Here is a 52,045-nt window from a genome sequence, read left to right as displayed (position 1 = left end):
GCAAATATTTCAAATGTCGGCTAAATATTTACAAAATGTACGACAGTCGTTAAATATATAGAAAATATAGGATAAATATTTTGCGCTACTAGGGTACTTGCACTTGAGTAAATTATTTAAATGCGGCATTACCTCTCATTTCTTGACACTGAATAAAGCCTGTATTACAAGTAGATAGGTGTTATGGATGCCAACTTTACTTAACGCTAAAAAGGGATCGAAATAGTACTTTGTAGAGGAACAAAAGACGTTTCTCCAGTGATGGATGGAACGGTAACGGCTTTAATTGCGGAAATTTTCTAGGTGCGGCGTATCTATTATTTCCTGACAAAGCGTTCAGTATAGCCGTGGCAAAAGTCTATCTACGCCAAGATATGTATCTACGTTCATTTAAACGTAACCATGTCGTAACCGAAGGCCAGAAAGCGGCCTTCGGTATCAACGCCATTTTCAAGTAATTCTTACTTACGTAACGCGACATTGCTTGCCTTTTTCCTTTCGGCAACGATTTTCGATCGCGGCTTCGACAACATTTTCCCATATCCGTCGACTTTACGTAATTTTACATTTTCTATAGGGTAATTCGGGAAACATAACCCCACCATTATCATTAAGGTGAAGTGAAAAACGTCGAGGAACTTGATCGGCGTCGGTAAAAAAGATTTTTCTAAATACTTCCCGACGTTTGTTTTTATATTGATAGCTGTATCAAATTATATTGGATATTGTACTAAATGGCATACTCCATATGTCGCTTTCGTACAATAATTATGAAGAAATCTAAATAAAACTCTGTATTCGTGGTTTTCGAGGTCCTAATTGAATGCAGAGGGACCCCCTGCGCCATCTGTGATTTCCGCGTCAACTAAGTTTTCACTCCGAGACCCTATATTCCCATCGTTTTGGCATCGCAGCACATACGACACTTTTTTTACCTTTGTCTCGCTAAAATGCGAATTTATCGATTACCAGAGTGTTCTAAATTGTCGCACAATTGTTCACAAGAGTGCAAGGATTTGTAGGCTAAGTGTTGCTCTGATTTTCTGCCCCACCATTTTGGCATGCTAGCTTACGTCGTAAGGGGTGCAGTTTTAGGGTAAGGGGTGAATTTTACGTTGCTGGAAATCGTATATTCCGCTCGCAACAAAAAAGCAATAAATTATGGCTCAGGTATTGTCTTGGTTTTTGAACCCCCATATGTGGCACGGTGGCCTAGGTTGTAAGGGGTGGGTTTTTTTAAAAGGGATGAAATTCAGGTGCCTGAAAATCGTGTATTCCGCGCGCAACAAATTACGGCGCAGGTATTGTCTTTGTTTTTGAACCCCCACATGTGGCATGCTGGCCTACGTCGTAAGGGATGCAGTTTTAGGGTAAAGGGTGAACTTTACGTGTCTGAAAATCGTGTATTCCGCGAGCAACAAAAAAGCAACAAATTATGTTGCAGGTATTGTCTTTGTTTTTGAACCCCCCCCCCCATGTGCCATACTGGCCTACGTCATAAAGGGTGGTTTTTTTTTAAGGGGTGAATTGCAGGTGACTGAAAATCGTGTATTCCGCGTGCAACAAAAAAGCAACAAATTATGACGTAGGTATTCTCCTGGTTTTTGCAACCCCTGGGTGGTATTCTTGTCTTCACCGCAAAGGGTGCACATTAGATGATCGAAAATCGTGCTTCAAAAGAGAAATAAAAGTCATTTGACAATCATTTCCATTTTTATCTATTCAGCGTCATGTATGTAACACGTGTCTATGGTAGGGTGATGGGAGTGGCGATAATTTTATTAATTATTGCAGTTGAGGAATTCTGATTAATGAGTTCTTGGTGGATGGTAAATAGCAACAAAATCTCTCGTGCTTGCATTTTTTAATTACGGTAATGTTTTTCATTTTTACGTTATTGCTTGATATTTAGCTAGCATTACCCATGTTATTTTTATACCGTTGGAGCAACACCATTTTTAATATAGGAACAAAGTAGCAACAAAAGAGCTCTAAATTGTCTCGTATATTTTATTTGATTGCGCTAAAGTGGTCGTGCCAGCTTAACTGACGTTATTAATTGCCTGTTATACATAATATGTAATACTTATTGAACTCAATTGACCCTCGGATTGTAACACTTCCCTGACTAGTCAATATTACGAATCGCAATTGTATCAACCATTACATTAATGTCTAACTGATTAATGACGTTCAATGATTAGCAATGATACGCGTTGTCACATATACCTACTCAAGAATCATAATGCATTTTGATAGAGAGTAACTGAGGTTATCAATAAAAGGCCACCTGTACTCTCTGATATTCCCCTAGTAGCATAGAATAATTTATAAATATTTCTTTGTAATCTTTGCTAAATATCCGAAGCGACAGATTTTTCAAGATTTCTTGTACATTTCATTCGAAGATATCTGAAATATTTCTTGAAAATCTCAATGACATATTTAGTTTCANTTATAGATATTATATTCTAAAGTAAACGTTCTGCAAATATTTCAAATGTCTGGTAAATATTAACAAAATGTACGATATTCATTAAATACATAGAAAATATAGGAGAAATATTTTGTGCTGCTAGGGTCTCTAGGAATTATCCTACTGGTTCACATTTGAACAAATATGTATTTGCTCGTAACATATATGCGCGATGCCTGGGTTTGTTCGAAAGTATTCCAGAGAGTGTGCACGTACGTAAAGAGGTATCTCGGGGAAACGCCGAGTGCACGTGTACTAAAAGTCACACAGAGGTCTATTTTTAACCGCAGAGATAGTGCCTTACCTGGATACTTCTGATCGAAAATACGATAGGAAGTCGTTAGAAAACGCCTGCGGCGAAAGGTATCGGTAAAAAGAGCCAGGAATGGACCGTATGGTGCATCCGAGTAGCGCGTCGTTATTGGTTGGTCTTAACATCGTCGGTCGACAAGGTCGTTGTTTGGACTCTTGCGGCCATTCGCTTTCGCGCGAGCCGAGGGAAAGATCGGGGATCTGCTGAGCGCGTCGTGTGTCGCACAGAACACGGCGCGTCGAGTGTTACACAACGCGAGGCGTCGAGTGTCGCACAGAACGCGACGCATCAAGTGTCGCATACAACATGGCGCGTCGAGGGTCGCACAGAACGCGGCGCGTCGAGGGTCGCACACAATGCGGCACGTCGAGTGTCGCACAGAACACGGCGCGTCGAGTGTCGCACAGAACGCGGCGCGTCGAGGGTCGCACACAATGCGGCACGTCGAGTGTCGCACAGAACACGGCGCGTCGAGTGTCGCACAGAACGCGACGCATCAAGTGTCGCACACAACGCGGCGCGTCGAGGGTCGCATACAACGCGGCGCGTCGAGGGTCGCACACAACGCGGCGCGCGTCGAGGGTCGCATACAACACGACGCGTCGAGTGTCGCACAGAACGCGACGCATCAAGTGTCGCACACAACGCGGCGCGTCGAGGGTAGCATACAACGCGGCGCGTCGAGGGTCTCACAGAACGCGGCGCGCGTCGAGTGTCGCATACAACGCGGTGCGTCGAGGGTCGCACAGAACGCGACGCGTCGATGCGTTGCGGATGAAAAACCATCCAGAACTCAGAGTAAAGCATCGAAAACGTGCACGGACCACGCCATGTTGGTTCTAGCCCATGATAAATAGATACTTTTTTTCAAAAATGAATTTTAAATGAACTTTCATTCATTAAGGTTCAGGACCTACTTTAGGACCTCCATGTTCATGGTGGTAAAATTTGATACGAACCGGTGCACTCGATTTGGAGAATATTTTCCCCAACGATCTGACCTCTCAGATATATATATAGGCTGACTCTTTCATATCAGGCTAAGGTGAAGTGAAACCCCTTTCAAATCGGTCGATTCGAATACAACACTTTTATTTAAGGGTATTAGACCAAACTGTCCGAATCTTTGACGCATCACTCCTGATCATCTAAGAATTGTCCTGACACATTAAAAATTTGTTAACTCAGTCCAGACCAGAACCAAAATGGCGTCGAGCTCTCATATTTTGATCAATATACAATTATCGAAGGCTCTGATATGAGAATCGAAAGGGTCAGGACAATTTTGCGACAATTTAGAACACTCTGGTAATCGATAAACTCGCATTTGAACGGGATAAAGGCAAAGAAAGTGTTGTATGCGCTTATATGCCAAAACGATGGGAATACGAGGTCTTGGAGTGAAAATTTAATTCACCTGGAAATCACAGATGGCGCAGGGGGTCCCTCTGCAGTCAATTAGGGCCCCAGAAAGCAGGAATCCAGAGGATTTCTGGAGTTTTACTTCGATTTCTTGATATTTATTGTACGAAAGCGACAGGTGGAGTATGCCATTTGGTACAATACCCAATATAATTCGACCCAGCTGTCAATATAAAAACGAACGTCGGCAACGTAGGCATTTATAAAAATCTTCTTTATCGACGTCGATCAAGTTCCTCGACGTGTTTCACTTCACCTTAAGACTCTTATTTTTCTTTGTGTATAACGAAAAGCCAGGTGAGGCCGCGTATCGGATATGTTATCATCGGGGTGGCCGCACCCCTTAGAATACATACGTAAGTATATCGGAGCCCTATCAACGCCCTATCACCGTCCTACCCCCAATCGCTGCCCTCGACCTCGATAGCCTTCCCCCAGGACTCGCGGCTTCGGTTCCTTCTGTTTCTTTTCCTTTTATCGCGATAGTGCCGGGACGAAAGTGGATCATCGATTGTCCGAATCGCTTCGAAACGTTGACGTTGATTCCATACCTCGAAATTCCGTAATACCGAGAGGTCGGAGCTTCGTAATTCTTATCACGACTCGATGGATCAAACGATCGTCCTCCTTCGGTGATAAGATTTTCTTCGATTTATTAGGTTACGATGATAAGTTTTACAGATGTATTTTTTTCGTCGAATCGAATTAAGCAACTTATCGCGACGGGTAATGTGAGGATCAGGAATTTAGAATCGGTACCCCCACAGACCCTGATAACAGCATTATATCTATGAACATTTTCTGAATCTTTCGATATATTCTGGATATTTGGAACATCTAATGAATATTATATGTGTACGTTCTTGAATCACGAGGGCGTTTATTACGTATTTTTGACGAGGGCGCTCACTTCTCGCCTTTCATGGATGATAGGCAATATACATTTGCTATACCTAGAGACTTAATTTGGACGATTAATTTACGTTTATTCCACTTCATGGGTTGTCTGGGTAAGCACGGATAAAGTCAGTTTTTCCCCTAGATATCTTTAAAATAGAATCCCACTTGCCGCTAAATTGTGACATCGTTCCACTAAACAGGTCTCAGAAAAGCCAGATCTACCGGAAAGTACGCTAAATAAGCAACACTGGTTCTAAGCGAAGTAAATGAAGATGGTTCTCGAACGCACCGGCAGGTGGCGCGAGAGGTCGACGGTTAATTTCGCAAGTTCGCCGCGTAAATCTCTCGAGAGAGTCTAGAGGTTCTCCCAGGCAAGGTATTGTGATATCGTATCACTAAACAGGTCTCAGAAAAGCCAGATCTAGCGGAAAGTAAGCTAAATAAGCAACACTGGTTCTAAGCGAAGTAAATAAAAATGGTTCTCGGGCGCACCGGCAGGTGGCGCGAAAGGTTGACGGTTAATTTTGCAAGACCGCCGCGTAGATCGCGAGAGAGAGTCTAGAGGTTCTCCCAGGCAAGGTAATGTGATATCGTATCACTAAACAGGTCTCAGAAAAGCCATATCTAGCGGAAAATACGCTAAATAAGCAACCCTGGTTCTAAGCGAAGTAAAAATGATGGTTCTCGGACGCACCGGCAGGTGGCGCGAGAGGTTGACGGTTAATTTTGCAAGACCGCCGCGTAGATCGCGAGAGAGAGTCTAGAGGTTCTCCCAGGCAAGGTAATGTGATATCGTATCACTAAACAGGTCTCAGAAAAGCCATATCTAGCGGAAAATACGCTAAATAAGCAACACTGGTTATAAGCGAAAAAAAAAAAAAAAGATGGTTCTCGGACGCACCGGCAGGTGGCGCGAGAGGTCAGCGGTTAATTTCGCAAGACCGCCGCGTAAATCGCGAGAGAGAGCCTAAAGGCTAGAGGCAGAGGCCCCATTATATGCGCTCGCACAATGGATACATATCTAGGCCTGCACTGGTTTTATTAACCGTTTGACGGCGGGAGATCTTGTCGCGTAAACGTGACGTAAACACGCCACGACCACGACGAAGAAAAGCGAACGGCCCGCGACCCGACGGTTTCGACAATAATTACCCGATAAGACTTATTTATCCTGCCACGAGTCCGTGGCAGGATAAATCATTGCGAGCTGCATTTATCTTGCCTCAATTAGAGAACGACAAATTGAGGGGAAGTGAAACGCGTCGAGGAACTTGATCGACGTCGATAAAGAAGATTTTTCTAAATGCCTACGTTGCCGACGTTGGATTTTATATTGACAGCTGGGTCGAATTATATTGGATATTGTACCAAATGGCATACTCCACCTGTCGTTTTCGTACAATAAATATCAAGAAATCGAAGTAAAACTCCAGAAATCCTCTGGATTCATGCTTTCTGAGACCCTAATTGACTGCAGAGGGACACCTTGCTCCATCTGTGATTTCCAGGTCAATTAAATTTTCCCTCCGAGATCTCGTATTCCCACCGTTTTGGCATACAAGAGCATAAGACACTTTTTTGGCTTTATCCCGTTCAAATGCGAGTTTATCGATTACCAGAGTGTTCTAAATTGTAGTAAAATTGTCCTGACCCTTTTGATTCACATATCAGAGCCTTCGATAATTGTATATTGATCGAAATATGAGAGCTCGACGCCAATTTGGTTCTTATCTGGAGAAAGTTAAAAAATTTTTTTTAAAATCCAAATTTTGAATGTGTCAGGACAATTCTTAGATGATCACGAGTGTCAAAGTTTCGGACAGTTTGGTCTAATACCCTTAAAAAAAAGTGTTGTATTCGAATCGACTAATTTGAAGGGGGTTTCACTTCACCTTAAGTGACTTCACGATAATATTTAAATAATTTTTATTAATTATTTTCTTTATAAACATTTATTTACTTTAGCAAATCCCTTCTGCCCCTTGAGCGATTCAAATTCCGCGCTCCTCCCGCCGCTAGTACGCCGCACGGCCGGAGAGGGCAGTAGGTCCGCGAGGTAACCATCGATGAATGCCAGGGTACCGGAATGAAATATGAGCGTCAATATTTACGGAAACGTCGGCGGGTTTGATTTAGCCGGTCTGTCCTTGGAGGAGGACCGGGAACGCGATTCTGCGCCTCGGTCGGAACTCCACTTTTTTCTAGTCGATGGACTCGAGACGTGACTTTCCCCAGTCATAAGTCACGGAAGTTTAGACCACCGGCTGACGAAAGTTTATTTTCGAGTCGAGTTCGACAGTACCTACGGATAACCTTCCCGGTAACGATATTCGTCTCGTACTCTAGGAAGTCGGCGATTCCGAGAATCGCTTTTACCCGAAAAGTGGAGCAGAACTACACGTTCCTCTGAATTTTCTAATCTTTGTATCGGAGTCGAACATCCTCCCACCACTTCGGCCCGAATGACAAGTGGCTTCAACGGGGTTGGCAAAGTTTCACCCATTCTGGGTAAATCCAGCGGCTTTTTCCGCTTTTTTTTCGCTTTTCTCCAGTAAATAAGATACATTACGTAAAACCCACTCACAAGGAAGGTACCTGAGGTGTCCCCCTCCAATTTTGCTCATTTTTAAATATGTTATAGAGGACTAATATCTAAGGGACCCGTGTTTCGTATTACCATCGTTTTGGCATAGCAGCACACAAAACATTTAAATATGGTTTCAACCAGGTTTTAACCACTGGTTTTTAGGCAACGATTTAGACCGTAAAAACCAGAAAATATGGTTTAAACCGGTTAAACTGGCGCGACCCGTTACCGACATTTATACTTATGTTGAAGTCTTTTACACTCTACGTTGAAAATTATACGAAATGAAGCGTTCCGTATGTCATTTTAATGAATTAATGATAAAAAGATCGATGTAAAACTGTCGAAATCCCGTGAATTCATTATTCTAACGACTCTTCAGGACCAACGTCGCCATCTGTGGCGTTTAGCTGCAACTAAATCTTTTTTCTAAAAACATGTTACCCACGGGACAAGCCAACATTCTCTTGCAATCGTTGATGAAAGTATTTTCCATATTATCCCATGTGTCTCTGTAACAATCCATTTTTACGGTGTTCTAAATTGTTCGAGCTAGGTCCTGAAACTCTTCATTTTCGATTCTAAGCCTCCAAAAAGCGTAAAACATCATAAACGAGCACGGACCACGCCATGTTGATTTTAGTTCATGATAAAGAGTTACATTTTTCGTAAAAAATGAAATTTCATGAGTTTCAGAACGTACTTTAGGGGCGCCATGTTTACATACGTATATATACCTTTCAGATATATAATACATTGTATATATATGATATACATAAATGACTCTTCCATATCATCTTCAAGCAGATTGTCCGTCGAACAAAATATCTATTATCAGGTATCATTTCACCTTCGTTTGATTCAATAAAATAATTTTGTTTATCCACTTTGATATTTATTTGCACGTATTTCATCGTAGGGTTTTGTTGCCTCGGTGCATATTTCTTTGAGTCAACCATTTGTTTTTTTCTCAGTGTGCTTATAAGTGAAGTTGCAATTGTACCTACTTGATTTCCCTAAGGGTTTTCCTTCTTTTGATTTATATCAGCCGCATTTAAAATACGTAATTCGTAATTTAATTCCTGTACGTATGTTTCCTTCTTTCTCATTTTTACTTTCCAAGTCGCCCAAGTGAGCTGTATATAAGTATGCAAAACATTCTGCGGTGATTCACCTGTAACAAGTTCGCAAACTACCAGTGGTTTGCGGAGCACCGGATAAGAATCACTGCTATACGTAATAGCTTTCTAGTGGCATTTTTTTGCGAAATATTAAGGCGATATGAAAGGGTCATTCTATATATATAAAACAAAATATTTATAAAACTTTCTTCCAAACTAGGTGCACCAAATCATTTGAAACTTCAGTACGTGATTATGAAAGCCCAAAGGAAGAACGGGATGCTCGTAAAATTTCATCTTTTCCAAGAAAATGTGATTTTGGTTCTAGTCTAGGGTAAATAAAAATTTTTTTTCGAAAAATGTAATTTCACGACCATCGTGTTCTTTCTTAGGGTCTTCATAATCACGTGTTGAAGTTAAAAATTATCATAAAAATGATTTTGACGCTTTGATATGTAGAATGACCCTTTCATGTCACCTTAAGGGGGAGTGATACGCCTTTCAAATCAGTCGATTCGAATAAGACTTTTTTCTAAGAGGATTGAATAAAATTGTCCGAAACTTTGACACATGACTCGTGAGGATCTAGAAATTATCCTGACACTTTCGAAATTTGAATTTTTGAAAAATAACTTTTTAACTTAGCCCAGACCAGAACAATAGCAAAGGTATGTGATTAAAAAAAAAAAAGAAAAATTGAATTCTCTGTTTCAAAACGTAATTGCACATAGGAAAAGTCATCTTTTTATCATAAATTTATATAGACCGTTTATTGCAAAGTATATACTTAAAATTTCCAATATATTTTTTAACAAAATAAGTAATATTGCACAAGAAACATAAAAAATAACTCCAAGGCACATGGGAGGCGCCGGACGGATTATCTCATCCGAGACAAGTAATTGTTGTAGGTTATAGGTGTTGTCGTATCGTTATTTTAATTCTCTCGTAATGAAATTAGACTATTTATAACGTATTATAAATTTATTTTCAGATAGAGATCTCTCGCAAAGCGAATAGTAAAGCGCTACAAGGTGCGGGCCGATATATGTGCCCATAATTATGAAAGTGGTCTAAGTCATATATTTTTTGTTTATTATTAAAGTAAATTACATTGAATTAATTTTGTTTGAAATAATATGGCGTGAAATAACTGATAAACTAATTTTTTTTTTAATTTTGACTTAGACCACTTTCATAATTATGGGCACATCGGCTCTGGCTCTTTTCGCCAGTGCAGCAAAGGCCGATATATCGACCTCCGGCACTAAAAGGGTTAAGGTTTGATTATTCTAATAGGTCGAAAGTTGATTATTCTAACATACTCAAAAAGTTGCGAAGGAAATACTGCGCGATTTAGGACACCGATTTAATGTGCTTTTAAAAATGGCGGATGATTTCTCTGCGCCATTTTGGTGTCACGAAGTCGCCGAGTCGCGGCGAATGTGCGGGAGAGAAATGTCGAGCCGTGGCATTTCCGAAATGCCATTGGCGTCGTTAATATCGCATCAGGGACCAATTCCCGAGTGCCCGCTCAACAATCCGCGTGTCAATATCCAAGGAGTGCCACCATTGTTATTCGGAACGAACCAACTCCTCCGAGAAATAACCAATTTACTAAACGAGATTTGTTGTTTAACTAGCAGGTTAAGGTGATATGAGAGGGTCATTCTATACATATGAAACGTCGAAATATTTATACAACTCTTCTCCAAATGGTGATATGAAAGGGTCATTCTATACATATGAAACGTCAAAATATTTATACAACTCTTCTCCAAACTGGGTACACCTAATCATTCGAAACTTCAGCACGTGATTATGAAGACCCCAAAGGAAAAACGTGGTGCTCCTTAAGTTTCATCTTTCCATAAGTATATATATTTTTGGTTCTGGTCTGGAACAAGTAGAAAAGTTTTGTATTAAAAATGAAATTTTAGGAGCACCACGTTCTTCCTTAGGACCTCCACTATCATGTGCTGAAATTTCCATAAAAACGCCAGAAATCTCCTGGATTCATGGTTTTTGAGCGCCATCTGTGATTTCCAGGTCAATTAAATTTTCACTCCGAGACTTCGTATTCCCATAGTTTTAGCATAGAAACGCATACAACACTTTTTTTGCCTTTATCCCGTTCAAATGGGAGTTTATCGACTACCAGGGTGTTCTAAATTGTCGTAAAATTGTCCTGACCCTTTCGATTCTCATATCAGAGCCTTCGATAATTGTATATTAATCGAAATATGAGAGCTCATCGCCATCTTGGTCCTGACCTAGGCTGAGTCAAAAACTTTTTTTGAAAAATCCAAATTTTCAATGTGTCAGGACAATTCTTAGATGATCAGGAGTGACGTGTCAAGGTTTCGGACAGTTTGGTCTAATATCCTTTAAAAAAAGTGTTGTATTCGAATTGACTGGTTTGAAGGGGGTTTCACTTCACCTTAAGGGGTTAAAGGAGAAGCGTGGAGCTTGAAGTCAGTGGCGTGGGTCGCGCGGGGCGCCCCCACTCGGCCAATGGGAAGAGCCGCGGACGTGTCGGCACCGCTTTGAAGTCGGCGGCTCCAGGTAGTCGCGGTCGCTCACAGTCAGTCGCGACTCGGCCGGTTCGGGACGCGGAGTGTCGTCTCGTGAACCCGCGACGCGGAAGACCCGCCGAGATTATTTTCTAAACCGAATTTGTGTATCCGATTCCGAGTCGACTCGTGTCGCGGTAAAAACCTCGGAATTCCTGGGGCGTAGCGCCACCACGGGGGCGATTTAAGTGGCATTAAACCGTTCTAGGACATTAAGCAAAATCGACATCACCGGTTACAGTGTGCGGTCTATCAATAGACGGTTCTCTAGGAATTCCCATTTACTCGGCGTTTCCTGCCCGCTTCCGACTTCATAACGCTCCCTTTGACTCCGGAGCGATCGGGAGAAGATAGAAGTGCCCCAGGGTGCCCTTAGAGCGAGGAAGAGTGGAACTCTCCCCCGGGAGGCCGACGAGCCGTAAGAAGACCACTCGGCGCTATAAACGTTGTCTATAAACAATAAATTCAACGAACAATCCGCCAACGATTATCATTTTACCCTGCCTGGAAGTGTTTCTCGATAGCATTTCGCTCGAGTCCGAAATGTCGGGTTAAGAGGATATGAAAGGCGCTAAAAAATAAAATCAAATTCATCTGTACCCTTTTTGGGGGAAATGCCGTTTTGAATAGTCAGGTGGGACCATGAGCCCCCGTTAGCGACGTTCATATTTACGTTGGTCTTTTACAGTCTACGTTGAGAATTATACGAACTGAAGGGTTCCATATGTCATTTCGGTGAAGGAATGATAAACGGATCGATGTACAACGACGGACATGAATGCCTCCCTTGCAGATACGGCATCGCCTGTGCAGGATGGGAGGGCATTGATGTCTCCCAGTGTACGACTGTCGAAAACCCATGAATTCGTGACTGTTTATATTTTGAAGGACCAACGTCGCCATCTGTGACGTCTAGTTGCAAATAAATTTTTGCTCTAGAAACACCTGTTAGCCACAGGACAAGCTAGCATTCCCTTGCAATCGTTGGTGAAACTATTTACCACATTTTCCCACCTGACTCTATAATATTCCATTTCTACGGAATTCTAAATTGTTCGAGCTAGGTCCTGAAACTCTTCATTTTCGATTCTGAGTCTCCAAGAAGCGTAAAACATCGAAAACGTGCTCGGTCCCCGCCATGTTGATTCTAGTCCATGATAAGTAAATAAATTTTGGGTGAAAACTGAAATTTCATGAATTTCGGGACTTGCTATAGCGCCTCCATATTCCCGTGGTAAAATTTCAGTATGACTTATATGTATATGTATGAGAAGGCAAATCGTTGGGGAAGATATTCTCCGAAACGGGAGTACCGATTCGTTTCAAATTTTACCACGGGGATATGGAGGCGCTAAAGTAGGTCCGGAAACTCAGGAAATTTCTTTTTTCATCAAAAATGAATTCACTTATCATGAACTAAAACGTACCAATTCGCTTCAAATTTTACCACAGGAATATGGAGGCGCTAAAGTAGGTCCTGAAACTCAGGAAATTTCATTTTTCATAAAAAATGAATTCACTTATCGTGAACTAAAACGTACCGATTCGCTTCAAATTTTACCACAGGAATATGGAGGCGCTAAAGTAGGTCCTGAAATTCAGGAAATTTCATTTTTCACCAAAAATGAATTCACTCATCATGAACTAAAACGTACCGATTCGTTTCAAATTTTACTACGGGAATATGGAGGCGCTAAAGTAGGTCCTGAAACTCAGAAAATTTCATTTTTCATCGAAAATGAATTCACTCATCATGAACTAAAACGTACCGATTCGCTTCAAATTTTACCACGGGAATATGGAGGCGCTAAAATAGGTCCTGAATCTCATGAAATTTCATTTTTCATCAAAAATTGATTTACTTATCATGGACTGGAACCAACATGGCGGGGACCGGGCACGTTTTCGGTGTTTTACACTTCTTGGAGGCTTGGAATCGAAAACGAAGAGTTTCAGGACCTAGCTCGAACAATTTGGAATTCCGTAGAAATGGAATATGATAGAGTCAGGTGGGAAAATATGTATACATACATAGGCTCACTCTTTCATATCCTCTTAAGGGCTCGGACGCGTTTCGCGACAACACAGCGTCCAGTTTCGCCGCTCCACAGGTGTCGGTCCTCCGTGGGTAGTCGTAACGGATTTTCGGGTCCGCGTTACCTCCGATTTCGGTTAGAGGAAAACCGACGAGGGACGTAAAACGCATGTCAATACGCGACGTACAGAGTGGACGGGAGTGGACAGGAGTGGACGGAGCCGGCGGGGAAACGCGCGGAAATGGGCGATAAAGTGGCTGGACCGACGTCTCGCGTCTGCCGCGCGTCTTAGCCGACCAACCGCGACCGACCGCCCCCGATGAAGGTGCTCTACTATGCTGAGGCATGACGTCGTCTCGCATTTCAGGTAAACGGTCCCCGAAAAATGCGGACCCGCTCCTTTCTTCCTGATAGAAATTACCCATTACCAAAGTGTTCTAAATTGTCGTACAATTGTCCTGACCCTTCCGTTTCTCACATTAGAGATTTCAATAATTGGATGTTGATCGAAATATGAGAGCTCGACGCTATTTTGCTTCTGATCTGGGCTAAGTTAAAAAAATTGTTTGAAAAATCCAAATCTCGCGTTTCAGGTAAACGTTCCCCGAAAAATGCGGACCCGCTCCTTTCTTCCTGATAGAAATTACCCATTAGCAAAGTGTTTTAAACTGTCGTGCAATTGTCCTGACCCTTCCGTTTCTCACATTAGAGATTTCAATAATTGGATGTTGATCGAAATATGAGAGCTCGACGCCATTTTGCTTCTGATCTGGGCTAAGTTAAAATATTTTTTTGAAATATCCAAATCTCGCGTTTCAGGTAAACGTTCCCCGAAAAACGCGGGCCCGTTCCTTTCTTCTTCCTTATAGAAGATTACCCATTACCAAAGTGTTCTAAATTGTCGTACAATTGTCCTGACTCTTCCGTTTCTCACATTAGAACCTTCCATAATTTGATATAGATCGAAATATGAGATCTCGACGCCATTTTGGTTTTGATCTGGGCTGTTAAAAATTTTTTTTTGGAAAATCAAAATCTTCTCGCGTTTCAGGTAAACGTTCCCCGAAAAATGCGGGCCCGCTCCTTTCTTCTTCCTCATAGAAATGATCCATTACCAAAGTGTTCTAAATTGTCGTACAATTGTCCTGACCCTTCCGTTTCTCACATTAGAGCCTTCAATAATTGGATATCGATCGAAATATGAGAGCTCGACGTCATTTTGGTTCTGATCTGGGCTAAGTTAAAACATTTTTTTGGAAAATCCAAATCTCTGACCCTTCCGTTCCTCATATTAGAGCCTTCCATAATTGGATATCGATCGAAATATGAGAGCTCGACGCCATTTTGGTTCTGATCTGGGCTAAGTTAAAATATTTTTTTGAAATATCCAAATCTCGCGTTTCAGGTAAACATTCCCCGAAAAATACGAACCCACTCCTTTCTTCTTCCTCATAGAAATTACCCATTACCAAAGTGTTCTAAATTGTCTTACAATTGTCCTGACCCTTCCGTTTCTCACAGTAGAGCCTTCAATAATTGGATATCGATCGAAATATGAGAGCTCGACGCCATTTTGGTTCTGATCTGGGCTAAGTTAAAATATTTTTTTGAAATATCCAAATCTCGCGTTTCAGGTAAACGTTCCCCGAAAAATGCGGACCCGCTCCTTTCTTCTTCCTCATAGAAATTAACTTAATATGAAAGTGTGATATATATACGTACCGAAAAGTAAAAATATTTATAAAACTTTTTTCCAAATTGAGCGCACCGAATTACCTAAAACTTTAACACGGGAATATGGAGGCTCTAAGAAAGAACGCGCTGCCCGTGAAATTTCATTTTTCAAGAAAAAATTCCTTTTTTTGGTTCTTGTCCGAAATAAACGCAACATTTTTTTCTAAAAATGAAATTTCACGAGCAGCGCGTTATTACTTAGAGCCTTCATAATCACGTGTTAAAGTTTCAGATAATTCGGTTCTCTGAGTTCGGAGAAAAGTTACATAGATATTTTGACTTTTATATCATTTTCATATCGCCTTAAGGTGATGCGAAATACGTCGAGGAACTTGATCGACGTCGGTAGAGAAGATTTTTTGTAAATTGTTTCAAACTTTACAATGTTAATGCAGAGGCTATAAGGAAAGTCCCGACACTCATGAAATTTCATTTACAAAAAAACTAAAAAAATACTTATCATCAAATTTTTAAACAATTTAAACTTCATGGGTGTCAGGGTCTGCCTTATAGCCTCCACATTCACGTAGTGAAGTTTGAAACGATTCGATACACCCAGTTCGAAGAAGAGTTTCATAAACCAGACCTCAGGGTCGCCACTTTCACATCCCCTTAACCTCTTGACATACAATGACGTCATTCATTTCATCTGCCATTGTAGACTTTGACGACTCCGAGACGTCAAGAACTGCCTCCGGCCAAATTAAACAGTATTTTTTGGACGTATCAAATTCCCGTTTATTTCTATGTCAAGGGGTTAATAATCCAAGATGGCGCTGCGGCCTCTGTTACTCGAAATATGTTTCGATCGTTAGATTCTAATTTCTGTAAAAATACCCAACTTTCTCAAACGATTGGTCTCCATTCGTTTCCTCGGAACATGCGCGTATGGCGAAGTTAGAGAATAATTTTTTCCGTTCTCGAAATCGGATAAAAAGTGAGGAAACGGGTCGTGACTGGATTCACCCTGTAGAGAAACGTGAAAATCCATTAAGGTGAAGTGAAACACGTCGAGGAACTTGATCGACGTCGATAAAGAAGATTTTTCTAAATGCCTACGTTAACGACGTTCGTTTTTATATCGACAGCTGGGTCGAATTATATTGGATATCGTACCAAATAGCACACTCCACATGCCGTTTTCGTACAATAAATATCAAGAAATCGAAGTAAAACTCCAGAAATCCTCTGGATTCATGCTTTCTGAAGCCATAACTAACTGCAGAGGGACACCTTGCGCCATCTGTGATTTCCAGGTCAATTAAATTTTCACTCCGAGACTTCGTATTCTTATCGTTTTAGCATAGAAGCGCATAACACACTTTTTGGTACGTATCTACTGATACTATACTGTACATACCTACGGTGCCGACGTTTGTTTTTATATTGATAGCTGGGTCGAATTATATTGGGTATTGTACCAAATGGCATACTCCACCTGTCGTTTTCGTACATTAATTACAAAGAAATCGAATTAAAACTCCAGAAATCCTCTGGATTTATGCTTTCTGGGGCCCTAATTGACTGTAGAGGGACCCCTTGCGCCATCTGTGATTTCCAGGTCAATTAAATTTTCACTCCGAGACCTCGTATCCCCATCGTTTTAGCATAGAAGCGCATAAAACACTTTTTTTGCCTTTATCTCGTTCGAATGCGAGTTTATCGATTACCAGAGTGTTCTAAATTGTCGTAATATTATCTTGATCATTTCGTTTCTCATATCAGAGCCTTCTATAATTGTAGATTGATCGAAATATGAGAGCTCACGCTATTTTGGTTCTGGTCTGGGCTAAGTTAAACAATTTGTTCAAAAAATCCAAATATTGAATGTGTCAGGACAATTCTTAGATGATCACGAGTCATATTTCAAAATCTCGGACAGTTTGGCCCAATATCCTTAAAAAAAAGTGTTGTATTCGAATCGACTGATTTGAAGGGGGTTTCACTTCACCTTAACGAGACAAGTCTTGACAAACGAGAGAAGGACATACATTGGGTCGAATGCAGCCACACGATGCAGACGTCATCGCGCCTCTGTTTGAGAAATGATAACGTTAAAACCACGGACCGGGACTTAATCGCGGCTGGTACGTGCAAACAATCGGATCGCGCACCGTCATCCATCGTAAAACAATCCGGATCGTCAGACGCTGACAAAGTAACGACGCTCGTTGGCGCCTCTTCCTGGCTGGTCGTCCGCCTTGATTGCCGAGGTTGGTCGCCATTTTCTAACGACGGAGAAGACCGACGCTTCTCCGTTTGGTACTCGGGAAAAAATTATTTGGTTATAATTACTATAGGGACATGGTCAAAATACTGTGGGAAGTAAAACCACACAAATTCTGTAATTTACCACGTGGAATGGGAAAGGTAATCTTGCGAGTAGCTACCGTGTCTATGACGCTGTGCCTAAAAGGATGTGTGTATACTGGGAGACATCAATGCCTTCCCATCCTGCACAGGCGATGCCGTATCTGCAGGGGAGGCATTCATGTCCGCCATTGTACACTGAGAGACATCGATGCCCTCTCATCCTGCACAGGCGATGCCGTATCTGCAGGGGAGGCATTCATGTCCGCCATTGTACAGTAGGCACCCCACATCGGAAATATGGAATGAAACTTATTGGAGAATTTAGTGCTTTCTTAGTGCTACAACCTCGATTTTAATACTCCACCCCTTATACCGAAAATCAGTGGTGGTGCTGAGTGAACGCTCACTCAGCACCCCTACAGTACATACTACGTTAAGGGAAAGATTCACGGAAAAAACGAGTATGCAGCATTTTGGTGTTATTTTAGTGCTCCAGAAATACACAAGAGCTAGATCCGAAACATCACTCCTTTCACCCCAAAACTACCCCCGATCGTATAAGCGCCAAGAGAGGAGGTAGAAATAATAACATTTTGCATGTTCTCTTCTCGAATTATTTTGGTGCTATTTTAGTGCTCTAGAGATACCCAAGAGCCAGATCCGAAACACCACCCCTTTCACTCCAAAACTACCCCCTATCGTATAAGCGCCAAGAGAGAAGAGGTAGAAATAGTAACATTTTGCATGTTCTCTTTTCGCATTATTTTGGTGCTATTTATATGCTCTGTGGATACCCACGATATCCTTAAAGCACTTAAATAACACCAAAATAATGCGAGAGAAGAACGTGCAAAATGTGTTATTATTTCTATCTTTTCTATCTTGGAGCCTATACGATCGAGGGTAGTTTTAGGGTGAAGGGGGTGATGTTTCGGATCTGTCGCTTGGGTATTCCTAAAGTACTTAAATAGCACCAAAAGGCTGCGTACTCGTTTTTTCCGTGAATCTTTCCCTTAACTTAGTATGTGCTGTGGGGGTGCTGAGAGAACGTTTACTCAGCACCACCACCGATTTTTGGTATAAGGGGTGGAGCACTAAAATCGAGGTTGTAGCACTAAAATACCACTAAAAAAAGCACTAAATTCTCCAATAGGTTTCATTTCATATTTCCGATGTGGGGGTGCCTACTGTACATATATCCTAAAAGGTGCAGGAGTGATCACCATTTGGAATGGGAATATTAAATACATGAAGAGGTTACAATACGCACAGGAAAATGCAAGGTTTATCCGAGAACTGTAACCACATGTTATAGGAAGGTTATGCACGTTGGAAGGTTATTCTAAACTTGCCTATGTGATTGCGGAAACGTTGGTTTGGCCCCATTAGTTTCGACAGCGCCGCCAGGTGGCAAAACTTCTCGCAGGCGATGCAGATTGCTCGGGTGTGTATAAGACCCGTTCCCATCCCTTACGTTTACGATACAATGACAATGAGAGAAGTGTTCGTCGAGAAACCACATTTTTGAGCATCAAACGATATTTTACTCCTTGAGGTAGAAATGTATGAGAACCCTGACAGAAACATAAGTATACCGTTCGTAATCATAATAGTTGAATTTTTTATGTCGACGGTTAATTTTTTAATTGATATTCCCAACTATATGCCCGATGGAACAACTCGCTCTTTGTATTGGGTTGTTCAGAAAGTAATTTTGTTGTTTCCCAACAGAGGACTTCATTTTTTTTTTCACAGCCAACTTCACACTTAAGCCACATAATCATTATATATGTTGACAGCTGATCTAGCAAGGCTTACTTGTGGAAAGTTTGATTGATTCTACGCAGTAGTTTTTGGTTGGTACCCTTTCAAATATGGAAAGTGAAAAGCGGCGTTTTCGGCATATTTTACTTTTTTACTCTAGAAAAGGTAAAAATGCTGTTCAAGCAAGAAAAAAATTATCTGACGTGTATGGAGAAGATGTATTGACAGAATGCCAGGGTCAAAACTGGTTTGCAAAATTTCGATCCGGCAATTTTGATATCGAAGATGCCCCACGTTCTGGAGGGTCACTTAAAACTGATGAAAACACAATTGTTAGACGGTAAAACCTTTACTTCAAATGAGGAGGTCAAAAATCACCTGGATCAGTTTTTTGACAGCAAAAACCAAACATTTTATGAGCGTGGAATCATGCTACTGCCAGAAAGATAGCAAAAGGTATTGGACCGGAATGGACGATATATAATTCAATAAAATATTTATTCGCTATACAAAAATCGTCTTTCATTTTCATAAGAAAAAACATTGACTAGATGGTGAAGTAACCCTTCCTGTGTTCTTTTTACTATGTTACGCTGCCTTATGCAACCTTCTCCCAAGGTGGTCCCGTTTGTTGCCTTGCAATAAGGTTACGATGACCACAATTGTGGTTTTCCTCCCCATTCTTTTTTTTCCGTGTTTGGCTCTTGGCACGATCTATATGGTAGGATTAATACATAGCATGCCATTTTGTTTTTTAATCCTAAAATAGTAAACATGCGTAAGAAATTCTCTTTATTGAATCTCCTTCACTGGAAGGCAATTTTCTTAGTCAGATCAAAGTATTGTATTCGATCTGATGTTGCGGAGATTTGTGCTGACTAATATCGAATAATAAGGCGAGACAATAGTGCCGATAATCTCGCCAGGTACAAAGTCAGCTTTGAGTCTCTTTAAGAGTAAATCGCCTGGAAGTTACATGCGGGGAAAGGAAACGTCGCTAGTACTATAATTGTGATAACTGTAAACAGCAATCACGTGTAAATATACCTAGGGACTGCAATTCTGCAATCCTGTGATTACTCCAGGAAGAAGAGCCAGGTGTACAGTCTATTGAAAAGTACCGACTAGCACGTTCAATAGTCGCAGTTTCCTTCTGAGAAAATCTCAGTTTAATTATTACAACCGGATCAAAAACAATGAAATTCAATAACTGGGGGCTGATCGAAATACGAGAGCTCAACGCTATTTTGGACCTGGTCTAGGCTAAGTTAAGGTGAAGTGAAATCCCTTTCAAATCAGTCGATTCGAATACAAAATTTTTTTTTTTAAGGGTGTTGGACCAAACTGTTCGAAACTTTGACCCATGACTCGTGTTCGTCAAAGAATTGTTCTGACACATTGAAAATTTGGATTTTTTTAAAAATTTCTTTCACTTAGCACAGTCCAGAACCAAAATGGCGTCGAGCTCTCATATTTCGATCAATATACAATTATAAAAGGCTCTGATATGAGAAACGAAAAGGTCAGGACAATTTTACGACAATTTAGAACACTCTGGTAATCGATAAACTCGCATTTGAACGGGATAAAGGCAAAAAAAGTGTTGTATGCGCTTCTTTGCTAAAACGATGGGAATACGAGGTCTCGGAGTGTAAATTTAATTAACCTGGAAATTACAGATGGCGCAGGGGGTCCCTCTGCAGTCAATTAGGGCCCCAGAAAGCATGAATCCAGAGGATTTCTTTATAATTATTGTACGAAAACGACAGGTGGAGTACGCCACTTAATGCAATACCCAATATAATTCGACACAACTGTCAATATAAAAACGAACGTCGGCAACGTAAGTATTAAGAAAAATCTTCTTTATCGACGTCGATCAAGTTCCTCGACGTGTTTTACTTCACCTTAAGCAATTTTTGTCAAAAATCCTAATTTTGAATATGTCGGGATGATTCCTAGGTGCCCACGAGTCATGTGTCAAAGTTTCAGACGGTTCGGTCTTATACCCTTAAAATAAAGTGTCTTATTCGAATCGACTGATTTGAAGGGGGTGTCACTTCACCTTAATGTTATACAGTGGCGGACATAAATGTCTTCTCATCATACACCGACGGCGCTATATCTAGAGAAGGCATTCATGTCCGTCAATGTACCAATAGATAATATTGGGTTAACATTACATCAACCCATTACCAATATTAAATGTCACAGGGAATTTTCTTCGGTGCGCTCGCAAACACGGATTTACGCAAAACAAAATGGCGAAAAATTATCGGTTTACCGAAATAGTTGGCCGGAGAAGATTTGAATATCAAGATAAGAATAAGAACTGGCCGGTTCCATCTTTAATTACGTCGCGTAACTACGTGTTTTTTTAGTAATCGAGTTCATCTTGAGATTAGAGATCGGTTCGTGGACATTTTTCCGATAACGCCCGTAAATAAGGTGGATACTCCTAACTGAGATCGATGTCAGATAGAGTACACTTTCCTGTAATTCTGCCGATAAGTCGGAACGCCCTAATTCCATTAATTGCTCGATCGTTCGAAATTCTATTTTATGCTGGGAAGGTATTATATTTTGAGATGAGTCAATGGTGACTTTTCCCCAAGAGTCGTCATTATTTTTCTTACATTTGGAAATTAATGTTCTTCAGAAAATTTATTTTAAGATGAAGTAGAACACATCGAACTTCATCTATGTCGGTAAAAAAGGTTTTTATCAATACATACGTTGCCGGAGTTTGTTTTTATATTACAGCTGTGTTGAGTTATATTGAATATAGTACTAAATGGCATACTCCTTCTGTCGTTTTCGTGCTTAAGGTGAAAAAAGTGTTGTATTCAAATCAGTCAATTCGAATACAACACTTTTTTTTTAAGGGTATTAGACCAAACTGTCCGAAACGTTGACACATCACTCCTGATCATCTAAGAATTGTCCTGACACATTCAAAATTTGGATTTTTCAAAAAAATTTTTTAACTCAGTCCAGACCAGAACCAAAATGGCGTCGAGCTCTGATATTTCGATCAATATACAATTATCGAAGGCTCTGATACGAGAAACGAAAGGGTCAGGACAATTTTACGACAATTTAGAACACTCTGGTAATCGGTAAACTCGCATTTGAACGGGATAAAGGCAAAAAAAGTGTTGTATGCGGTTCTATGCCAAAACGATGGGAATACGAGGTGTCGGAGTGAAAATTTAATTGACCTGGAAATCACAGATGGCGCAAGGTGTCCCTCTGCAGTTAGTTATGGCTTCAAAAAGCATGAATCCAGAGGATTTCTGGAGTTTTACTTCGATTTTTTGATATTTATTGTACGAAAACGACAGGTGGAGTACGCCATTTGATACAATACCCAATATAATTCGATATAACTGTCAATATAAAAACGAACGTCGGCAACGTAGGCATGTAGAAAAATCTTCTTTATCGACGTCGATCAAGTTCCTCGACGTGTTTCACTTCACCTTAAACCTAACGTCGGTTTTGTTTTAATCGAATAGTCTTTATTTGTATATTATCAATGTATCCGTCGTATTCAGTCGAACGTTTAATGATATAGAAGAAAATATGAAATAACCTTAATGTATGGTTATTTAGTTACAAGAACGTACACTTCGGAGTTACACAATTTCCCTCCGATAAGAACTGACGCGAAAGGGAAATGAACGAAACTGTGAATAATGAGCTTCGGTATCCATGTCGGATAAGATCACCTTCTTTATCAGGTTACCACGCACTCAATGACTAATGTAAAAGCCACTGCGTAATAACTTGGCAACATAATTATTATCTTACCCGACAACTAATTAACCATTAAGAAATAGCTCTTCGCGGTTGCACAAAACTCGAAGCGTCTCTACGTGGAAACATTTAAAAGTGACTCGGCTCGTCCTAGAAATGGGTCTGTTTGACTGCGAGATGTTATCGCCGGCGTATTCTATTTCTGCAAACAAGGGTGGGCGACTTTTAATTTTTAGTAACAACATCGCCGACGCTCCTCGTCACCCGATGCTTTTTCAGGGAAGGTAAAAACGTAATGTGGCAATACCTATTGCAAACAAGTCACGCCCTCCGCTGCACGTAACCTCGGTATCACTTTTGCGAATACCTCTTCCCTTCCTCTGGCCGAAAGGAGAAATACATTTAGCAAAAAATCAGTGCCTGGCCGTCAGGCGCGTTAGAAGTGACCCTTGGAGGTTAAATAAAATTGTTATTAATTATTCTTATTTCAGGAAATGTTTTTACGCGTTCGGTACTCATTGTTTTGGGTACACTGAAAAATTCCCATATACATTTACACCCTAGGTGGTTACATTGGTTATTTTGATGCCACAGTAAATAACGTAGAAACACATTGTCTTTGTAATAAGATATTCAGCATATAATTTGACACAAAAAATGTATCGTAGGTGTACATTTGGTATGTAAACGTAAAGTGTAATGGAAAGGAGAAATACATGTAACAAAAAATCAGTGCCTGGCCGTCAGGCGCGTTAGAAGTGACCTTTGTAAGTTAAATAAAATTGTTATTAATTATTCTTAATTCAGGAAATGTTTTAACGCGTTCGGTATTGATTAATTTGGGTACACTGAAAAAAATTCCTATGTACGTTTACACCCTAGGTGGTTACATTGGTTATTTTCATGCCAGGATAAATAACGTAAAAGTACATTGTCTTTGTAAGAACATATTCTTAATTCAGGAAATGTTTTTACGCATTCGGTACTGATTGTTTTGGGTACACAGTAAAAAATTCCTATGTACGTTTACACCCTAGGTGGTTACATTGGTTATTTTCATGCCGTAGTAAATAACGTAGGGGTAGGAGTCTTTGTAATAACATAGAAGTGAAAGCTCGACGCCATTTTGTTTCTGGTCTGGCCTAAGTGATACAATTTTTTTTGAAAAATCCAAATTTTGAACGTGTCAGGACAACTCTTTGGCACATTGGAGAACGAGGAACCGAAACATTCATTGGTAGGACTGGGATCATCGAAATTCCAATACCGTGGGTAATAACGTTTGTTGTTTCCGTAAATGGCCGATGGGTGCTTCAACTTCTAGACTTGACATCCCCATGCTTGTCCGCACTACCCTAATGAGCTACCGGTTGATTCGTAAATAAATGATTCGGTTTTTAGGGGGCCGGATCGATAAACGGGAAGTTCGCTGACGAGTCGTGCCACCTTGGCGGTAGGAAAAATATTAATCATTGAAAATGATCGATCTCGGCGGCGGAAACTAGGGCAAGACTGAGTGATACCGCTCCGCGGTCGACAATTATTTCCTTTTTATCGAATTTTCACGCGTCATTTGTACATTGGACGAGACCGATCATTTTGTTACTCTTGGATTAACACAAATTAAGGCGGTTCTTTTTTTTTTTTGTTGAAACTAGGGGAAAACCAACACGAACTTAGAGGAAGGTGCACATATTTCGGATACCGTTCTGTTTTTCATGTGTAGAATTGAAAGTATTAAACTTTCGTTTAGGATTTCACTTTGTTTCCTCATAGAAATAACATACGATAGGATGACAAAGCGTTAAACAACAGATGCAGAAATCAAATTTTTAAATATCTTTTTGGCAAAACATTGCTTTGTTTGGGGTAAAGGAAAGGGGTCTTAAGGGGTTACACCACTTTGACCCACCCAAAAATTACGGTTTTTCAAGAATTTTTTTTTAAGAATTAAAACGTTTTTATCCAAATTTAAGTACAGGAAGGTATTATACTACTATTAAACAACAAAATGTTTTTTTGTATTTTTTTTATTTACAAAAATGACGGCTTGAAAGGCGATTTACCGGAGCGCTGCGAAAATTGATGATCGTGCGGCGGGCACAATAACTCAGTCCAGGTTTAAGCTAGATCAATGAACGAAAAAGAATTAGTTTCTGTAGTCAGAAAGCTAGCGAAATACGTAGCCTTTTTCAAAAATATGCATTTTTCACAAAATGGCATCGATTTGAAAGGAAAGATACGTATTTTGCCCTAAATTTCGTTAATTAATGTTGCATAAAAAACGCGAATATCAGTACATTGAAAAAACCATACGTATTTCGGTAGATAAACTTATCACGAATAAAATAAAAAAGACTCAAGACGATTGATTGAAAATTGGCGGATCTGGAGTGCCCGTCGATTTTTAAAATGCAGTCTAAAGAAAAACGCGTTTAAAGTATAAGCGCGTAAACATTTTTTTGATTTTTTAAAAATTTCAAAGTGGTATAACCCCTTAAGATGAAGTGAAACACGTCGAGGAACTTGATCGACATGTTTCAGTTCATCTTAAAAGGGTCGCGGGCCAGCCCTGCCGGTTTCACCTGTCTTCCTAACGACCTCGCACAGTGGCGAAAATCACGAAAAACTTAGTCAAAACCTCAAAAATGAAGCATATATTTTGGGACTATCGATTGTCAGATTGGGTACGGTTCTGTACGTCGATCCAAAATTAATATTCGAATTATTTCCTTCACGCGCGATTCTGTGGTCCAAGACTAAGGGTCCTTTTTGTCCACCGTTCCTAGGGACAGTCTTGGTCTAGTCGTATCAATTGTTTAGGCAATGTTCACGTCTTCTAAACAATGCTCACGTCTTCTCGCCTGTGATCCCTGGAATGACCTCCGATCATTTTGCCTTTGGGAATATTTCCTTCACTCCTATAACATTTTTAATAATATTTATGGAAAGACTCCTTTCCTAAGGAATGGAAGCGAAGGTATCGGGTTTAAAAGGAAACTGCGAAACTGCCCAAGAGAAGGAAGGGTCGCATGTTGGGAGTCGAAGGTGCGATCACTCGACGCACTCTTTGGTGATAACACGATTAGCGCCGAGATAACTCGACGCTCTCAGATTACGAGCTCGTTCGTGCCTGGTCTCGTCGATGACTCTCTTTCCCGTTTTTTAGCATTACTCGAGAGGACAGTTTCCTTCCAAGTTGAACGTTTCTTGTTTTTATATATAATTACCGAGACGAATTTACTATTAACAAGTCTATATTTTCGTAGATTCACAAATTATTAATTGTTAAAAATTATGCATGTAAACCTCAAGAAGACACATAGAAAATGGATCCAACTGTTCCCTTCTATGATCCTCGACCAATTGCCGTTCCTGTTCACTGTTCGTAGGGACAGTTGGGTTTGACCTGATTGACAATTTGTCTCAATATTTCATTTATAAACAATTACTCGTTTCCAGCAATAAAACCTTGAGATCAATATAGACTAGATTTATTTTGTGCGTATTCTATCCATAATGGGTCATGAAGCTTTCTTATCGATGATTACATCAATTTATTTTTATATTGTCACTAAGAAGTGGACGTAACCGAATGAAACAATTTTTCTGTTCATAATTTCTCCGTTAAGGTATTGTGCTTTATCGAGATAATAATAACCTTTCCATATTCCGACATTAAGGAGACTTACTTATCAACAGTACGTAAGTGCTGCACGCTCCTTTTTGTTCTTAGAATGGATTTTGCGAAACTGGAATTTGGGAAAAGTCCGAAGTGTATTTTTACGATGTGGGTTAAATTCAGAAATCCTGTCCTAATATTAGCAGAGCTTACGATCGTGCACAAGTATTTTCCCGGATTTTACATGCCAACACGTTCGGCAGCTGATTTTTCCTTATTTTCATTATTTCCTCGCTTAAATATCAACCGTTCGTGGATTCGAAGAACTTGTCGTGGTTGACTCACTCACCATTCCTGCGGATAATTTACTCATTGTTGAAAGAATTCATAACTTTTTCCTTTATTTTATTATTACCGACTCGATACAGTATACATTTGTATCCCAAAGTGACGCAGTTCATTTTGGTCGCTTAATAAATTACCCTTTCCTGACACAATGATGTGATTTTTTAATAGCTGCTAGGCCCGACGTGGCGTTTCTATTTTCTGTATGCAGGGTGTTGCAAAAAGATGGGCCTGATTTATATTTAAGGGGATGTGAAAGGGGCATCCGAAAGCTCAATCGTTCATAAAACTTTTCTACGAACTGGATGTCTCAAGTCGTTTCATACTTTAAAACGTGAATATGGAGACCCTAAGGTAGGTCCTGAAACTCGGGAAATTTCATGTTTTATAAACTATTTTTAAAATACCTATAAACAAATTTGAAAAGAATTGAAATTTCATGAGTTTCAGGACCTTCCTTATAGGCTCCCTATTCACGTTGTAAAGTTTCAAACTATTCGGTAAATCGAGTTGGGAGAAAAGTTCTATCCATCCATCCATCGGGCCAAACGTGAACAATACGTGTGTGAGACGTGGTCTGTCAATTGGGTCAAATGTGAACAAAACGTGTGAGGGACGTGGTATGTCAATCGGACCAAACGTGAACAAGACGTGTGAGAGATGTGGTATTTTAGTCGGGCCAAACGTGAACAAAACGTGTGAGAGACGTGGTATGTCAATCGGGCCAAACGTGAACAAAACGTGTGAAAGACGTGATACGTCAATTGGGCCAAACGTGAACAAAACCTATGAGAGACGTGGTAATGCAATCGGACCAAACGTGAACAAAACGTATAAGAGACGTGTGAAACTTTGAACGTTCAGCGAAACGGTGAAATGGCTCGATATATGACCGACATTTTTGTTGTTTATGGCCCGCGCAATTGGGATTTAAATCGTAAGGCAAGGGGTTAACATTGTCAATACATCGGAATACGTCAAAAAGCAAACGATTGAAAGGCAAAGCGATGTACATTTCGGCCACCTAACGAATCGGTTTCTTCCGACGATGAACGGCGCCCGATGACGTGTATCTTTTCAATTGGCAGCAATGGGAGGGAAGAAAGTTCAGAGTGCGCTCATACCTAATTCAGAAAGCGTATTTGGAGTGATTATGTAACGGCCGATCGGGACGCGGTTTAGAGCCGCAGGTACACGTCAGGCATGCAGAAAGTTTCGCGGTCGAGCGGAGGTTTCTTGAATAGCTAAAGAAGCTGTAGAGCCGGTGGGTCTGCGAGTCGATTGACCATCGGCCGAGAGCCGGCTTATGTATGTAGGAATTGCCGCGAGTGCACGAAGGCGGCCTTCAAACGTCTAATTAGCCTCGGTGCGTATGTCCCCGCATGACCTGGAGAGGTGATGGGTGCCAGCAGAGGAGACCGGGGTGTTCCGTGCACTAGAGTGCGACGGATCTCGCGCTAACTTTAACGGAAACTCCCGCAAGTATTTTCGGGTAATAATTATTGGATTATTTAACCCTTTCGTTACCTTGGACGAGATATCTCGCGACCCAATACTGGCCGATTAACGCTTTTGACGAGATATCTCGCGACCCGATACAAGCCAATCAACGCTTTTGACGAGATATCTCGCGACCCAATACTGGCCGATTAACGCTTTTGACGAGATATCTCGCGATCCGGTAGTAGCTGTATTTATATCTTCCTTTTAGCTATACGAATAGAATTAGTTATAAAATATATTCATCTAGAATGTCAAAATGTTGGTGCTAGAAAGCTAGATTATCGTCAAAGGCGTTAATCCGCTACTATCGGATCGCGAGATATCTCGTCAAAAGCGTTAATCGGCCAGTATTGGGTCGCGAGATATCTCGTCCAAGGTAACGAAAGAGTTAATGGAATTTGTTATTTCCTATTCCCCGATAGTATACACTAGCATGTAAGTGAGGCCACACACTGGGTTCAGAAACAAATCGACGCAGAGAATATCGGTGTCACATAAACATAAACATAGGATTTAGATAGCGAAAGAACCAAGGGTTCTTTTGTATTAGGTTGTCCCATAAGTTCCTTCCGCATCGTGTATTCATGTCCTATGAAAAAAAAGGGAAGAAACTTATGGGACAACCTAATATATAGTGTTGGATAGCGATTAGATTTAAAAGTAAACGCTTTAGTCACCCATCGATAACTAGGGCCCGAAACTTTCAAAACTATTTACTGAACGACTCAGCCATCTGCAGATGATTTCTAGAGCTTATCCTTCGCCCCCATGATTTATGTTAGTTATTTTCCTCTTCCTTTCCGAAGTCCACCCTATCTACTCAGTTCCCATTGGTCCACTAGTTTTCCCCACCTTTTAAACTAACCATGGTAACTTTTAACTAAAAGAAAAGATAAGAATAAGACTGGACTGGAAACGGAGAAGATCGCAGCGAACTCACAATAGCCTAAGTCTAAAGTGTAACGGATTTGTAATAAAGTAGGTTTAGTTATCCTACACGACTTTTACCTACTCGAAATCCAACAATAGCCGATGACGACTTGTGGAGTCTGTGACCCTAACTTGCGTTGCTGGTCTCCTGGAGAAGTTCGTACTGTACAGATGGTCCTTCCTCGTGAAATTAAGTTAATGAAATCAAATCAACTTTACTATTGGATAATTCATTCTCCCATTTCCATCAATAATAAATGTTTATTTGCGTATATGCGACAATGTTTGTATATTACGACCCGAGTGAAAGAGTTCTCGTTGAAACTAATGGCTAGTCGCGTCGGTGCCGAGAAAAGTTCTTTTTTTGTAGGATGGACAAATTCTGCCTTGGCGATGAAAATCTTAGGATAAGGAGACCTTGGAGAAAGTTTTGAAAGAGCGGAGTTTTGGAAGGATCTCCGAGGATAGGTTGAGAGCAAAAATGGGCTGCATTTTACAATGCAGCCCGATTTGGGGCAAAGGAACTTGGAAAGGGACGTTAAGGTGAAGTGAAACCCCCTTCAAATCAGTCGATTCGAATACAACGCTTTTTTTTAAGGGTATTAGACCAAACTGTCCGAAACTTTGACACGTCACTCCTGATCATCTAAGAATTGTCCTGACACATTCAACATTTGGATTTTTGGACAAAAATTTGTTAACTTAGCCCAGACCAAAACCAAAATGGCGTCGAGCTCTCATATTTCGATCAATATACAATTATCGAAGGCTCTGATATGAGAAACGAAAGGGTCAGGACAATTTTACGACAATTTAGAGCACTCTGGCAATCGATACACTCGCATTTCAACGGGATAAAGGCAAACAAGTGTTGTATGCGCTTCTGTGCCAAAACGATGGGAATACGGGGTCTCGGAGTGAAAATTGAATTGGCCTGGAAATCACAGATGGCGCAGGGGGTCCCTCTACAGTCAATTAGGGCCCCAGAACGCATGAATTCAGAGGATTTCTGGACATTTACTTCGATTTCCTGATATTTATTGTACGAAAACAACAGGTGGAGTATGCCATTTGGTACAATATCCAATATAATCTGACACAGCTGTCGATATAAAAACGAACGTCGGCAACGTAGGCATTTAGAAAAATCTTCTTTATCGATGTCGATCAAGTTCCTCTGCTTGTTTCACTTAACCTTAAAATTCATGACTGCCTGGGTGAATGCCCCCTCACCTTTAGGGCTCTTGGGAAGGCGAATGTATGCCGCTCGTCCGATTCGATTGACGAACACCTCGGGCTTACTTTGGGGGCATCGATCGCCGCGGAGGGCGCGGTCGTGACCCTGAGGGTGCGTTCCGTGACCTCCGGGGGCGATGGGGCAAAGCAGGTTCCTGCTTATCGGCCGGGACACGCCATTCCGGAGAGACGCACGAAACGCCGCACTCGGACGCAAATCTGAGCTGTCCGCCGTGGCCTCGTGGCGATTATCGCTCAACCACGAGACAGAGTACCCAGATTGAACGATTTCATAAAAAATATAAACCGCCTTCACAAAAGAAAAGAAAAGCACCTCGACAAAGTATGAAATAATATTTTTCGCAACGCATGCTGGATTTCAATTGTTGTCACCGCGAGACAGTATCCAGATTGAACGATATTATATAAAATATAAAACGCCTTCAAAAAAGAAATTAAGAGTACCTCGATTAAGTATGAAATAATATTTTTCGTCATGCATGCAGGATTTCATTTGTTGTCACCGCGAGACAGTACCCAGATTGAACGATTTTATAAAAAATATAAACCGCCTTCAAAAAACCATCAACAACAACGAACAAAACAGAAAACAAAACAATATAACAACATATTAAGACCTGCACAAAAACAAAGCACGAGGGAGACATCCTAGTAACGACGCGTCATCGCACAACAAAAACCAGTGCATTAAAATAACTACACAGAAGGCGACAAATAAAACAATATAACAACATATTAAGACCTACACAGAAACAAAGCATGAGGGAGACGTTCTAGTAACACTGCGTCACCACACAACAAAATCCAGTGCATTAAAATAACTACACCCAAGGCGACAAACAAAACAACATAACAAGATATTAAGAGCTACACAGAAACAAAGCACGCGGGAGACGTTGTAGTAACGCCGTGTCACCACACAAAGAAACCATCGCATGGAGACCTATTAGCTCCTCATGCTCTTACAAGCCATAAAGAAGACAAACTCAAATACAGAACAAAGGAATTATACACAAAACAGTTTAATAGTTTGAGTTGGCTAAGGTGTCCTAACGGATACTGCAGGCCAAAATAGGTGCTGCAAAGAACCATCACTGAAAACCAGAAAAAAAATAGTCACACGTCTACAACGGCGAGAAAATTTAGGATAAGATGTCTGGAATTTATTAATAAATTTGTATGCCAGGGGGAAAATTCATTGAGAATGCGGCACCGTTTCCTACTTTTCTTCTCGTTATTAACTCGGTCCTGCCGGGTATTGTCCTTATGAATACATTAATGTGTAAATTCTTATTGTAATGAGGCGCACGAAACGCTGAATTTTTAGGCAAATCCAAGGTGTCCGATATTGTGGTGTAGTAGCCATTCGCCTACAATGCGAACAAAATAAAAGTAGGAAAGCGAGCACTAAATTTCTAGGGTGTAGGGAAATTCATGGAGAATGGGGTCCTCCCTTTTGTAAAAAATAATTCTTTTATCCCAACCGTTGCCTCCTTTGCAGCGTATTTCACAATTTTGCACAAATAGAAAATGTTGAAAATAATTATAATTATTGAAATGGTTAAATAAAAAAATGTACACTTATGATGGTGACGCGTTCAAAAGCCATAATCATGGATTTAAAAATGGAATTTTTATTCTTCCATTTAAAAAGGACCGACAACCAGAAAAATGTAATCCGTGAAAGATCGACGTCGATTAAATTTCTCAGCGTCTTTCATATCACCTTATTGCCCGTTTCCGCGAATGCAGAGGTCCAGTCGAGGTACTAATATCGCCGCCTCTTTGCATTGCAGGGAGACCTTGCCCGCAGTGAGGTGGTGGGCTGGGTCCCGGTCCCGATCCCGGGCGGCGGCCGTCGTCGGGAGTCGGGGCGCTCCGGAGAGGAGGTGGCGGTGACGGTCCCCCACGCCACATGGACCCGGGCCCCGCGGGACCCCCCAGATCCCGATTCCGAGTCGAAATCCGAGTCCTGCCCAGGGCCCCGGGCCCCCGGGTCCCCTGATGCCCCCCCTGCGCCAGGGTAGGTGCATCCTGAGCCGCCCGGCATTCCCGTTGGCGCCGGACGTCCGTCCAATCACCGTGGCCCGCCGCAACGATGTCGCGCAGCGCCGCCACGCGCCCCATGCAAGGTGAGTGAGCCTCTTCTTCATTTTCCTCTTCTTCCTCTTTGTATGCGCACGAAAGATCGCCATTTCCAACCGATCTTCAATATTTCTTTTATTCGTCTTCGATTCGTGTGACCGTGCTAGGTGGCTCGGAAATTAATCAAAGACCTAACTAACTGCAATCGTCATCTGCCGCCCCTTTATATGGATTTGGGAACGTCTCTCTTTTCTTATCAACCCCTAATCCTCGCCCAGCTCGGGTAGTTTACACGGCCCCGATTGGGCTCGCCTTTGGAGTCCGCACGGTCACGTCAGCACCTAAATTTCCCAGCCCGCCATTGGCGTTAGCTGTCTCTGGTTCGTAGTGGCCCCGGTTGGACGCCGAGCGTCCTTCCGTGCTCACAAACCTAACCGCCGTAGGTCAGCTTTCGACGCCCCACGTCGCAAGAGAGGCGAGGATTATCTTCTTCTGTCAACAAAGCAAACGACTCCCAGCCATCGCTCGCATGATCACAACTTGAACAACACAAATGCTAACACTAATTCAATTATAAACATTACGTTTTGTACACTCTTCTTCCTCTTCTTCGTGCGCACGGAGGACTCGCGACTAAGGACTTCTTTTCCGAGACCAATTGCGCACTTTTTAACTCTTTAACTACTGCGGAGTTGGATGTAGAGATGTGCCACGTGTACACTGGGAGACATCAATGCCCTCCCATCCTGCACAGGCGATGCCGTATCTGCAGGGGAGGCATTTATGTCCGCCATTGTACACTGGGAGACATCAATGCCCTCCCATCCTGCACAGGCGATGCCGTATCTGCAGGGGAGGCATTCGTGTCCGCCATTGTACGGATAACTCGACCACGGAGTGTTAAGGTGATATGAAAGTGAATTGAAACAATTCTAATTCCAGCAAGGGTTAGACATCCACAAAATATAGCTGTGAAATTTCAAGTGGATTCAGTCATCCGTTTTTGGGATATTACGGGTACCATTTAAACAATTGCTATCGCTATTTTGAGAAAACGCGTTTAATGTTTTATTTATACATTTCTTGTACACAAAATTTAATTTATAATTCTTACAGCCAATGGGCTATTCCAGGGCTTTAAGGTGATATGAAATTTTATTTAATAATTAATAAACATTCTATATGTATGTTACATTACATGTAACAAAAGTTATGTAACAGTTATATTATTGTTAAGTAACCGTGTTTGATAGGGTGTTATTTAATTCACGAAGGGGCGCGCTGTTAGGACGAATTTAATTAATCAAAATACCACACTTTCCTCAATCACCAAGATGGAGTCGTTAACGTGGTAATGAACCTTTAACTATGTCGTCAGGTCAACAAAGTTCGGTCGAGGCCATGCTTAAATGATGTACGATGTTGACCAGGTCGACCCTTCGTCATAAAACGTAATTACCACTAAAAATGAAATACAGCTACAACAAATCCGAAGATACGAGAACTTGGAAGATCTATATATGGCAAATTTAATATAATCTATATATGGCAAATTTAATATAATCTATATATAGCAAATTTTCCTCAGAAGTTTCAAGCCGTCGACAAATGAACTTACTCTAGTTCGTTTCCGCTAATGTGACTCGGTTTTACTTTCTTTTTTTAAATACCTTTTGCGCCGTTAAACGAGTTAACGCCTCTCCTGAAATGCGTCCTCTAAATGGGAGTGTGCACGACATTACTTATACGTAAAATGGAGTGCAAGTAATTTATGCAGCCGTTTTTTTTTTTTTCGCTCGTTAACGTCCAACTACGTGGGATCCGGTGGAATTGTCTGAATTTGCGCCGAGGAAGTGCAGATGGGGCTTCTTGAAAGTAAAATATTACCTAGTTACTGCGATGTTCCATAAATCTCAACATGAAAATTGAATGTACGTTTAGAAGCAACGTAGTAAACAGTTTACCTAAAGAAGGTTTCTCGGGGACGTTAAGTGGTTTGAAACTGAGGTGGATGAGCGGTTAGTTGCCACTCCGTTGGCGCGATGGCGCCACGCTCCTATCTCCACAGTTTAATTCCAGGAATAGCGAAAAGGAGGTGCGAGGTGATGCTTCGCAAAGCATATAAGAAAAAATAGAAAAATAAGCACCGTGAACTTCTTCCGCGGATTGTGACACCGAAAGTCAAAATGGAAAACCTCCTGGGTGTTTTGATTTTTGGCAACAATCGTATTCGGGGACGTAATAATAATCTTATTAGAAGAAGAAGGGAATTACGTGATGTCTCGGACCTATTTTCGTTAGAAGAAAGAGAATTTACTAGGGTGTACAGGTTAGTTTTTGTTATTGCGAGGTTATATTACATCATTAAACATTGAAGACTGTTAAATAATTCATGCTTACATGACACGATAAGAAAATTATATCGTTGCACTTCTAATTATAGTACATGTAAACATGAACGTAATACATATTTAAAAAATATAGATATACTCGGGTCCTCTTCTTTACTCTTAACGGCTTTCCATCTTCCCGCCTTTCCTGCCTATAACTCCCTACCTCTTAATAATTTTCGATTTACTTTATTTACAATATTACTAGACCGGTAGTGCTAGTGATCTCGTTCTTTCATATAGCGAATACGTAACTCGGCGAATAAACTCACATGAGATGACAGGGCGAGAAGTGAGCGCTCTCGTCAAAAATACGTAATAAACGCCCCGGTATTGGAATGGCAGTTTACCCCAGACGAGGAATACTCGGTTTTAGTGACTCCTACGAGTTACTGCCACGGTGTAAATTCGCCTTAAATTCGCCTTAAATGCGCCTTATCGCTAGAGTTCTAAATCCAGTAAGTTACGTCAGAAACGAAGAGAAATTCCCGGTAACTTATCGGCGATAAGTAGAGTTCGAACATTGAGAATTTAAGAGAACGTTAATTTTGTTACTTATACTTTAGGTTTCTTCGTTTAAATAATTTTTTTTTTCAATCAACTTCAAAGTTCAAGCTATAGAGTAATAATTACTATTAGAAAATATTGATTATAGGGTCGTATTTACCTCCAGCTAAAAATATTCACGTATCTACAACTTCACGGAAAATTCCATGCGATTTGTTTCAAACGAACTAATATTTCATTCTGCGACGAAGCGAATGGGAGGTTTTGATTGGCTACGGAGAACGTACAACGGAAATTCCCCTCTAAGATGTTTCTCTATAGCTAATCGAAACCTCTCGTTCGATCTGTTGAAAAATTCAAATTCTCATAATTTCTCGATGAAAAAGGCTTTGGAGAAATGACCGATAAGTTACCGGGAATTTCTCTTCGTTTCTGACGTAACTTACTGGATTTAGAACTCTACTTACCGCAACCCTTCTTGGGCGTCCGCGACCAAGGTGCCGCCTGTCGGCGCGCGGGCGAACCTCGTTCGTCTCGCCGGGGTGGCGGGTCTACGGAGGCCGTTGGTCCCGGGCGTACATACGATGCGCCCGCGGCGGCGCGAGCGGCCGAGAGAGCGCGCATTAGGTGCGGAGGTGGCCAGGGTTCGCGAGGCTCGACACGTTCTGCGGGTGAGTGCGCGAGTGCGCGACCGCGAGACCGAGTGCAGGAGGCCGGCCCGTTCGAGTGACCGCGACGGAAGCGCCACGGACCCCGATCGATCCGGCCCGGAAACCGACGCCGAGGGCTGACCCGGCGCGCTTCCCCAGGAGAGGAACCGCCGGCGTCGGAGCGCCCCCCCTCCAGAGGCCGGCCCTTCGCCCCGGGCCTCCGGAACGGCGACGAGGTGCTCCCGTTTAAGACGCCGCCGACCAAACTTAATATCCACGGTTCTAGACCTCGGCGAACCGACCTGCACCCGTAAGAACTCCAGGACCCCCAGAAAACTGGCATTTTCTGGGCTCCATGGATAACATTGAATATTTGGGTGTCGAAGCTCTTAGGTTCTTCGAAGCCTTTTAAACTGATTTCCTTCTCGATACTTTATTTGTCATATCGGAAGGTTTACAGCGATAGACATGCTGCGCAGTCATTTTCATTTAGCTGTCTTATTTGGATACTTGGATCTTGGATCTCTATGGCAATTTCAATCCCTGTAAACACGGAAAGATGTTTAAGGTTTCGATCTGCCTTCCGATAGAGTTTCGATTTGTTCGTTCAAAGCACTCGAGTTTTCTGTTACGAAGGATGTATTTTTGAAGATGGTCTTCTAATGCGAACCTTTCTTCGTAGCAGAAAATTGTGCACGAGTTCATGTATATTTGGTATCGTAGATTACTCGGAGGATATTCTGGTATTAAGGGAATTTTCATTGTGCGATTAAAAGGAGGCTGCATGAAAGCGAATCGAGCATTCAATGTATAGCTATGAAAAGCTCGACTTATAATTTGGTATCGTTATCTCGGATTTCATTCCGGTGAAATGTTTGTCACTATAATTAGAAACGTTCCTTAACTTCTATATACGCCGCAACTCTTTTAGTTCAATGAACGCAGGCTAAACCATGATTCAATTCGACGAAACTACTTCCTAATTCCTGTAATACTCTAAAGCGATGCAATTAACAACTACAGACTTCCTTCTAAATGTCAGCGCTAGACAAAAGTAAACCATATTTCTGTAAACAGGAGTTAACAACCTCGTTCATTGATTTGTCGAGTACTTTAAACATCGTATAAACCTGCAACTATTGGAACGCATTAAAATTAGGTTAGGAAATGGAAACCGAAAAGTCATTGTCACGACGGTAAATTCCACACTTCGCTTGACATTTCCGCTTTTAATTACGCCATTAATTGTGTTTGGGGGGGAAGAAGGGTTAGAATAATCTATGCGAAAGGTGCAGCAACCGGCGTTCCACTTCGAACGCGTGTCGCACGCGCACCGCGTAGAGGGGGCTCGGAAGCACGAGTGTCGATAAAAGCGGAAACTACTGCAGTCCGCACATCGGCCGTCGACCACTCGCCCCTCTCGGGCACGCGATTCCGCATTCGTTTCGTTTCCGTCAGACCGATCGATCGATGCGATTGGTCAAGCCGAGCCTCGCCTCCCGGCCGATGCGTTCCATCCACCATCTTTGCCCGACCACTCGGAATTGCCAATTCCTAACCTCACTTCTCTTTCGTTTTAATCGGGATCGGTGCTGCCAGATTTTACTTCAGAAAATCCGTATAACGGATGTTTATTGTTATATTAAACGGTTACTAAACATTATATATTAAACATTATATATAAACGGTATAACGAAATAGATGCGTATAAGAGAGACAAACTCGTATAGCGCCGAGCGGCGGCAAATGGTATCATTTCAAATATCAAACCTTAATCGTAAACTATAAAGCGTTTCTTTAATCTGTCTTAATCTATGGCTCTGAATTAGTTGCTTGAAACGAACTCTGACACCTAGATGAGACCAGGTTAATTAAACCGATTAATTCGGAAGTAACTGGAAGAATATTTCTAGAACGACGTATTTCAGTCTTACAATTAGTACCGAGTCTACTCTGTAGTGGCGCTGCAATCGTTTTAGCTCTATCCTGTTCTTTCTTATGGCAAACAATAACTACGTCTCCATCGTACTTCTAAATCCGGGATTTATCGAGTACAAACTCAGTAAATCCGAAGTTAAAAATCTGATTAGGCTTGGATCTTGAGTTATGACCGGATTGCTAATAAACTAATAAGCGTGCTTCAGGCCTGGTTTCTCAACTGGGATTAACTCAGGTCGTGAGAACAGGCCTTATTGTCTTCTGCGTATAGATCCTATGCAGAATTTGATTGGTCGATTCCAATGGTTACATTGGATCCTTCATGAGTAAATCTAATCAAGTTCTGTACAGGATTTGCATATATTTATTAAGCCTCCACAACCGGTATTTATTTAATACCGGATAGGGTAAGTTTGACTTTAGGTATGTTTCCACCACCTGGTTTTATCTAATACCGAACAAACTAGATGGTGGAGACGCATCGAAAGCCGGTTTTTTCCAATCTGATATTTAATAAATACCGAAAGTGGAGACATTGTAATTAAGGTGAAGTGAAACATCCTTCAAATCAGTCGATTCGAATACAACACTTTTTTTAAAGGGTATTAGACCAAACTGTCCGAAACTTTCACACATCACTCCTGATCAGCTAAGAATTGTCCTGACACATTAAAAATTTGGATTTTTCAAAACAATTTTTCAACTCAGTCCAGACCAGAACCAAAATGGCGTCGAGCTCTGATATTTATATCCTATATCCTCCTATACGTGCAAAATACGCACACATTTTTCNCAAATATTTCGGACATACACTAAGCGACTATGTGAATGTTGACATTAACCGGTGAAAGTCGACATTCTTCAGATTTCGGTGTTTCACTGTAACATATACATGAACGAGGCGCTTACATTTGCAACCTTCTGTTATCACCTCCTACAATATCAACAATTTTTCGATAGATGTTAAAACGTTTAAATTGTTAAAATCGTTTAAATCGCGATAGTTCGGAATATTAACCGCGACGATTTATCGGTGTATACACGTAAAAAAATCAACGACCATATCATCTCATCCTTTACGCCACCTGCTTTGCAATGTACAATGTATGCAAATGTATCCAGAGCCAGACTGCGTGTCTCATTTCGCGAGACACGCATTATAGTCGTGTCCTTAGTAGCACAAAGTATTTGTCCTATATTTTCTATGTATTTAACGAATATCATACATTTTGTAAATATTTAGCAGACACTTGAAATATTTGCAAAACGTTTATTTTAGAATATTATCTCTATAATATTTATATAATATTAGCTCCAAGTGTTTTATATATAAACGGTATAACGAAATAGATGCGTATAAGAGAGACAAACTCGTATAGCGCCGAGCGGCGGCAAATGGTATCATTTCAAATATCAAACCNTTGGGATATTTAGCAAAGATTAAACAAACATTACACTTTTGTTATACGGTGAAAAATAAGCATGGATCTTAGCAACCCAAAGTTACCTTATAATTACCGAGACAATAGACTCCATTCGTTATGCATAACTGTGTACACAGTTTGAGTGTATACTCAACCCTCTTACAACACGGTACTTTGAAAACACGCCTTCAGTATACCACGGTACACAAATCGCGTCAGTCCTCGTTTAAGAAATTAAATTCGGCATGACTTAAGGTGAAGTGAAACACGTCGAGGAACTTGATCGACGTCGATAAAAAAGATTTTTCTAAATGCCTACGTTGCCGACGTTCGTTTTTATATCAACAGCTGGGTCGAATTACATTGAATATTGTACCAAATGGCATACTCCACCTGTCGTTTTCGTACAATAAATATCAAGAAATCGAAGTAAAACTCCAGAAATCCTCTGGATTCTTGCTTTCTGGGGCCCTAATTGACTTCAGAGGGACCCCCTGCGCCATCTGTGATTTCCAGGTCAATTAAATTTTCACTCCGAGACCCCGTATTCCCATCGTTTTGGCATAGAAGCGCATACGACACTTTTTTTTGCTTTTATCCCGTTCAAATGCGAGTTTATCGATTACCAGAGTGTTCTAAATTGTCGTAAAACTGTCCTGACCCTTTCGTTTCTCATATCAGAGCCTTCGATAATTGCATATCGATCGAACTATGAGAGCTCGACGCCATTTTGGTTCTGGTCTGGGCTGAGTTAAACAATTTTTTCCTAAAATCCAAATTTCGAACGTGTCAGGACAATTCTTAGATGATCATGGGGCACTTTCGAACAGTTTGGTCTAATACCCTTAGAAAAAAGTGTTGTATTCGAATCGACTGATATGAGGGGGGTTTCACTTCACCTTAAGTTAAGAAAGGTGAACAGCAGAGGCCCAAGATGCTCCGGTTATTGACAGTCCTAGTTACCGACACTTCCGGCCAATGGCGAAGGCCTTTGCGCGAGTCCAATTGCTCGGGAACTGTCGATAAACCAGGTCCGTCGATTACGGGTGCGGATGGTCTATTACCGGGACATTCACCTTATTCGTCCCATTGGACGATATCGCTTAGGAATGGGGTTTGATTCCATTTCCCTCCTCGAGGCGTCTTTTCTTTCCCTCTCTTTCCTCGCCAGCGCGTTTACCCCTTTGGCATAAAATCCCGCGTAATAATGGAACCTACCGGACCCGGTGTTCCGCTTAAGTCGATTCCTGGGGGATAGGCCCTTAACCGACGTACACTTCCGGTACTTAGGGGCCCTGTAAAGCGAGAGGCGATCCTTAGCGCGCTCGTTAAAGTACGTCGAGCAACCCTTTAATATGGCCTCTTTCCGACGAGAGTTACTCCCGTCGATTTCATCGACCTACGTGCTCGTTAACAATTAAACTCGCCCTATTAAACTAATCGACTCCGGCGTTGCACCGTCGATGGACTTCCTACGTCGTTATCGCCACTTTTCCTCTGTCAACGGGTCGAAAACGACCGATAAGCTTCCTCGGGGAGACCGATATGCGCGCGAGTGAAGACATCGAGTAAGGGTCTGCGCAGACTTGGCCACGTGATTCGACCACGTGGTTTTTCAGAACTACCAATCCACCCGAGTGCAAATAATGTCCCAGAAAATTAATTTCTAAACGAGGAATCGTTAGAAATTAATTTTCTGGGACATTATTTGCATTTTACTTAAGAAAGTAGGTACAAGGCGACGAGAAGTTGCGGAGTGGGATGAAACTCGTAACTTCTCAGGACTGGTTTATGTTTCCGTCTTAAGGTGAAGTGAAACACCCTTCAAATCAGTCGAGTCGAATACAACACTTTGTTTTAAGGGTATTAGACCAAACTGTTTGAAACTTTGCCCCATGACTCGTGATCGTCTAAGAATTGTCCTGACACGTTCGAAATTTGGATTTTTGGAAAAAATGGTTTAATCCAGCCATTTTGTGAAAAATGCATATTTTTGAAAACGGCTACGCATTTCGCTAGTTTTTGGGCTACAGACACTAATTCTTTTTCGTTCATTGATCTAGCTTAAACCTGGACTGAGTTATCGTACCCACCGCACGATCATCGATTTTCGCAGCGCTCCGGTAAATCGCGTTTCAAGCCGCCATTTTTGTAAATAAAAAAAATACAAAAAAGTATTTTGTTGTTTAATAGGAGTATAATATCTTACTGTACTTTAATTTGGATAAAAACGTTTTAATTCTTAAACAAAAATTCTTGAAAAACCGTAATTTTTGGGTGGATCAAAGTGGTGTAACCCTTTAACGAAGTTTAGGTCATTGAAGCTAGCACCCCCGCTATGTCTAGAATTATGAACTTCCGGTCCATATTTATAAGTTATTTACGAGTTCTCAAAGTCCTACGAAGTTCGAAGTTCCAGGGAACTCGGAGATCGCAATATTATTTAATTAAAGGAGTTCATTGTTCCTCGATCTAAAATCTATGAGGGCTATATCTTGTTGCTTGGAATGTAACAGAATTCGTGGAGCTACTAATGCAACTAATTCGTGGAGCTACTAATGTAACTAATTCGTGGATAATTTTCTGTTAACCCTTTGAGCGCTGTCAACGCATATGTGCGTCCGACGTTTGGTCGAATATCGCTAGCACGCCCTGACGAAATTCGCCCTTACGAAAGTCGAAAGTACTTAGCACCCAAAGGGTTAAAAAAATTATCCGATTTTCCTATTTATGTAGGAAGTCCCTCTTGCAGATCCGTGTAGGGGTGGTTTTCGGTCTTAGGGGAGGGACACTAAATTCGACTATATGGTATTCAAGAAGCAGTTAGTTCCAAGAGCATTTTTGATTAATAAAATTATCCAATTGTCCTTTTTATGTGGCACCTCCTTGTAAAACCGTTTAAGGGTAGTTTTTGGTATTAGGGGTGGTGCAACGGAAATTATGTTATTGTATGTTTGGAGCACTTAATTAGCACCTAATTATAACCGCATTAATTTTCCTTTTGCACCCTTTTTTGTATACATTGTTAATGTGGTTGTTTTACCCCGTCAGGATTATTTCCCGGGGTTGAATTTGGGCTCGTTGTAGAGCCTTTGAATAGCTCATCGACCTGACGTACTTAGTTTTTTATTTTGACAATTTTTTCTGGGGAGGGGATGCTAATTTCATTGGAAGCCGGTAGCCCCGCTTAAAAAAAAAATCATTATCTCGTAAACGGTAAAAGCGCCAATTTTTTTCTTTTTGCTTTTGAGAGTTTATAAATACGGACTGGAAGTTCATCATTCTGCTTCATTACCTAAATCTAATTTGACGTGCCGGAGAATATTTTTCTGTTTAAAACGAGTCGCAGCTCCTCTCGACGAAACGTGCACCCTGCTTAATAGGGTCATTGTAACCCATCGAAGCCGTAGAATCACGGATCTACTTTATTTGCGTCCAATCCTAATCGATTTATAAGGAACGTTCGATTTACAGTAATCGTAAACCTAATGTCCGTGTTTACTTCGAATCCCGGCTTTGTGTCGTTAAAAAAAAATGTATTTAGTGTACTTGTTATCCGCGAGGCGGCGCACACTGGCGATGATGACGAAAAAGCTAACCAAAACATAAGTAATGAAATTTGAATTTTGAGATTACTGATCGTCATGCTTGATTAAGGGGCAATTTAGGCGTTTATAACGTTCGATTTACAATAATCGTAAACCTAATATCCGTGTTTACCGCGAATCCCGGCTTCGTATCGTTAAAAAAAAATTTGTTTAGTGTACGTGTTATCCGCGAGACGGCGCGCACTGGTGACGATGACGAAAAAGCTAACCAAAACATAAGTAATGAAATTTGAATTTTGGGATTACTGATCGTCATGTTTGGTAAAGGCGTTTACAAGGAACGTTCGATTTACAATAATCGTAAACCCAATGTCCGTGTTTACCGCGAACCCTGGCTTCGTATCGTTAAAAAAAAATTTGTTTAGTGTACTCGTTATCCGCGAGACGGCGCACACTGGTGACGATGACGAAAAAGCTAACCAAAACATAAGTAATGAAATTTGAATTTTGGGATTACTGATCGTCATGTTTGGTAAAGGCGTTTACAAGGAATGTTCGATTTACAATAATCGTAAACCTAATGTCCGTGTTTACCGCGAATCCCGGCTTCGTATCGTGAAAAAAAATATATACTTAGTGTACGTGTTATCCGCGAGACGGCGCACACTGGTGATGATGACGAAAAAGCTAACCAAAACATAAGTAATGAAATTTGAATTTTGGGATTACTGATCGTCATGTTTGGTAAAGGCGTTTACAAGGAACGTTCGATTTACAATAATCGTAAACCTAATGTCCGTATTTACCGCGAATCCCGGCTTCGTATCGTGAAAAAAAATGTGTTTAGTGTACTTGATATCCGCGAGACGGCGCACACTGGCAACGATGACGAAAAAACTAACCAAAAATTAAGTAATGAAATTTGAATTTTGGGATTACTTTGTATCGTTTAATAAAAATGTATTTACAAACATCCTGATGGATTTGATAACATGCTTTTAACCGCTTAAGATGAAATGAAATCCCCTTCGAATCAGTCGACTCAAATAACACCCTTTTCTTTAAGGATTTTGGATCGAACCGTCTGAAATTTTAACACGGGACTCGTGAGCACGTAGGAATTATCACTTTCACGATTAGGATTTTTAACAAAATTTTGTAAATTAGCCTAGACCAGAACCAAAATGGCTTCGAACTCTCATATTTCGATCGACATAGAAGTATCGAAGACTCTGATACATGAAATGAAAGTATCAGGACAATTGTACAACAATTTAGAACACTCTGGTATTCGGGAAACTCGAATTTGAACAGGATTAAGGCAAAGAAAGTGTCTTATGCGCTTTTAAGATAAAACGATGGATAATATGAGGTCTCGGAGAGGAAATTTAAGGTACGTAAAACTAGCACCCCCACCTTTACAAAATTCAAATTTCTTTGTCATAACATTTTGTGCTCTTTATGTGCTAATTATGTGCAACATTCGCAAATTTTATGCTAGCTCGGTTTTTGGAAAAAAAATTCAACTCGAAGAAAAATGAATTTTGTAAAGGTGGGGTTGCCAGCTTTACGCACCTGGAAATTTAGGTGACACTAAAATCCTAGATGGCGCAGGATGGCACTCTGCATTCAATTAGGTCATCAAAAACCATGAATCTGGAGTTTTACTTCGATTTCTATATATTTATTGTACAGAAACGACATATGGAGTATGCCATTTAGTACAGTACCCAACAGAACTCGGCCCAGCTGTCGATATAAACATGAACGTCTACGTGAACGTATTTATAAAAATCTTCTTTATCGACGTCGATCAAGTTCCTCAACGTTTTCACTTCACCTTAAAACTGCTACCCAAGCAAAAATGTAAAATTAGCCGAATTTAAAATCGCTCTTTACTTTTCTTTTTTTTCACAGTTACTATTTGATACTCATTGTTGGTGATGATGCATCATTCGTTTAATAACATGAACAATGAAATGTCACTTCTTGCAAGATAAGCGGTAGCTTCAATTGGAATAAGGATTTTAATCCAGGATTCGTTCCAAAGGCTCGCGCAGCCCTTTGTAAAGTGCAAAGCTACCTTTTCGTCTCGCAAAGACCCACTGCTCAAGGGGTTAATTATACTTTCGGCCGCAATCCGCGATCATGCGTATTTTCGTTGCGGGCACGGTCACGATACGTATCGTCAAGTATTTTTACCGGAGAGGCACCTACTTCCCAAAACCGTTGGACGCTCCTTCAAGGGCGGCGAGAAGTGCTTTACGCAAACAAATAAAGAAACGAATAACCAGGCAGCGGAAAAAAACCAGATCGCTGGAATTAAGATGTATATAAAGCTGGAATTGCCACTTTAGCACAATTCAATAAAATTTCTTGCAAAATTTATTGCTAATTCATTGCTATTTTATTCCTTGCTAATTAATTGCTCCTTGAAGAACCTAATTTTGAACTTCTTGCACAACCCCTACGGTGCTAGTCCAACCCCCAAGATATCACCCCAGCATGGCTACACAAAATTGCGGGAATTACGTAGCAATTAATTGCTAATTAATTGCTCATGGAAGAAACCAGACATTATTCTTCAATTTTGTGTGGCCACGCTACGGTGGTGTCTTAAGGGTTGGAGTACCGCCATAGGGGTTGTGCAAGAGCAATACATTTTTTTTTGCGCAATAAAATAGCAATAAATTAGCAATAAATTCTGCAACAAATTTTATTGAATTGTGCTAAAGTGGCAATGCCAGCTTTATGTACATGATGTATATAATGCTGGAATTGCCACTTTAGTACAATTCAATAAAATTTCTTGCAAAATTTCTTGCTAATTCATTGCTATTTTATTGCACGAGAAACAAATTTTTTGCTCTTATACTTTTCCGAAAAATGGTGGCGATGTCAGCTTTATATAAAAAGTTAGCACTGCCACGATAAAAAATAATTATTAAGTAAATGTTAATCGATGAATTATATACCAGAATTTATTGCTAATTAATTGCTCGTAGAAAAACCAAATTTCAATTTTTTTACTCACCCCTAAAGGGTGCCACCCCTAGTGATGATCGCAGGACGGAAACATGAAAAACATGGGAGAATCGAACTATTTCTTCACGTGGGAATTAATTGCTAATTAATTGCTCTGAGAAGTATCTAATTTCGAATTTTTTGCACAACCCCTAAGGTAGGCCAACGATACATGTCAATGGAAATATAAATGTTGGTACCTGAATGTTATATCAGTTAGAAGAATCTTTTTTACCACTTTTTATATCACTTTAAACAAAAATAGATTCAGACATAATATTTTTACTTTATCCCCAGAAATCCGGTCCATATCTTCCTGGGCGTAAAATTCTGGATACCTTAGATTTTTTTTATTATTCCTCGGTTTTTCTTTCAAGCATCTACGTAATAAATAAGAATTGAGGAATTTTATCCGTCGCCGTTGCTAATTTTGGAGACATGCCTGATTACGTTGCTGATTGTTCCAACTTCCGCGACTTTATCGCAATCGGTATACAAGTTGAATCCAGGAATTCATTCGTATTATCAGACTATTTTTAGATCCGCTAATCTCGTGCAACAGTTGACCGGTTACGCTGTAATGAAATGATATCAACAAAGAGAAAATATAACATTGATTTTCTAATCACCGTTTAAGGTGAAGTGAAACACGAGGAAGTTGGTCAACGTCGGTAAAGAAGATTTTTCTAAATGCCTACGTTGCCGACGTTCGTTTTTATATTGACAGCAGTGTCGAATTATATTGAGTATTGTACCAAACGGCATACTCCACCTGTCGTTTTCGTACAATAATTATAAAGAAATCGAAGTAAAACTGCAGAAATCCTCTGGATTCATGCTATCTGGGGCCCTGATTGACTGCAGAGGGACCCCCTGCGCCATCTGTGATTTCCAGGTGAATTTAATTTTCACTTCGAGACCTCGTATTACCATTGTTTTGGCATAGAAGCGCATACAACACTTTTTTTGCCTTTATCCCGTTCAAGTGCGAGTTTATCGATTACCAGTGTTCTAAATTGTCGTAAAATTGCCGTGACCCTCTCGATTCTCATATAAGAGCCTTCGATAATTGTATATCGATCGAAATATGAGAGCTCGACGCCATTTTGGTTCTGGTCTGGGCTGAGTTAAAAAACTTTTTGTAAAAATTCAAATTTTTAATGTGTCAGGATAATTTTGATGATTAGGAGTGATGTGTCAAAGTTTTGGACAGTTTGGTCTAATACCCTTAAAAAAAAGTTTTGTATTCGAATCGACTGATTTGAAGGGGGTTTCACTTCACCTTAAGTAGCTCCGCAATGCCGTGTATTTCCATCTTACGGCACCAGCTGCTTAAATAACAAGAATATGTATTAATAAAAGTGCTAAACATTATAAAAAGTACTTATAGTGACAAACATTTATTCGCACATATATATGTTACAAGTCGCAGCATCTAACAAAATCTTTGTTAACCATAGAATCTGGTTGTTACATGTGATGGAAATGGGAGAATGAATTACTCAGTATTAAAGTTGATTTGATTTCTTTAATTTAATTTCACGAGGAAGGACCATCTGTACGGTATGAACTTCTCCAGGAGACTAGCAACGCAAGTTAGGGTCACAGACTCCACAAGTCGTTGTCGGCTCTATACAAAAGAACCCTTGGTTCTTCCGCTATCTAAATCCTACGTTTATGTTTATGTGACACCGATATTCTCTGCGTCGATTTGTTTTCGAACCCAGTGTGTGGTTTCACTTACATGCTAGTGTATACTATCGGGAATAGGACGTAACAAATTCTATTAAACAATCCAATAACATGGGCAACCAAATGCTCTCGACATAATGAACAACACGATAAATTCCTTTGGTTAACAACTTCAGATAGATAACGTCACATATGGCGATGAATCCCAAATACTAAAGTAATTTAGTATAATTTCCAACATTATCTGAAACGAACCAAGTATTATCAAAGGATTTCGTTGAACGAATAAGTATTTTTTCCCGTGTGCAGAGGTGGTGGGGGGTTATACGGTAAACAAGAGTTTCCAAGTGACATTCCAGTAATACCAGTATGTCCTCCTGAGAGCCCTAGTTGTCGAAGGGGCGGGTAGAAATGGCGGTTTATGCAGTTCGCAGGGAGCCTGGTCCCGCAGGCGGAGGGACTCGGAGGTACTCGGCGGGACTCGGAGGGACTCGGCTCGGGGTCTCATCCGGCGGCGGGCCCCCCTCCCTCGCGCCGGAAGGGCCCGCCGCGGATGGTGAAATGCGGGTCCCCCGCAGTCGGGCGGAGTCGCGGCGGGTGGCCGGGCAGCGCCCCCGACGGCGCGCCAGGCCGCGGCGCGACTGGCCATGATTCGCTCGGCGCCACGCGGCCCCGAGGGATGACGAGCACGTGACTCGCCGAGACGAAGACTGCCCAGGGTTTAACGGGCCGCGACATGAGCGCCGAGGTGGACACCCTGGAGCTCGAGGTATTCGAGGTGAGTCTCTCTTCGGAGGCCGACTCGAGCGGTCGTCGTCGCGGGTCGGACTGGATGCGAGGAGAGGGGGAAATGCGCCTACCGAGTTCCGGGTCCCTCGCGTATTTCCGCGAGACGAAACGAGCGATGCCACTTCCAAGTTAATTATGCTGGCCTGTCTCGGGTTTAGCGCGCGTTTTTAGAGCATACATTTAGTTGCAGCTGAGCGTCACAGATGGCGCCGTTGATCGTAAACAGTCGTTAGAATAATGAAATCACGGGATCTCGACGATCTTATATCGATCTCTTCATCGTTACTTTACCGAAATGACATATGGAACGCTTCGGTTCGTATAATTCCCAACGTAGACTGTAAAAGACTCCACCGTAAATATAAACGTCGGTAACGAGACGCCCCAGCTTATGTTCCCACGTGACCACCAAAAAGGGTATACATGAATTTGAATTTATCGACCTGGATTAATTTTCTCAGCGCCTTTCGTATCATCTCAGTCTCGCCAATGAACCCGTGTAAAGAAATACGTGTTTCTTAATTTTTCGCTGTACCGCCTAGACGTTAGAAGCAACGAAATCGGTCAGGTACCCTGGGAAATTTCCCTCGTCGGATCCACGTAGAGAGCGGTGTGCTAGATAAGCTCCGGGTTCGGCGACTCCTTCCTCTCCCTCGTCGTCCGGTCCGTCGCAACGTCGACGCGATCGCTAACCAGAGGATCGGGCCCGGGGCGGCGACGAAACAGGTGAAGGACGCGGGGGACGGCGACGACGACGGCACCGGGAGCCTGGACCCCGAGACCGGGCGCGGCAATGGAAGCGGAAACGGCGAGGGCGTCCGGCGCAAGAAGCGGAAGCGGCGGAAGTGCCGGAGCAGGCAGCAGGCGCAGCAGCTCCCGCCCATGCAGCCGATCCAGGTGATCCTGGCCTCGTCGTCGGACGAGGTGGAGCAGGCGACGGCGACGGCGGCGACCGACTGCTCGAGCAGCTTGGGCGGGCCCAGCAGCAGGCACAACACCCTCCGGGAGTCCCTGCTGACCGTCCTCGGCAAGCTGGTCGTCTGGAAGGGCGCCCGCTACCGGGCCACCCCTACCCTGACGACGGCCTCCTCCTCGTCGGCGCCCCCGCCCGCGCCCCCTAACTCGCCCCCGGCCACCGAGTGCATCGGCCGCGGCGCTGCTTTCTTCTCCAGCGGTGAGTCCCTAGGTGAGACCCGTAGACCTTATGGGCATGGAGAGGCCATTTGCCATTGAGGAACTCAGACCTAGTCATTATCTGCGATGTTCAGCCTGGCGTGCCAAATTGGACAATGAATGTCCTTTTTTCAACCTCTTGAATGAGTAAAGTCAACTTTAAGGAGGTCATCGAGAGTGGACGATTTTTCTGCATTTTTTAAGCTGTGAACGAAACCGATTGGCTCATTTAACCCTTTCGTTACCTTGGACGAGATATCTCGCGACCCAATACTGGCCGATCAACGCTTTGGACGAGATATCTCGCGATTCGGTAGTAGCTTTGTTTATTTATTCCTTTTAGCTATATGAATAGAATTAGTTATAAAATATATTCATCTAGAATGTCAAAATATTGGTGCTAGAAAGCTAGATTATCGTCAAAAGCGTTAATCCGNTTTATTTATTCTTGTTTGTTTAATATAGAGACCTTTTAGAATTCTTCGTTTCTCTTCATTGATTTGTGTCCTCTTTCTAAAATCCATCTCTCTGGAGAATATCCAACTGTTACAGTACTTTTCGCCACAACAAAATGCTGCACTTGCGCGGTAAGAACTTCTGGTAACACTTGGAATGAGAAAAGGACCTCCTGCCTAACCTCCTCTACCTACCCCCACTCCTACTATGGCCTCTCTATGTCTATAAGCTCTATGGCCCCACCCCCACTCTCGACTCGGCAGAGGGAGCCACGTGACCCCTCCGGGAGGGATGTTCCGATCCATAAAAAGTATCGATCCGGATCGCAACACAAAGTCTGAACATGGTGGTATCGGTGTTACGGTGAATGACCGAAATGGGAGAATGTCGACTTTCACCGGTGAATGTCAACAGATACCAAATACGTCGGTGAAAGATCGAATATTTCATTACATTGTTGTTACATTTGGACCCTCTCCAGTGTTTGTCGACAATCACACACCGGTGAATGTCAACATTTACCGGTGTAAGTCAGAAATAAGGGTATTTAGCAAATATTTCGGACATACACGAAGCGATTATGTGAATGTTGACATGCACCGGTGAAAGTCGACATTCTCCAGATTTCGGCGTTTCGCCGTAACATCGATACATCATCGATCCGGAATATATTTCCTTTTGTTTTATGTACGTACTTACATCAAATTAGGGTAAATGGAAGGTAAAACATAAATCTGATGAGAACTGATCCATTCATCCGATTCGTGAAAAAAAAACAATGTTTTTACCTAGCCTTTTTCTCTAAGATGATTAAACATTTCTCAACACGTGTAATTGCTAATGTCTTTAAAGTAATAGGAACAATTATTTATATGTATATAATATAATATACTATAATATAATATACAATAACTTGACTAGAAACGTACTTGTAAAGTAATAAGCAGCGATAAATTAAGCAGCACAAGAGAAATATTAGGTTTTCGGTTCCTTCTCTCTTAAGGCCCATACGGTTGGGGTAGTTTTGGGGAAAAAGGGGTGATCTTTCGAATCTGGCTCGTGGGTATCCCCAGAGCACATAAATAGCACCAAAATAATGCGAAAAAAGAACGTGCAAAATATTGATATTTCTACCTCTTCTATCTTGGAGCCTATACGATCCGGGGTAGTTTTGGGATCAAAGGGGTGATGTTTCGGATCTGGCCCTTGGATATTTCTAGAGCACTAAAATAGCACCAAAATGCTGTATACTCGTTTTATCCGTGAATCTTTCCCTTAACGTAGAATGCACTGTGGGGTGCTGAGTGAACGTCCACTCTGCACCCCCACCGATTTTCGGTATAAGGGGTGGAGCACTAAAATCGAGGTTATAGCGCTAAAATAGCACTAAAAAAGCACTAAATTCTCCAATAGGTTTCATTCCATATTTCCGATGTGGGGGTGCCTACTGTACATGCTTTTTCGACATATGGGCGAAATTCGTCTGATCGTGCAGGCAATATTGGACCAAACGTATGGTGACTATAGTCACCCGTCGTAGCGAAAGGGTTAATGGCGAATAAATGTTATTTAAAGTTGACGTAAGCCCGAGTTCCCCGATAATCCTCATAAGTTTCAGAAAAACGTCAGGCATACAGATAATTTTATTAGGTGCGTCAAGCTAGCACGGCAACATCCCAATTCACGATTTCTGAATACAGAGGAATTATGTGCT

At 41.4% G+C, this 52,045-nt stretch overlaps 1 long non-coding RNA gene across 1 annotated transcript; it reads left to right on the top strand.

Moving 5' to 3' along the window:
* The first annotated feature begins 11,420 nt into the window (after nucleotides 1-11,420).
* LOC111674087 lies at nucleotides 11,421-32,875 on the top strand. Its single transcript, XR_002762257.1, has 3 exons — nucleotides 11,421-11,810; nucleotides 13,453-13,795; nucleotides 32,452-32,875. It is a non-coding gene; the product is annotated as an uncharacterized LOC111674087 (long non-coding RNA).
* Nucleotides 32,876-52,045: the final 19,170 nt, after the last annotated feature.

Source organism: Orussus abietinus, unplaced genomic scaffold (assembly GCF_000612105.2).
Source record: "Orussus abietinus isolate OABI.00-Male unplaced genomic scaffold, Oabi_2.0 scaffold546, whole genome shotgun sequence".
Lineage (NCBI taxonomy): Eukaryota > Metazoa > Arthropoda > Insecta > Hymenoptera > Orussidae > Orussus > Orussus abietinus.
The sequence above is the reverse complement of the archived record's forward strand: the minus strand, read 5'-3'. Positions and strand labels throughout refer to the sequence as shown.